General features: G+C 47.8%; 1 protein-coding gene across 1 annotated transcript; it reads right to left on the bottom strand.

The window, feature by feature from the left end:
• Positions 1 to 1002: 1002 nt before the first annotated feature.
• LOC144142236 (uncharacterized) lies at positions 1003 to 49422 on the bottom strand. The gene is made up of 6 exons (XM_077673599.1): positions 48544 to 49422; positions 39221 to 39277; positions 28549 to 28739; positions 21409 to 21574; positions 7824 to 7943; positions 1003 to 1415 (listed from the first exon to the last, which is right to left on the bottom strand). Exons 2-6 carry the CDS (start codon positions 39237 to 39239, stop codon positions 1384 to 1386), a joined length of 528 nt encoding a protein of 175 aa, XP_077529725.1. The 5' UTR covers positions 39240 to 39277; positions 48544 to 49422; the 3' UTR covers positions 1003 to 1383.
• Positions 49423 to 50658: the final 1236 nt, after the last annotated feature.

Genomic DNA, 50658 nt, shown 5'->3' on the forward strand with positions numbered 1-50658 from the left:
GAATCTGGCTTTACGTTGTGAAGGTGGGAAGTTCGATTCTCCCCGGGCGCGACATTTTTTTTTAAGCTTTCGTTGATGTATTTCGAAACTGAAATCAAGTATTTTGGCAGAACAAATGCCCCCCGACTCAGGCAGAATTGTCAAAGCTCCTTTGCTGGTTCTGTTTACTGAACGCTGCCATTGATTCCAGGCATGAAGGCTCAGTTAGCCACACTGAGAGCAACCCAGCGATGGCGGGCGGCGTGTCTTAAAAATTTTCAAAGTAATGTTTAGAAATACATATACAATTTAACCTTGTACAATTACTTGTGTTAAAAGGTTTTCAATACGTAAATAAACATTTCAGCAGTTACAGTAGGTGCTAGGTTTGCAGGTCACGTGACAAGGACACATATTGTAGTGTCAAGTTTCGACACTATGATCCGCCACCCTTCCGATTTCAGGAAGGTTGCTGCCAAATTAATATCATTTCCATCAATTTGTTTAGAAATTGCTTGTGGTTACGGGGCTATATTAAACGCTAGCTTTCTGATAAGCTAGAGAACATATACGCGAAAAAAATCGGTTTTCCGTCCCTTTAAACAGTACTGGGCGCCACCTTTCAGACTCCACAAGTTTCAGTGCAAAATTAAAATTATTTTCAATTGTTAAATTGGGAATTCTTTGTGGTAACCCCAGGTTATAAACCGCTTGGTTTCATATGAGCTAGAGGATGCACTCCACAAAAATCGGTTGTCTGGTCCCTTTAAGTGGCATCAATGAGGTTCCTTAAGAGGTAGGCAGGTTGACTAAGTGAGGAGTATGTGGGCAGGAATGGAACAACCAAAAGCAACACCATGGTGTTTTGCCATTGTAGATGAAAGGCTTGCACACGTCACAAGCTTTTGCAGATTAAGGCTTGCCTTCTTCAGGCGCTAAATGCAGAACCCTCTCCTAGCAACTGTGCACCAAGTACTCAGAATAGTTACCAGTCATGATCAAAGACGCATTAAAGAATACCAATTGTGAATATTTGTTCCTTTATTACAGCAAGATTGTTTTATCAACTGGTTTCTTCTGATAAGGGGCTGTTGCCAAACCCTGGTGTTGCCCATTGTGGCCTGGCCTTTTATGCAGCTCAGCCTTTGAGCAAACAGTAGCTAATACATGCGGCAAGCATAAAGTTTCTGCCGTGTGGTTAATGAGGTGGCTTGCTAGATCAAATTTCTCCCTCAAAGCACATTCCCACTACAGAGCTTCTCATCATCCCAGTGTGGCTTTCTGGGCCTTGCCAGGCCAGAAATGGTGCACTTGGAACGCCTTTCTCTTGTATAGACCATCTTGTGATGACATCGTGTTTGATCTTGAAGCTTGTGTTGCGTGATGGGCAGAATTGGGCTTGCACTAGAGTGCATCTGTATCTTGCGATGAGGGTCCTGCAAAGGCACGGAATAGGCGCGATGTAGATGCAATATACACAAATGCGATACAATGCAATATACAAAAAGGAAATTGAATATATGCAAATAAAAGGGAAGACATCCAGCCACCCCAGTTGCCAACTGAGTTTTTTTCCAAAGCATGATTTAGGAGAAATTGGATCCGATTTCTTTTACACCCTTTGACTAGCTAGTTCATGAGGGATTGCGGGTGCTGGGTTGCCCACGTAACTTCATGTAGAGTCAAACACGGATATATCGAGCACGCATATCATCCCTTAGGATATCCCATGCAAACGTATAGTGCCGTTTGTATCGGCCGTTTGTACGTGTGTATCGAGCTCCCAATCACGAGCCTATTAGATATATCGAGCGTGGTGCCACAAGTTACCGCTTGTCGCGACTTTAAATAGCTCTGTGATAGCGGAGCTTTCAGAGAGGCTTTAGATGGGCGTATTTTACATTTCGAATGACTGATATCTCCAACCTTTTCGCGATCCCCTCCGAGTTCGATACATGCTTGTTTGAATGTAGTGTCAATGAAAAACTTCTGGCAAATTGAACCTTCAAAACAGCAAAATTCTGCCACCTTTGCTATTGACATGTGAAGACTGAGGAAATGGCAGAGCTGGTGGTCTTCACCAGCTTTACTTTGGCTTAGGTCAACCCATTTTATCAGTAGATCGGACACCGGTGCTACTGAGCACACGCCGTCTCTTTCAGCTAAAAGAACGCCTGCATGTCAGCCCTTACGTCATCACTAGGCACAGCCAATCCCTGGCGTGCACCTCTCCACCAGAACACCTGCGCTGCTACGCGCACTCCCCACTCCTTGCCACATTCCCCTCACACTTCTTGGCATAGCATTTTCATCCTCTCCACTATGCCAGCCACGCTTTGAACGATGCCAGGCACGGATAGAACTCAAGCTTAAACCGCTCTGCTGTTAAGAGTAAAAATATGCTCCAAGCTCAATTTCAATCCCGTGCCTACAGATTACTTGCAATCCTTTATGGGCAGCCTAACCATTTCGTGTAAAATGGAGCCTTACACCTTAGCTCAACGAGTGCATATGCAAATCAGGACCATAAAAATTTTAACTCTAAAGCATGTGCCGAAAAGGTAACAGTAAAGTACTTGGATGGTTGACCTTCCGGATTTTTTGTTTCTTTAAGCTTTATTCAAAACATTGGATTCTTAAGCTTGGTTCATGCGCTAGCTAATTTATCTCGACAAAATGCTTCTTTTTGTCCGCTTGCACACTGGTGTCAGGCCAGCTATTGGCTGAACTGTTCCCATGCCAGTCTCCCTGCCTTTTTAATAGCTTGATTGATTGATTGTAGGGTTTAACGCGCCGACGCAACACAGGCGATGAGGCGCGCCGTAGTGGAGGGCTCCGGATTAATTTTGACCACCTGGGGATCTTTAACGTGTGCCGAAATCTCGTACACACGGGCGTTTTTGCTTTTCGCCTCCATCAGAAAAGCGGCCGCCGCGGCCGGGAATCGAACCCGCGACCTCGTGCTCAGCAGCGCAACGCCTTAGCCACTGAGCCACCGCGGCGGGTCCTGCCTTTTTAATACCCTCATTTTTCAGTCTAACATCACCTTTTTTGTGAACAATTTTTTTCATGGAAATACCAGACTTAATCAGGAGGCCTAAATCACACTTTATGTTGGCGTGTACCTTTTTTGTGAACACTTTTTCTCATGGAAATACCAGACTTAATCAGGAGGCCTAAATCGCACTTTATGTTGGCATTGTGTAATTTGCCATATCCATTTTTTATTTGAACCACTATTATAGCAAATAGCTGAAATAGGTAATTCTGGCAGAACACGATGGCGTTTCTTCAAACTACAAACCTGTTTGTGCAGTAATGGTGGAAAGAGTTATAACGCCAGTGGTGGTGGAAGAAGAAACCATACAAGAGCGCAGAAACTTATTACTAGCACCAACACTACAAATTTGCTTTGGAAACTTCAGCTTTCATAAGGCATTGCTGCTCAGGCAACACATGCATGTACAGCCGATCTTTGCCCACAGAATTTTAGCCACTCCTTTTTACCCAACATCTCTTTAAACCTTGCTTTGGATTCACACAAAGGCCTGCACATTGCCTTAAAGCAGGGGTCTCAAACACGCACCCTGCGGGACGCATGCGGCGTGCGGACATTTTTATTGCAGCACGGCCCGCTTATGGGTGTGTTCGTTCATTAATTTTAAGCGCACAGCACTTTAGGGGCTCGTCTTGTCATTGTAGCTTGCTTGCTGGACCCAAGTAGAGCCAGACAGCGTTCCGCCGTTGCGGCTGTCGTCGTGGTGTAACCCAAAGGCTTTGAAAACCAAGAGACTTACATAGTCATAAGCATTCGAAACTCGTCAACCGCTGGCGCTTGTCATACATCTCCCCGTTGTTTAGCGCAAAGGAAACCGTAGGTACATTTTAAGGCAAAATATATGTAATTAACCAATAGTGCCACCATTCATTTAATTAAGAACGCTCGTTGGGTTGGTTTTTACGACAGTAAGCAAAAAAAAAGGGGCAGTGCAGTGCATACCTCGGCAAAGTTGGCGCGGCTCACTCAAACTCACTCACAATTTTTTTTTCGAATCACCACTCACTCAAACTCAGACTCAGTGCTGAGCAGCACATCTGCGCTCACTCAAACTCAAACTCACATTGAGAGCAAAACTCAGAACTCCCTCGGACACAAAACTCAAACTCAAAATGTAATCAAAACTCAAAATGTACTCAAACTCAAAATGTACTCAAACTCAATATGGACTCAAAACTCAAAATGTACTCAAAACTCATAATGAACTCAGAACTCAAAATGGGTTGAGAACTCAAAATGAATTCAGAACTCTAATGGCCTCAGAGATTGACAGTGAGAGAGTGAGTGTGAGTTAGAGTGTGAGTGAGTGTGTGAGAGTGTGAGTATGAGTGGGAGTGAGAATGACTGTGAGAGTGAGAGTGTGAGTGTGACTCAGAGTGAGAGTGTGAGTATGTGAGTGTGAGTGAGAGTGTGAGTGAGAGTAAGTCAGAGTGTGAGAGTGAGAGCGTGAGTGAGAGTGTGAGGGAGTGTAACTGAGAGTGAGAGTGTGTGAGAGTTGAGTGTGAGTGAGAGTGGAGTGAGAATGAGTGTGAGTGAGTGTGAGTATGAGTGAGAGTGTGAGTGAGTGAGAGTGTGAGTGTGACTGAGAGTGAGAGTGTGAGTGAGTGTGACTTGAGTGGGAGTGAGAGTGTGAGTGTGTACCTTTTGCTATATACATTTTTCTATATCCTCATAATTATAACCAGAAAGCATTTTTATATTTGTCCCACGCGATCCCCCTCGACGAGACCTTTAATTTGATACCCCACACACCCTAGCAGGGTCGTATGGAATTCATGCCAGTCAAAATAACCATGACTCTCATGACTGTAACCAGGACGCATTATTTAAATGTCCGACGTGATTCCCCTAACTGAAACCTTCAATTTGACACGCTACATGCTTTAGCAGCCTCACCTTGAATTTAACTCATTCTATGACTCATAATGACTATCTCATGATTCGAACTACGAAGCCTTTTTTTATTTGTACCACGTGATTTCCCTCGTCAAGACCGTAAATTTGATACCCTACACGCCCTAGCGGGGTCACTTCGAATTTTACCCCAATATAAGACTCGCCATGACAATCTAATGGTTATAACCAGGAAGCATTTTTGTATTTCTCCCACGTGATTCTGCTCATCAAGACCATTAATTTGATACCCATCACATCCTAGCAGAATCATTTGAAATTAAACCAATCAATGACTAACCATGACTATCTCATAATATAGCCCTACCACACTTTTGTCCCATGTGATTTCCCTTATCGGAACCTTCAATTTGATGCCCTGGACACCCAGTGGCATCATTGTGAATTTTAACCTAATTTATGACCCATTTTGATTATGTCATGATAATAATCAGGAAGCACGTGATTACCCTCATCGAGACCTTTAATTTGATACGCCACACGCCCTAGCGTCATGAACTTGAATTTTAACCGAATCTATGACTTACTATGACTACGTCATGATATATCCATAACTCATTTTCGTACCGAATGATTCCCCACATGCCCTCGCAGCGTCATTTTGAATTTTAACCCAATCTATGACTCATTATGACTGCCTGATGACTACAATCAGGAAGCATTTTTTTTATTTACCCCGTGTGATTCCGTTAATCCGTACCTTTCATTTGATACCTTACACGCCTTAGCCTCATCAGTTTCACTTTTCACCCAATCTAATGTGGTCATTATTCTGTCTTAAGGGGCGCTGCCCAGTCAATTCAGCTAATTCATTTGAAACAGTAGAAAGGACGGCCCCCGCCCCCATTTCCCCCCGGCTCTCACCTTTTCCTTTGTGACCCCTAGTATATCAAGCCGTTAACAGTAGCAGGCGAACAACCAGCACGCCAGCGCCGCCGTGTGCTTTCCCACCACCCTTTCCCACGCTCTTAGTGGATCCGTCAGGAGGAAAAGTTAAGACAACCCATTTTTATGGCGTCGCCAGACAATTATCACTCACGCGCCCAGCCGCGAAAATTAGGTATACAGCAAGTGCTTATGGCCATGAAAATTCAACAAGAAACTAAAAAAATCAGACACCCCCTCCCTCCCAACCGATCATGCAGATCGCGATTGGTGCTGTTCCCGCAGGTAACCTGAATTCCGAGCGCACAGTGATGCATGAAACTTAACAGCCAACCATAGCTGCCTGCTAGGCTACTCATATATACTCAAACTCAAAATGGACTCAAAACTCCTATGTACTCAAAACTCAATATGTAATCAAACTCAAAATGTACTCAAACTCAAAATGTACTCAGAACTCAAAATGGACTCAAACTCAAAATGTACCCAGAACTCAAAATGTACTCAAACTCAAAATGGACTCAAACTCAAAATGTACTCAGAACTCAAAATGGACTCAAACTCAAAATGTACTCAGAACTCAAAATGTACTCAGAACTCAAAATGGACTCAAACTCAAAATGTACTCAGAACTCAAAATGGACTCAAACTCAAAATGGACTCAGAACTCAAATTGTACTCAAACTCAAAATGAACTCAAACTCAAAATGTACTCAGAACTCAAAATGAACTCAAACTCAAAATGTACTCAGAACTCAAAATGTACTCAGAACTCAAAGTGTACTCAGAACTCAAAGTGTACTCAAACTCAAAATGGACTCAAACTCAAAATGTACTCAGAACTCAAGATGTACTCAGAACTCAAAATGGACTCAGAATTCACTAAGTCTCAGGCGTGCTCAAACTCAATTGGACTCAAACTCAGTCGGGATCACTCGGCTCAAACTCACCATGCTACACTAGTCTCGCGCTCACTCAAACTCAAACTCACGCGCGAGTTTGAGTCCAAATGAGTCTGAGTGAGTGGACTCATGAGTGAGTTCGCTGACCTCTGGTGCAGTGCCTGTACATGCGTGAGGATAAGCAAGCACAAAAAGAACAGAACTCTCGCTGACGTGGTTTCAGGCAGGGGACGTGCGAGCACTGACTCAAAATGTACTCAAACTCAAAATGGACTCAAACTCAAAATGTACTCAGAACTCAAAATGGACTCAGAACTCAAATTGTACTCAAACTCAAAATGAACTCAAACTCGAAATGTACTCAGAACTCAAAGTGTACTCAAACTCAAAATGGACTCAAACTCAAAATGGACTCAAACTCAAAATGTACTCAGAACTCAAAATGGACTCAGAATTCACTAAGTCTCAGGCGTACTCAAACTCAATCGGACTCAAACTCAGTCGGGATCACTCGGCTCAAACTCACTCAAGCTCAAACTCACCATGCTACACTAGTCTCGCGCTCACTCAAACTCAAACTCACGCGTGAGTTTGAGTCCAAATGAGTCTGAGTGAGTGGACTCATGAGTGAGTTCGCTGACCTCTGGTGCAGTGCCTGTACATGCGTGAGGATAAGCAAGCACAAAAAGAACAGAACTCTCGCTGACGTGGTTTCAGGCAGGGGATGTGCGAGCACTGTGAAGGCGGGAAATCTGAATTGCATTGGGCGGTTGCAGTGAGGGGATAACGGCGCTACTGCCCATTATAGCGAATCACTGCTCTGCACTTCCGATTGTGACTGCGGCCCACTCACTGACGTAAGTTTAAGACTCTGCATTAGAGTGTGTGCCAGCCATTGGCCATAAAGATTTGGCCGCGCTCTGGCCATTCTCTGCACACCGCAGGTGGACTATTTTACAGTGGGTGCTCTGTGTCCACACATGGCCACACACTAAAGTAGACCATTCTTGCTTTCTTGGTTAATTGTTTACTGGTATTAGATGAGTGACTTAACAACCAACATCAATTCCATGCGTTTTACGCACCTTCTTTCTGGCGCCTTTCAGTACGTCCACCATCACGGTCCCCAGAACAGTACACCCATTTTTTGACAACAGATGCCACTCTGGTCTTGTCGGCTGCAGCAAATTTCGGCTTCAGTGCAGCTGGAAATAATAAAAATAAGACAATTACAATTGCACAGTCTTTTCATAAAATAACCAAACCATTGTTATACAGCCTTTGCAATGCAGTGTATACACGTACACCTTTGTTTTAAATTTGAACTTTACTTGACACCTGTCAAACCTGGTGTAACCACCAGTGATGGTTTTCAAGGGCCGTCCACTTTCGACTCGCTGTTGCTTGAGTCAGCATTACCGTGAATTTCGCTTCATTTTTTATTGTAGGGTTTAACGCGCCGACGCAATGCAGGCGATGAGGCGCGCCATATTAAAGGGCTCCGGATTAATTTTGACCACCGGGGGATCTGTAACGTGCGCCACCAAATCTTGTACACATGGGTGTTTTTGCTTTATAAAGTACAGCTAATTTTCTCTGAAAGAAGCACAAATTCCATGCGTTACCCCCTGAGTTTTTCCAGACTTTTCAAAATTCTTGAGAATTCCGTTTTCCAGGTTGGTAGACACCCTGCTACAAGCATGAGATATACACCAACATCATTAACAAAATGTTTGACAGAGCAAGTTTTGTCTACACCAAACCTGATTAGATTGATATATCCGAAATGGGTTTCAATCACGCATATTAAAAAAAAACACTCTCCGGTAGAAATGACCATAAGAGCATGGAAATGTGTGTAGATAGACAACACCAATGCACTGCGGATGTTTGTTTTTCTAAACACAATCAGCGCGTTATGCATCCAAGCAATGCCTCGTTTGTAAGGCACGCTGGACCGGGTTAATGGCTATCGATTAATTTACAACATGTGCGGATCTCTATTGTTTGTCGAAATCTCCACAAATGGATGATTCTGTTGATTGCCTTCATTATAAAAATGCCACCATAGCACGTCTTTGCACTGCTTTTAAGAGGAATCCACATTAAAGCCTTGCTCATGCATTAAAAATGAAGATAATTTTGATATACAGTGTAGACCATTTATAACGAAACCGCTTATAGTGCGGGACCGGATATAACGCGGGTTTTCGTGACCACCGGTTTGCCTCCCATAGAACTCAATGCATAAGCATACCGCTTAAGACGCGGTTGGCCGAAGCACAATACCGTTTATAGTGCGGTTTTTCGGCGGGTCTGCTCATCGACCGGCGCAGCTGGGGCATCGTTTTAGGGTAGCAAAAGAAAAAAAGAAATGATGAAATCGGCCATCTGACGCAGCGCGCACCCCTTGCTCTCCTCTAACTTCGACACAGAAGCAGAAAATAGGCACCCTTTAGTTCACGCGTACGTGATAACCACAGCTGCCCTTGCTTGATGCACCTCGGAAGATCGCGACCGGCTCCCCGTCCGCGCGTGGCAAGTTGTTTCTATTAATCGTGAACCACATGGCCCGTTTTCGCAAACGAATTGTGCACGTCGGCGTTGCGCGTGCGTTTTTTTCATGCTCGCGTCTACGATTGCGCGCTCGCGGTGGCTTCTTCGCGTGGCAGTGGGAGGAGCCTGACGACTTGCACCAATGGAAAGACGCGCACCTAATGGCGGGAGATTCGAAGCGCTCCGAGCCGGCTGGCCGCGCCAGAGGTGTTTAGGCTAAAGTCCCTCGATCAGATGAAGGGACTTTAGTTTAGGCTTACCGCCGCGGTATTTTTTGGTGGGCGCTTTCACAAGCAGCATGGATGGCAGTTTACATTCCACTTTGCGGTCACATTGTCAGCTCTTTTCTTGCATGAGCATCTTCGCTTGCGCCTCGTGCGGCATTTCAGCGAGCGGTTGGATGTGGTCGCTGGAGCTGCCTGCACCGCTTCACGGCCAGTGCCGACGCCATGTTGCCGCCTCTTACCGCGCCGCACACATTACGTCAGTTGTATCCGCGCCGGCGTCGCCGCGCCTGCGGCGTGCGCTGCACGTTTTCGCGAGAAATCGCTCCATTCGGTTCACGCTTTGGAACGTCGTGCAGATAAGCCTCCGCTCTCCCCAAACAAGCGAGCCGCGCGAAGATTTCCACCACCAGTATGTTGCGCTGATAAGCAGTCGCCTTCGGCATCGTGAACGCAAGGTGGGGTAAAAAAAAATCCCGCTGGCCTTTCTTATCATGTCCTGCGGCATCTTCATAGACGCAAAAAACGCAGCCATGGTCTTTCAAAACACAAACACAACGGAAGTTAAAGCCGCACTCGCCGTTTGTAAGACCGCGCTTTTGCAATGTGTGAGACCCGGCAGCAGCGGCTGATGTTAAAAATAATACGAAATAAAGACCCTTCTTTCGTTTTTAGGCGCTGTGCGTGTGGGTGATAAAAAATTTAGGATGACTTGAGATGTACGTGGCGATTTGGTTGAATTCGCGCACGTTTTGGTTATGGTGCGGTACCGCTTATAGTGCGGATTTTCGCGGCTCCCGCGACATACGTTATAAGCGGTCTACACTGTACATTTCTCTGGGTGATGCCTGGCTGCATCTTGTTGCTGAAGTTAAAGAGTGGGTTAGTTATCAAAAGTCTGGCCTAACAGTGGATAGGGTCCTACTGGTTTGTGATGCCTAGCAGTGGGCACACAGGAGGACAAGTGCTCTACCATGGTGAAACGATTTATTTACGAAACGCCTAAATAGGGGCTGACAAGTTTCATAAATACCTCTCCTCTTTAGACAAAGTCCAATTTCAGCGTGATATGAAACTAAGTTGGAGTTTGAGGTCCTTGAATTTGTTTCACACCTCAGCCGGTATGAAACCACATGGTCAAGTTTTGGCTGCTATCACACTGATATAGAGTTGTCAGTTGAAATTTTTTTGTAAGCAGCATGTCTACCTGCAAAATATATAAATATGCACCCAACTGAGAGATTAGGGGCAATTGATGCGATGAAGGCCGACTACAGCTAAGAACACTACATGAAAACTCGACTGGTTACCTCTCATACTCTTGCCCATACCTTGGATTAACGAACGTCTATCAATATAAAATATGAGACATGCCATTCCAGCCGAGTAGTATTACAAACGCAAGGAATGAAACATACGCCAAAGCACAGGAAATGGTTACAAAGGTGGTTAGAAAGTACCATAAATCTGGGTAACGCGTATAATGTAATCACCGTTCATCAGAGCTGCAGTGTAGACCATTTACAACGTAGCCACTTATAGTGCGGGACCGAATATAATGTGGGGTTTTGTGACCACTGGTTTGCCTCCCATAGAACTCAATGCATACGCATACCGCTTAAAATGCAGTTGCCTGAAACACAATACTGTTTATAGTGCAGTTATTTGGCAGGCCCACTGATTGACCCGAGCAGCTAGCTGGGGCACCGTTTTAGGGTCGCGAGAAAGAAAAAAAAAGGGGGGGGGGGGGGGACCGAATCAGCCATCCGAATCAGCATGTGTGCTCCCTGCTCTCCTGTAACTTTGACATAAAAAAAAAGGCGCCCTTTCATTCCCGTGTTCCATTTGCACTCACGTGATAAACAGAACTGACCTTGCGTGCGCACCTCAAAAGATAGCGAGCTGCCCTTCTTCCACCCCCCCCCCCTGCACAGTAAGTTGTTTATACTAAAACGTTGTGCAGCTAAACAGCAACCCATTCACTTTTCCAACATTTGGAGATAGGGATCCATGCCGCCGAAGGTTGCCAATGATATCAGCAATCAGGAACCGCCTTTAGCATCGCAAACGCAAGGTGGGGTGAAAAAAAATCCTGCTTTTATTGTTAACCCGCTGTCCTGCAGCATCCCTTTATTGATGCTAAAAAAACCCAGGCCTGCTCCTTCAAAACACAAACACAAAGGAAGTTAAAGCCATACTGGCGGTTTGTAAGACCATGCAGCAGTGGCTGACAGGGGGAAAAAAAAGATGAAATGAGGACCGCGCCTCTGCTTTTAAGAGGCTTTTATGTGGGTGGTGATAAACAGAGAATGACTGAAAGGTAGATTGCGATGTAGTTGGATTCGCACGTTTTACTTATAGTGTGGATTTTCATGGCTCCCGTGACATATGTATAAGCGGTCTGCTTTGTATCAAGAGGGCTAACTGACCCACAAAAAAACCGACAATGCAACGACAGGATGCAGGCACACAAACCGAGCAAAATACTGAATACCGCTTGAATACATATTACCAGTGAAAAACGAGACACTGACAAAGAAAAACACACACACGACAATCGCTAGATTCGGTGCACCTTTCTTCGTTCATGTCTTGTTTTTGCTGGTACAGTAGCCGACCGATTTTTCGGACCTGGAGGGGAACAAATAGTCCGAATAAAAGAGCAGTCCAAAAAATCCGGGAGTCGCAAAAACAAACATTATTTCATTTAAAAAGGACTGAAGAAGACGCGAATGGTTCAGAACAAACCCAATGATGATGTCGCTTATAAGTCAGTGTCACACTGCCTAAAAAAAGTGGAATCGAAAAAAAACTCCCACCTCCCCTCGCGGGAACCCCTGTGTAGATGCGACGCATAGGGGGTTTACATTGCAGCGTTGGACAGCGGAGGAACGGCGCTGGAACGATGGAGCGGAGCGGCGCAGGCACCGCGTTTTATAGCGCCGGCGCATAACGGTGAGGGGACACGCCGGCGCCAGTGCGTCTGCCACGGCTATGACGCAACACAATCCCTTTAATCCAATCCAATCCAAATCCAATCCAAGCCAAGCCAATCGAATCCAATCCAATGCCCCTCGCGAGAGAGTGTTCGCTATCGGAGAGGAGAGGGGGTGAGTGGCGAAGAGCGCAGCTGGCGCGGCGAGAAGAATGGGGGAGGGGCGGACGCCGACAACGACAACGCCGGATGCAGGGACAAGGCGGGTGAATGAGATGCGTTGCATCTAAAAACAACTGGCCACATATGACTCGTTTCTGGTTTTCGTAATTGCTTCCGCTGCAGACTGCAAGCAAAATTATTGCTTCCATAATCAAAGTTTGTTACCCCGTTGGGAGGGGGGCACAGCGGTCGCCAAGGAGTGCGAACGTGCTTACATCGGCTCCGTAATTAATGCCCAATTAAGTAGTGCCAATAGTCTCAACCACGAAGATATAGCTACCAGTGTTTTCGCAAAGTTGAGAACCATCGACCGACACCGGATTTCAACAAAAAAATGCATTTGTCACTGAATTATCGAAAGTGAAATTTTCGACGTCTGCATGGCGAAGCTAAGCCTAACGCACTAGCGCTTCACTAAGCTTAGCAGTCAGCGTTCTCGCCGAGCATGATGGAGGAAGACATGGCGGCGACGTGATCCGAAGACGGGCCATCGAACCGGATGTGCATGCAAGTCGAAGGGGAGGATATATCGCCAGAAGACTTCAAGAGCTCGGCCGGATGGCTATACATCGGCGGCCACGACAGGAAGAAGAAACAGCAGCAGGACCCGGAGGAGCAAGATGCCCAAGGTGAGCCGACCGACAACACCGATAAAACCGAGCGTACTAACAAGGCTTCGAGAGGCACGAGTGCAAGAAAGGAGGCCATTCGGGCTGCTTGCATGCCGAATATGACAGCGGAAGACATTAAGATTGTACTTAGGCCCCGCGGTGGGCTAGACATCGCGAGAAGAGGAGCTGCATGCGTCGCGGCAGCCGTCATGGCGGCCGCAGGCATAGAGAGGGAAGAGCGAGCCGAAGACATGGCGTGCCCCAACTACCAGCAAAAGCTCATGGTGTTCAGCACTCCGAGCAGAGAACACGCAGAAAAATGCATCCGAATCCGCGAGATCGAACTGCAGAAAACAAGTACATACCTGCCAACTTGGGGACTTCGAAAATTGGGTAGGTTCACAGCGGGGGGAGGGGGGGGGGGTCATTTTTTTTAATGCAGCACATGCGATTTCTAGTCTACAAACAAGATTCATATTTCGTTTTTAACTAGTAACAAAGCGAACGCAACGCGTTGAGCTCGAGGTTGCCAATTTTTCGGCCAGTAGCCTCCCCTCGAAGTTCTTGCATGCACAACAGCTTACTTTCAACCCGCCCGCATTTCTCTACGTAGTAGGTTGCCACGACAGGGTAAAGCTGTAATGAGGTGCCGTTGCTACCGTCAACTGCAAGCGCGAAAACACGACGCTTCAGGCTTTCCACCATCGCACCTTTCCTTGCGCCTCTGTAGCCATTTCACCGACAATGGCAGTTGTGGTTCAGCCGCACCCGTAGCGCTTCGCACTTGGGAAACATCTTGCGCAGAAGTGGCCCAACGTGATCACTCATTCTGAGCGGAAAATTGTGCTCGATAAGAAATCCAGTGAAAAAGCACTCTGCGCGCACAACACTGTCTTCATTGCTGTTGCCAAATAAGTTGCTCACAGTCCTCTGCTTCTCAGCAGCACGACTAAAGCTTTGGTGCTTAGTAGTCGCCAAAGGCAATTTTAAGTTTCCTTTACCGCCATGCGCCACGCTCACGTCGCATGTCCAAGTTGTGCAAAATCCGAACTGTTTGCCTTTCCTGGACGGCACGATACACGGGAATTCTGAAGTATAACACTTCAAGAAACATTGTAAATACTTCTTGGGTTTTGACGAGACCATGATGTCAAGAGAGCTGTGAAAAGCAGAATGTTGCTGCGTGCACCCAGCCGGAAGGTCACCCCACCGGAAATAAGGCCTGCACGCCAAAATTTAAAATTCCTTTCGTGGTGAGAAGACGAAGACGGGAACGACGAAACGCTGAGAGACAGCGCGCGCCATCGCCGGACTCGTTCCCTCAGCTGCAGCTGGGCGACGTGACGTCACGTGGGGTGAGCGGATCGTGCCACGCGTCGCGCAGTGCCTCGCAATGTGCATCGCGGTGTCGCCCCACGTGCCGGAGTGGGTCATGAAGAACAACTTCACAAACCAGACACCTGCACGGCAGCGAGCAGCAGCAACCGACAAGGGAAGACGTGAGCTGGACTGATGCCGCCAGCGGGAACGGGCACAAGAGAAGCACCCAATGCTGCAAACAGCTGAGAGCGGCCATCCAGATGATAGCAAGGAAGCTCGAAGAAATGGAGAAGAAACTCCGGAGCATGCAAGCGCTAATACAACAACAGCAGCAACAACAGACACCACCAAGGACAAGAGGTGCAAGAAACAAAGCGGACCAGACGAGCGCGCCACAAACGCAACAGCTGCAGCAGCAAAAGCAACCAGCCCAGCAGAAGCAGGTACAACCTGGACAACAGCAGCAACAGCAGCAAGAGGAGCTGCCAAAGAACGACACGGCGATGGAAATCGCGAAAGATGAAGACAAAGACTAAGAGACGCCAAAGAAACAAGCGAGACCGTCGACCAAGAAAAATTACGACGCCCAAATCAAAAAACCGGCGACCATGGTGGGCAACTTAACGGCCACGGTGGGCAACCTAACGACCACGGTCAAAAACCTAGCGACGGCAACGGAACAGCACTTCACAAGGCTGGAAGAGGTGCTCTCCACCCTGACGGCATCCCACAGGAACCTGTGCGAGCACTTCGAGATCGTCGAACAGATGCAGAAGATAATGATACGCAACCCGATATTTGCGGCACAGTTCGCCAATCATCCCTACGTCCAAGAACAGGTGCAGCAACCCTCGATACAATAACAACAATGCCAAGACAACGCACAGTAAAGCCGGAAACCGGACCATTTACGATGTGGCAATGGCACTGTCAAAGCTTCGGAAACAAGGCGGCGGCACCGCAGCAACACATTCGGAGCTCGCCTAAGAAGCCAGACATCATTATGCTGCAGGAGACAGTGGTGCAGGACCCGAAACTAACGGGGTACAGAGCCCACACTGACACGACCGGTCGACGAGGGGTCTGCACCTTCGTACGAAAAGGCCTGACCGCAATAGAAAGAAAACCGAGTAAAAAAAAACAAGTGCGAACTCGTCTGCATCGAAATCGCCCCAGGAAAAGGTTTTAAGCGGGGACTCTACACAACGAATATCTACAGCAACCCAAAGGACTACTGCCAAAAGTTCAAGATCATTCTGAGAGCGACGAACAATCTGGTCACAGGAGCCACACCGATGGTGGCGGCAGGCGACTTCAATGCACCACACCGGGCGTGGGGCTACAGCAGAGACACAGCCAAGGGCAGAGACCTAATGCACGAGGCAACGGAGCAAGGGTACACCCTAATCACGGACCACAAACAGCCTAAGAGCCCCGACATCGACTCAGCGGGACTCCACACCTGACCTGACTTTCGTCAAAAATGGAGGGAAAGTCACGTGGCGCAACACCGGACAAGACCTGGGGAGCGACCACTACATACTGGAGATCGAGCTGAAAAGCAAATGGAAACGCACAATCGAACACAAATGGACCGACTGAGACGCCTCCCGTCTGCAGAGAAGAAACGGCTCGGGACAGACGGACATCGAAGACAGGGTGTCTAGCAAATTGCCCAATTCAATTTCCCTGACTTTTCCAGGTTTTCCATGACCATTTTAGTTGAAATTCCCTGACCAATACAACACGCGCCATTTTGTGAAAACGGTCCGTGAAGCATATAAAAAGCGTAGAGAAAACACATTCTATCATACGGAAAAACACATTTGTTGCAAGTGCCCTAATTCTCAAAATCCACTGATTAATTTCAGTTTGTTGTTTGAGGTTTGCTTGCCTTCAGTTACGGCTTCAGATAGTTTATTTCATCTTGCGGGATAGAAGCTTCAAGTTGTGCTTCAGCAAGCACCTTTTGCTTTTTTTCTTGATTGCCCTGGCTTGACATGCGACGTGAACCGCATGGTGCGTTGTGCGTGCGATTTTTTGACGCCCGCGTCGACAATTCGCGCGCGCGGCAGCTTCTGCCTCGCTCAGAAAATGACGCGCGTCGCGCACGGCAGTGGGAGGAGCCTGACGACTTGCGCCAATGGGGAGCCGCGCGCCTCATGGCGGCAGTTTCGAAGCTCTCGAGGCAGCCGGCTGGCTCCGCCAGAGATGTTAAGGCTTACCACGCCGGCAGGTATTGCATGGGCCCTTTCAGTAGCGGCGCGGATGATGTTTTATTGTACCGTTTTCTCCCACATTATAAGCTTTTTTACCTCACAAGCAACTTCGTGCGTGCCTTGTGCGGCATTATAGAGAGCGCTTAGAAGCGGTCGCTCGAACTCCCGTCACCACTTCGCGGTCGAAGCCGCCGCCATGTTGCCGCCGCCGGCAGCACCCCGCGCAGCGTGCGGGCAGTTCCGCGCATATAAGCTATATATATAGCTATATATATAAGCTATATATATAGCTATATATATAAGCTATATATATAGCTATATATAAAGGAACTCTAGTTCCGCGGCAGCGTCAGCGCGCCTGTGACGTGCGCGGCGCGTTTTCGCGAGCAGAAAACACCCCATGCAGTTCACTGGGTTCGCGCTAAACCATGTTCCTTTTTGATTATGTAATTCTGGTTTCTGATGTCATAAGGAAGTTCTTTCAAGATTAGCTCCCAAAAAGCACTGCCTTCTAAAATTCGCTAAAAAAAAGCCCGTTTTGCGCGCGATTTGGGCACCACCTAGACGTCCCTCTGCCGCAAATGCACCCAGCAATCTAAGCCAGCTGCGTGAACCGCACGGCGAGTTTCTGCACGCGATTCGTGCGCGGTATTTTCACGGCCGCGTCGACGATTTCGTGCCTGCGGTGGCTCCTTTCCTGCACAAGCAAGTGCGTTTGTGCCTTGAGTAGCATTTTAAAGAGCGGTTAGAAGCGGCCGTTGGAGCTACCGCACGACTCCGCGGCCGGTGCTGCCGCCATGTTGCCAACGCCTACCGCGCGGCACGCACCGTGCGGGTGGTTTGCGCGGCGGCATCAGCGCGCCTCGGGCGTACGCGCCGCGTTTTCCCTTGCAGAAAAACCAAAAAGCGTTTCATGCGGTTCACGCTTTCATCGCGAGCGAACGTGTTGTGTTCGGTAACTTCTTGGGGGCCTCCAACACTGGTTTCCCCTATTGTAAAACTGTGTGGGCTGGCCCCAAAGTGGTTTTCCCTGACTGGTACTACTTGATTCAGAAATTCCCTGACAATTTCCTGACTTTTCTCGGTGACTCAAAATTCCCTGACTTTTCCCGGTTTTCCCAGTCGCTAGACACCCTGGAAGACATCGATGCTTGGACGACCGAGCTAAGGAAAGGGATACGAGAGGCGACCAAAAAGATAGAGGCGAACAAGAGCGTCGCGTGCGTGGACAGTCGCTTGGCGCACCTAATCGAGGCGAGGAAGTCAATCAAGGAGCGCTGGAAAAAGCAGCAGTGGAACCGCAAACAACGCAAGAAGGTAACCGAGCTGAACCGGTCCATCGAGAAGCACAGCGCACTGCTATGCAGGCAGCAATGCGACGAGGTATGCAACCGCATCGACAGCAGCCTGCACCAGAGCAAGGCCTGGTCCCTAATCAGGCACCTACTAGACGAAACAAAAACGAAGTCGTATCAGGAGAACCGCATGGCCCAAGTCATGCACGAAGCTGAAAAGTCCCTAGGCAAGGAAGAGCTGATCAAGAAGCTCAAAACCAAGTACATGTCGCAAACGGAGACCGAGAAACGCCCGGGGTACGCAGGAGCCCCAAATGAAAAACTGGACCGAGAGATCACGACGCCGGAAGTAACGCAAGCTATACGAGAGCTGAACAGCAGATCGGCAGCGGGTCTAGAGAGGATCTCTAACAAGGCCCTGAGGAATCTTGACGACTCATCGACAGAAGCACTGACGAAATACTACAACAAGTGCTGGCAGAGCGGCAAACTACCGATGCAGTGGAAAACGGAAAGAACGGTGCTCATCCTGAAACTGGGCAAAGCACCGAGCATCGAAAACCTGTGACCCACCTCACTAACATCGTGCGTGGGTAAAGTCTTCGAGCACGTGCTGGCGAACATGTGGCAGGAATATCTAGAAGAAGAGGGGCTGTACCCGGACTCGATGATCAGATTCCGAAGAGGCTTAAACGCCCAAGATGCCATGCTGCAGCTAAAACAAGAAATCATCAAAAACGAAACCAGAGATACTGGGACTGGACATACAAAGCTCCTTTGACCGAGTAAAACACTCGGCCATACTGGCGCAAGTTTCGAGACTCAATATGGGAGAGCGAAGCTACAAGTACATAGAAGACTTCCTGACGGGCCGCAAGATCGAGCTCCGCGCGGGAGAAATTGAAATACCAGAACAGGACGCGAGCGGCGTGGGAACCCCCCAGGGGTCGGTAATCTCGCTGCTACTCTTCAACATCGTAATGATCCGCGTGGCCAAAGCAGTGGCGGAAGTCAAGGGCGTCCGACATATTGTCTATGCAGACGACCTTACCCTATGGACGGCCGGCAGTACAGACGTGGGCATCGAAAGAAGAATTCAGAAGGCGATCATGGCCATCGAGAACAGCCTGGAAGGGACGGGCTTAGAGTGCTCACCGACCAAGTCAGAGCTCCTGACGTACTCCCCTCGCAAGCCGGGCAAGCAACCACCGCCCTCGAGAAAATGCGACCGCCTAGAAATCATCACAAAGACGGGCCAGTGAATCCCCGAAGTGCAGGAGATCAGGGTGCTGGGCATGCTCATCAATGGCAAAGGCAACAAGGAGAACCTCATGAGAAAGCTGGCAACGAAGACAGCAAGCACGATGCGACTGCTACAGCGAGTGTCCACCAAGAAGACGGGCATGCGTGAGGAGGCGTTGTCAAGACTGGTGCAGTCCTTCGCAATCAGCCACGTCGCCTACACGGTCGCGTGCCACAAGTGGACACAGACTGAAAAGGCCAAAATCGACATCTTGATACGGAGGATGCACAAGCGAGCGCTGGGCTTGAGCGAGTCAACGAGAACAAGAAGACTCCTGCAACTAGGCACCCACAACACGGTAGATGAGCTCATCGAGGCGCAACTGAAGGTGCAGCGAGAGCAGCTATCAACCAAGACAGGCAGAACCATTCTCGAGACACTGGGTCAAGGACACCGAACGACAGGATTGATTGTTGATTGATTGTAGGGTTTAACGCGCCGACGCAACGCAGGCGATGAGGCGCGCCGTAGTGGAGGGCTCCGGATTAATTTCGACCACCTGGGGATCTTTAACGTGCGCTGAAATCTTGTACACACGGGCGTTTTTGCTTTTCGCCTCCATCAGAAAAGCGGCCGCCGCAGCCACCGAACGACAGGAAGACAGACACCTGCAAGAACTCGACGCAGAAACGCGCACAAACATACGCGTGAGCCCCATACCGAAGAATGTACACCCAAAATACAACCGAGAAAGGAGAAGGGCGAGAGCCAAGTACATCGTCGAGCAACGCGGTGACGACCTGAGAATGAAATACGTCAACGCGGCTGACCACGGCAAAGGCAGATACGTCGCGGTTACGATCAACGCAAGAACAGGAAGAATAGCCACGGCACCGTGCACAAGGTGCAAGAACGCCACGGAGGCCGAGCAAATCGCCATAGCCCTGGCAATGACCCAAGCCGACTGTGACACAATATTGAGCGACTCCCAAGAAGCCGTCCGAAACCTGGCGAACGGACGCGTGAGCAGCAAAGCAATCAAGATGAAGAAGTTGGGTGCGCGATAAGACCGGAGAGTGGTAGTCAGGTGGATTCCGGCGCACGCGGGCAAATGCTCGTCACACACACCGAACCACAACGAGACGGCTCACAGGGAGGCACGCGCACTAACACACCGCGTCCCCAGAGTGGAAAGCCGCCCCGAGTGAGAATGGTGGACAGAGACCAAAGATAGCGCCCGAGGTTACGGTGAAGCACTAAAAAACGCACGACTGTCCAGAAGAGAATACCCCCCCCCGCCCCATCGGGCGCTAAGCTGCGAAGAGGTGACGATTCTCAGACAACTACAGGCGGCGTCGGTCACGTCACCAGCGGCACTGCACCGCATGTACCCAGAGGAGTAGACAAGCAGCCTATGCGAGGTATGCAAAAAGGGGCCGGCCAACCAGTAGCACATCATGTGGGACTGCCCCACTGACCCAGAAGGCGCCAGCTTCGATGAGTAACTGGCAAAACTACAGGAAGCCATCGAATCGAGAGACAAGACGAAGCAAGAGTGGGCCATCCAGCAGGTCTTCACTGCACTCGAAAAGCACGGACTCCGTAAAGGGGCCTGCGCCTATTAGGCTAGCGAAGAAGATGTGACGACCGGCCGCGTCCGGACAGGGGTCATAACAAACCCCCGCCCACTGCAGGATCGATGTAAATAAAGTCCTTTCCAGTCCAGTCCAGTACCCCGTCGGGAGTCAAGCCCACCCCCATTCAATCCGAGCTAGCCAGGTGGCTTTGGATTCCAAATGAAGTCGTCCTGGAGTCGCACCGTGGCTCTGTCATGGAAAATTTGTCTGAACAATTAAACTTTTAGCTTTATTTCATTCAAAACTTGTGTTGCTAAAATAGATTACTCCTATAGGACAAGGTCCCTCAGGAAAGTCCGAAATATCCAGCAAGTCTGAATTTTTGGAGTCCGAAAAACGTTCAGCTACTGTAGCCCTACTCTGAGCCTCAACCCGAATACCACAATGAAAAACGAACAAGGTACCCACCCAGAATAAGGGCCAGGATATTCGCCTGTTTTCTGAAGGCCTCCTTTGTTCCTTTTGAGCCCTGCCAGCTGCACTGCTTAGCCACTTCGTTGGTGATGAGGGTGGCCAGGATGGTCCTCACGGCAGCCTTTTCATCCGCACCACCCAACTGGCGCAGATACTCGGCCTGGGAAAGTAACACAAAAGGTTTAAAAATGTCATACATTTGAAAGTACATACTTACGACTAGGGGTGTGCAAATAGTCAAAATTTCTAATACGAATCGAATACTGTTCTTTGTCAGATCGTATTCGGTTCAAAAAATAAATATTCGAAAGTTCCCAAGTATGCAGTAACAACCAAATATGCTGAAAAAAAAGGGCAAATATATATATATATATATATATATATATTTTGCTTAGAATTGTTTCCACAGATGTTATCTGTGAGCGGGGCAGAGACCTAAGCGGAATGAATGCCTGACAAAGCCTCTGCCCCCTACAGTTTAGTGTAGCAGGTTATACAGAAAAAACATTCTCAAGCACGCAACAAAAGACATGCGATACATAGTGCTTAGAATACAACATTGAAGAATTTAACATAATGTTTAATAGTAGTAAAATACCTATAAGCAAGGGTGTCAGACAAGGAGACAATCTCTCCAATTTTATTCACAGCATGTTTACAGGAAGTACCGTATTTACTCGCGTAATCCTCGCACTCGCGTAATCCTCGCACCCCTAATGTGAGCCACCAAAACTTGGATTTTTTGGTTCCTCGCATAATCCTCGCACCCCCAACTTTGCAGCGGCGAAAATTGCCTGCTCGCTAAACCCGCATGGTGCACGCGCTCTCCAACACGCGCCCTCCCCCGCCGCCTCTCCGTTCGGCGGAGAGCGCTGTGTATCCAAGGCCATCCAGGCGCCCTAACAACCTGCATGGCTACTCCCTAACAGGCGCCCTAACACGCTACTCACACTGTCCTTGAGAAGGTTTCGCGCATGTTTCGCGTGCGCGCAACTAGACGGTGTTCGCGCAGCCCGCTGTCATGTCGTCGTGTCGCCGTCGTGGTCCCGTCGTTGAGCGGCAGCAGTCAGACTGTGAGTCACTCGCGTCAGTGGTGGATCGCTCGCTGCCATTTTGAGAACTTTTTGATCTTTGTTTTGTGCTTGGTGCCGCTTTGCCATGGGGAAAAACGCCAGCTACGCTGCCGCTTCCAAATTGAAAGCGATAGAGTACGCGATCGAACACGGCAACCCTGCCGCAGGCAGGCACTTCGGCGTCACCGACTTCAACGTGCGTTACTGGAGTAGGGCACGCACATGACGACGACGAGATAGGGCGCGCGCCAGAAAGCAAAGGCGGCAATTTCACGATCGCTGATCGGCGGGAGACTGTTTACTTTGTAAATAAAAAAAATAAATAGAAATAGCTGCTGTTGGCAACACTGAGTTTACAACAAAAAACGGCCGCTACATTTAGCGGGATTGGCACAAGGCAAATTGGCAACACTGTGCACGGGATATTTTTTTTCCCCCCGCATAATTCTCGCACCCGTGCGAGGATTATGCGAGTATTATGTGCGAGGATTATGCGAGTAAATACGGTATTCATAACATTGGATAGGGAACAGGTGGGAGGGTTAATGGAGAATACCTCAGTAACCACAGATTTGCTGATGACGTTGCCTTGCTAAGTAACTCGGGGGACGAATTGCAAAGCATGCTTTCTGCACTGGACGAATAGAGTAGAACCGTGGGCCTGAAAATTAATATGCAGAAAACTAAAGTAATGATCAATAACCTCGGGACAGCACAGCAGTTTGGGATAGGGGGCAAGGTAGTGGAAGTTGTAAGCGAATATAACTACTTAAGCCAAGTTGTGACCCCGGATCCCAACCATGAGGCAGAGATCATTATAAGGATCAGAATGGGGTGGAGTGCATACAGAAGACATTCTCAGATAATGAATAGCAGCCTACCATTGTCCCTGAAGAAGAAAGTGTATAACAGCCGCATCTTACCGGTACTAACAGCCGCATCTTACCGGTACTCACCTATGGGGCAGAAACTTGGATGTTCACTCAGAGGGTTCAACTTAAACTGAGAACGGCTCAGCGGGCAATGGAGCGGAAAATGATAGGTGTAAAATTAAGGGACAAGAGAGTGGAGTGGGTCAGGGAACAAATGCGTATTAAGGACATATTAGTAGAAATTAAGAAGAAGAAATGGATGTGGGCAGGGCATGTAATGCGAAGGCAAGATAACCGTTGGTCATTAAGGGTAACAGAGTGGATCCCTAGGGAAGGCAAGCATTGCAGGGGGCAGCAGAAAGTTAGATGGGCAGATGAGATCAAGAAGTTTGTGGGGATAAATTGGTCACAGTTGGCCCAGGACCAGTGTAATTGAAGAATAATGGGAGGCCTTTGCCCTGCAGTGGGCGTCAATAGGCTGGTGATGATGATGATGATGAATAGAAGTCAAAAGATACTTTTTAAAAAACCCAAACGATGCCATGTTATGCACAAATACAAAGAGTACATTTCAAGTACATCACAAAAGGCAAGCGTTACATAGCATTTAAAATAAATTTAAATTTGCATAAGCAACAAAGTGGATGCATGCCAAGCATTCTCCGAAAGGCCCAATTATGTGGTCCCATATTTAATGATGTACTCGCAAATAAACAAAAGCGAGTGTAGAAGTACGCACTGTCAGCAAGGGCCAGCGACCGCGCAGTAGGAACCATGACCATGGGCCGCTGTACGGCCTAGACTTACTGCCATTCAACCCACTTCAACCAAAGCAAACCTTGCATATCTGACCAATAAATGCACCCAAACAAAAAGCGATATAACCAGGTCCTTCTTTTCTTTTTTACACGACAACCCACTTTCAACGCAGGTAGAAACGCACAATGAATACATTGTGCTCAATTCTCCCTGCCTCCATTGCAGTCCAGGGGCAGTGCAATCTAGTTCGTACAGATTTCAGCGCAAAAGGCGCGTACCACTGCACTCACTGCACACTGGAATATGCAGTTCTAGGCCCGCGTACACCAAGCTATGTCGATGCATGAATATGTCGATGATTATGAGTAATTACTCAATTCTAATATGCACATTTTTGTAGGGGAAGTACCGTACTTACCCGATTCTAACGCGCACTTCTTTTCCTGAAAAATAGGCCGAAAAATTGCATGCGCGTTAGAATCGAATACGAAACCGAAACTGCCGAAACAGCGGAAAGTTTGCCCCACCCATCGCCATCTCAAGATGGCCCCAAAGCTTTTAGCGACGGTTTTTCAGACGCAGGAAGCATAGGCGCCTATACTCGGTTACAACTCAAGAACGGCACCACCTCATGTAGTGTATCACTCCGCCAAAGCGCCGGACCCGTGACATCAGTGCGCGCGCGTTTAAAAGGGGTTTGTTATGAATGCGTGATATCGTCTGCCTAGTCTCACGCAGTTTGTTTGTCGTCACTGGAGTCGTTTATAAGCATATTAAGTCCAAAAAATCACGGGAACGGCTCACGCCATGTTCAAAATATTCCCAGTAACGCCCTACTTGCGCGGCTTCGAGAAACATCTGGCTACGGTGATAAGGCACAGCGGCAACTTCCGATGCCATTCTTAAGTTGTCACCGAGTATAGGCTTTTCTATCGGCGTTCACACAAATCGTTCCACTTGTGCGCTTGATAACAGCAATGGCAGCAGCGGCTCTTCACGCGTTCAAAACGAGCGGTCGGCTGAAGCGTGCGCCTCTGGAGAAGCTCGCAGGATGGGCGTGCGAGGCGTGGGCCACGATCCCATCGACCAGGATTGAACGTTCGTTCAGAAGTGTGGCGTCGTGAACGCACATGACAGCACCGAGGACAAGATGTTGTGGTCAGTTGAGAGCGACGAGGAGTGAGATGAGTGAGATTACTTCGGGAAATACAGTAGAATCTCGATGATACGATTCTGGGTGATACGAATTTCGGGATGATACGAATTTCTGAAAAGTCCCGGCAAAATTGCATTGTTTGCAATGGGAAACATTTCGGCTGTTACGAACGGACCTGCGCGGTCCGGCGGATGATACGAAGGAGCCGGCGACTGCCGAACAGGCAAGTGACGGCTCTCTCTCCCCATTTGTCACTCTTCTTTCTCCAGAAACGGCCGGGCTGTTGTTTTCTGCTCGCGAAAACGCGCCCCGCACGCCCCATGCGCGCCGCGAAACCTCTCGCACGCTGCGCGTGCCGCGGCCGGCGGCGGCAACATGGCGGCGGCTTCGGCCGCGAAGTGGCACGGCCGCTTGAGCGACTGCTTCTAGCCGCTCTTTAAAATGCCGCCCAAGGCAGACACGAGGTGTCTTGTGCAGTAAAGGAGCTGATAACGTTCGCGAAAACGGTACTATGAAACACCATCCGCGCCGCTAGTGAAAGCGTCCATAAAAAATCTGCCGGAGTGCTAAGCCTAAACATCTCGGGCGGAGCCAGTGGGCTGTCTCGAGCGTTTCGCAAGTCGTCAGCGTCTTTTTCTGACCGAGGTAGGAGATACCGCGGGCGCGAAATCGTCAATGCAGCCTTGAAAATACAGCGCGCGCAAAGCCGAGGCGTGCGAATCGCGTGCAAAAACGCACCATGCGGTTCACGCTTGACTGTTGCGGCGTGTAGCGAGCTTGGACACCGGGAGTGAGGAGACAAGCGCGAAGCTAGGCGAAGCGTTACGCGCTCCAGAAAGGACTGCTTTGTGACGTGGGGGTTTAAAAAAAGCAGAAAAAATCATGGATTTGTTCACGCGAAAGAAGAAAAGAAATAAACGAAAACTTTTTTCAGCGCTCAATTTTTTGGTCTGTGTTGGTTCATACGAATTTCGGATGATACGAATATTTTTCGCGGTCCCGTGAGATTCGTATCATCGAGATTCTACTGTATACCACCCGTTTCTCTCGCATTCATTTGACTGGGTCACAAAGTTTCGTCCGCGTTAGAATCGGATGTGCATGTTTTTCCGGTTTTTCACCAGGAAAATCGGGTGCGCGTTAGAATCGGGGTAAGTACGGTACACCCCAAAATTGCATGTGTTAAAATGGAGTACTAGCTAAAACAGCGCTGTTCGTTGCAAGAAAAATATTGCGCACTCCACCAACACCAAGGCGCACGCATGCAGGGACCAACGAAAAAAGATGTGCATTCGGTGAGTGCAAGCACATCATCTGAAAGGTGCAAAAGTCACACCCAGCCAATGTGGGGGTTTTATTAATGCCTTGTCAATGCTTGTATGAACAAAAAACGAAGTCGTGCACATAGCAGGAGCCCCTCATTTGCCCAAGCCTTTCCCCGGGGAGATGGAGCAGCCAATGTAGTACATGAATGTGCCCACTTTACAGGTAAGAGGACTGCCTCCCTAACCTCTTGTTGCTCATTCTTCGTGTATTTTTTCAAGTTCTGGCAATTTGAACTTAGAGGCGCAGCTCCAATGCAGGGCATGCCATACAACATATCCCAACTTGAAGTTTGTACAACAGAGTCCTCCCAGTCCAATAATAAATGAAGTTCTTGAAGCCGTAAATGGCTTGTCTTGCGAAGAAAACTTTTCTGTATTTCATTTAACTGGTTTCTTCACACAAAAGTACCAAGGGCAAAAGAAAGGGGAATAGGAAGTGCACACATTCTGAACACGGCGAGCAGTTTGCATGACAATTTGTTCTCAGTGCATTACCACCCAACGTCCATTTAACTCTTTCGTGACTACGCCACGATCTTTGGGATCATCACTCACAGGTGAACGATGATCATCAAACCTCCCGCAAAAAGTAAAAACGGTGCTATTCGGACAACTGATGCCATCTGGAGTGTTCATTGGAAGCCCGTTTTTCAGTTTCGTTGCCGTTTCTTTCCATTTTGCGTGGGTAGACGGCGTCGTGAGTGAAATTCGAACCCAAGGTAGCAGCAAGTAGGGCGAAAATGGCATCCTGTTTCACTGCGCACTCTGCAAAAGTGGACAGCAGTTTCAGGGACATCGGCTGCTGCTGCTGATGTTTTTTTTTTTTACCCCAGCAGCAGTGATGACTCCAGCAACGATGTGGATTCTTCAGATTTTCGTTCTGATGAAGACTTTCCCATTCAACAGCCTGAGACTTCGACAGGTTCTACAGGGAACGTTCGTTTTTGACTTCGCATTGTATTTATAAACAAAACCTGGCTAATATCTGGTGACGGTGGCACTACTTTCATGTGTAGGGTGTGGACAACGTGCAGCGGGGATATTTTGCCGAATGCGCCATGCCGTATTGCATTATCACCTTAAAGAGAGCCCGGCCGTCGTCTACAAGTAGCTCTGCAGAGCAATGTGCACTGCTTCACAAAAAGCGCTAATTTTTTTTCTTGCATTTTATTACTGCAGTTATAAATATTTGGTGTGAGAACACAAGCAAGAATGCTTGGATGCATATTTTAGAGAGACCTACCACCGAGTCTCGAATGGCCTCACGGAGTGGCACAGCCGTCAGGGCCATTAGGTTAGTGGGCCCGCAAAAATCCAAAACTTGGTGCACAGCATTGATTTATATACTGAATCATAGCTTAGGAACATAGAAACATTTCACATCTTATAATTCCTAAAATGATTGTTATGCTTTGTAAAATCCCCTATTTGCGTTTTGCGAGTACCTTTTTTGTGCATTTTTTATTGTTTATTTCACCAATAAACTGCCAATAATTACATCTCGCACAAAACTGTTGTTCTGTGTTTGAAATAGAAATCTATAAGCTACAATTTCAGGCACAGCAATGCTTAATGCGTCCAGTAGCTCAAGAGGAAAAAAGTTTTCTGGAAGCACTCAAAATCGGACATTTTTCCGCGGCCATTCATTATTGGACAACACCTTCCACTAATTATCACTTCCAAAAAAATGAAGGAAGTTCACCTTTATAGCAAAAATGATAAAGTAGAGGTCATTCAGCAGCGGCAAAGAAGCAGATCGGCTGCAATCGTGGACATCGTGATAACCGTGAAGGTTGCATACAGCTTCGCTACCTTCAAGACTTACGTGTTAGTGTGAGCCTCCTTCATTCGTTTTTTTTTGTCTGGTCTTGCCAACCTCTGAGCACTTTGTTAATGCTATCTGGGTAATAAACCCACATTACAAAAGAAAATAAATCAATGCCAAATACCGTCTTCTCGAGCTTCTCGACATTCTCGAGGTACGCGTTCAGCTCCCGCATCTCTTGTGTGCTCTCCACAGGCAACCGGGGGCAGTCCTCTGGGAGCTTAGCGAGGTGGGCACCTGTGCCCCATTGGCCCCTCAGGGCACTCAGCTGGGCCAGGGTCTCGGCCTGGGTCTTCAAGGACCGCTCCTGGAAATCTGAAGAACGGAAATGACTCTTACAGCTGTCGAACGGTACAGCCCAGACTTTTCAGAACTTATGCCAAGGGGAGCTGTAAAAAATGTGGTTGATCCCTCTTTCACAGAAATCGGCAAAACACGAAAGTGAAAGGGGCCTTCACAGGAGCAGTTGAATGTTAAAGGAATTTCCGTGTTGTGCGAAGGGCTCACGAGCCTGACCCCGCCAGACGAAGCGACACAGACACGCAAGAAACAAAAAGTAGGGGTGTGCGAATATTCGAAACTTCGAATATTGGATTCGAATTTTTTGATATTCGATTCGATTCGAACGACACTTTTATTGTTCGAAATATTCGAACCACCCAAAACTAAAAAAAAAAAAAAAAAAAAAAAAAAAATCAGAGCGTGTCTGTATCGGTGTTATTTACAGGACTCTCGTTGATACGATTCTGGGGGTGCGAATTTCGGGATGATACGAATTTCCGAAAAGTCCCGGCGAAATTGCATCGTTTGCAATGGGAAAAATTTCGGCTGTTACGAACGGACCTGCGCGGCCCGGCGGAAGGTACGAACGAGCCGGCGAGGCACCGACTGCTGAACGAGCAAGTGACGGCTCTCGCTCCCCTGTTTGTCACTCTTTCTCCAGAAACGGCCGGGCTGTTGTTTTCTGCTCGTGAAAACGCTCTGTGCACGCCCAATGCGCTGACACCGCCGCGAAACCACCCCCACGCTGCGCGCGGCGCGGCCGGCGACGTCAACATGGCGTCTGCTCCAACCGCGATTTGGCGCGGACGCTCGAGCGACCGCTTCTAACCGCTCTTTAAAATGCGGCTCAAGGGAGACATGAAGTTGCTTGTGCGATAAAGGAGCTGATAATTCATGCGATAACGGTACTATAAAACATCATCCGCGCCGCTAGTGAAAGCGCCCATAAAATATTTGCCGGGGTGCTAAGCCTAACAGTCTCTGGCGGAGCCAAGCCGGCTGTCTCGATCTCATCGCAAATAGTCAGGCTCCTCCATTCTGCCGCGCGCGTACTGCGTCATTTTGTGACCGAGGTAGGCGCTACCGCGGGCGCGAAATCGTCGATGTGGGCGTGAAAATACAGCGCTCGCAGAGCCGAGGCGAGCGAATCGCGTGCAAAACCGCACCATGCGGTTCACGCCTGGCTGTTGCGGCGTGTAGCGAGCTTGGGCACACCGAGTGAGGAGACGAGCGCGAAGCTTTACGTGCTCCAGAAAGGACTGTTTTGCGACACGGGGGTTAAAAAAAGCAGAAAAATCACAAATTTCTTCACGCAAAAATAGGAAAAGAAATAAACGAAAACTTTTTTCAGCGCTAAATTTTTTGGTCTGTGTTGGTTCATACGAATTTCGGATGATACGAATATTTTTCGCAGTCCCGCGAGATTAGTATAATCAAGATTTCACTGTATCAGCGCGCGGCAATGTGCACGGCTCGGGCATGCCAGCTACTAGTGTCTCAAGTGAGCGGCTGTTTTCGATATCTGGTAAAGTGGTGACGAGCAGGAGGTTGTCACTGCTCCCCGAACATGTCGAGCAGTTAAGTGAGTGCAGACCTTAATCTGTTGAGTGCAATGGTATTGTGTAATTCCTAATTTTACTTTGTGCGATTTGTTGTGCAATAAAGTTGCAGTTTTTGTGTCTCTAGATGGTGAAAACATTAATTTTACAAACAACCATAAGTATTCGTATTCGAAAAATATTCGAAAAATATTCGATTCGATTCGAACTTTGTTTTTATTATTCGAATTCGCTTCGAAATTAAAAAATTGATATTCGCACACCCCTAACAAAAAGCAGACAGGGCAGGGTGCCTCAATTTACGTGCGCCGCTGTACACGAAGGCGTCGGCATCGAGGCGCCAACTGTTGGCGCTCATCAGTGCCACGATGCGCTACTTCGCTTCGCCTCTTCTAGACGGCGCGCACCATCTGAATGAGTCACAGGGAAGGACATAAGGCGCGTTCGTAGCATATGCTCACGTGTGGGTTCGTAGCGCTGTGGGAAGAGCACCACGTACCTCGCATTGCGGCCACAGAGTCGTGGGATCGAAACCGGGCGCCACCGCGTCAATGGCAATTTTTCTGGCGACGTCACTTCCGTGACTGATATCACGTCACCAAAATCTTTGTGTAGACGGGTATAAAACGCTTTCGTGTTAATAAATATTGGAAGGCACTGTAACCTAAACTAGCCCAAACCACAGCCACCTTTCAAAGATCATTCAGCACCACACAAGCACAAACTACAGTCGAATCCCGCTACAACGAAATTGACGGGACGTGCGAAAAATTTCGTTGAAGCGAAAATTCGTTGAGGCGAAATCTGCCGCAACACACCACGGAAAGGCCAGAAAAATAGCCCCGTATGCTTCCGCATCATTGGCAGCATAATACAATGTTTAGAAAAAGGAGTGACGCGCAATAACGTCATGTTTATTCGGATAACAAACATACCAACGGTTATCTGTTCTTTCACTGCACGCGAAGAACGCGTTGCGGAGTGGGGTGAAGAAATGCAGGCGCAAAACGTATTGCTGTACAACAAGGCGTGTCCACCGAGCTGATTACTTGCAGATAGCTGCAAGGCCGTCGGAAGCCCCCCTCTCACTTGTAGCAGGAGCAGTGCCGTTATCTTATCATCTGACACGGCGCGGCAGCTACTGACCTTGGCAGGTTAGACGCGCGCGCTTGCATTTAACACAACTGCGCGCTCATGACTAAGATAGGATGACTTAGCTTCAAGACCAAACACGCAAACATGATTTTTGCTCTTGGCTATTAAGAATGGTAGAAGGAAAACGGCAAGGACAGCTGCTCACGACGCATACATGACGGCGCCGCGCCAGCAGCGGAGCACATTTGTGCGATTTCAACTGGATACGGATTGGCGGTAGCTCCGGCTTGGCGAACCGGGCCTGCGCCTCATGTAAAGACGGCCAGCCACATCGTTATCACCATCAAACAATGGCATCCGCCTATGAGTTTTTTTTTTTTTGTGGCGGTGTGGCCGCACCGCGCATGTTTTCGGTGAAACTAAGCGTCCTGAATGTATAAAAAGTTACAGATAGCTGGCGCTATGCTTATTTTATTGTCAAATAATTGTTCAAACCCAGCCCAAATCATCGAAAATTTCGTTGAAGCGAAAGCAAGCCTGACAAATGGTTCGTTGCGGCGAGGACTTTGTTGCATGGACTTCTATGGCTGGCTGACGGGGAATCGGAAATATTTCGTTGAAGCGGAAATTTCGTTGAAGCGGCGTTCGTTGTAGCGGGGTTCGACTGTATTTGTAAAGGAGTACTGACACCAATTTTCGGCGCTAATATTATTGCACAGTTTGTTTCCTTTACTCAACAGAATACCCTGGGTGAAATATGAGCGGCCTGCGACGCAAAGAACATACTTCAATTGGACCTCATTTATCGCGCCGACAGAACTGCACACGGAACGGCAGTCAGCTAATGGACATCAGCATGACGTCATCCCGTGATAGCCAACGGAAGTGACACGGACAGCGCTCGTCAAAAACTTGTGGCGTCACTTCACGCGCGCAGCACTGCGAGCGGCGACTGGGCACCAGCACATTCACAAACGGGTGCATGTAGCCAGAGCTACAGGCATAACCACTGCTCAGAAGGGCACTGTTGGCAAAAATAAAGTTCAACACACGGGAAAGGAAGCTATAATAAAGCCTGGAATCGTAATAGAAGCCGCCATCACGATTTTTATTGAAAGCGGTCATAGAATTTACGCCGTAATGCTAAGCCTAGCCCCTTCAGGCAGCTCAGCCATTCAGCTCCTGCGGCGGCGCGGCTGAAACAACACCCCCAACAGCCTCCGCAGTGTTTTGACGTCCGCACAAAGTGGTGAGGTCGTGCCGGGATTCTGTCATATGCGCCTTTTGGGCTGAAAGTGCGGGAAATTGAAACAAACGATTTTCAGGCCGTTCAATGTAATTAAAGGCCAACTGCACTCAAAATTTCGACCTCCTGAAAAATTTCCATATACAGTCGAATCCCGCTACAACGAAATTGACGGGACGTGCAAAAAATTTCGTTGAAGCGAAAATTCGTTGAGGCGAAATCTGCCCCAACACACCACGGAAAGGCCAGAAAAATAGCCCCGTGCGTTTCCGCAACATTGGCAGCATAATACAATGTTTAGAAAAAGGAGTGACGCGCAATAACTCATGTTTATTCGGATAACAAACATACCAATGGTTATCTGTTTTTTCACCACCCAAAGAACGCGTTACGGAGGGGGGTGAAGATATGCAGGCGCAAAACGTATCGCTGTACAACAAGGCGTGCCCACCGAGCTGATTACTTGCAGATAGCTGCTAGGCCGTGGGAAGCCCCCCTCTCGCTTGTGGCAGGAGCAGTGCCGTTATCTTATCCTCTGACAGGGCACGGCAGCTACTGACCTTGGCAGGCAAGACGCGCGCGCTTGCATTTAACAGGACCGCGCGCTCGCGACTAAGATAGGATGACTAGGCTTCAAGACCAAACGCGCAAACATGATTTTCGCTCTTGGCTATGAAGAATGGTAGAAGGAAAACGGCAAGGACAGCTGCTCACAACGCATACATGACGGCACCGCGCCAGCAGCGGAGCACATTCATGCAATTTCAACTGGATATGGATTGGCTGTAGCTCTGGGGCTCCGCCTTGGCGAAGCGGGCCTGCGCCTCGTGTAAAGACGGCCAGCCACATCGTTATCACCATCAAGCAATGGCGTGCGCCTATGAGTTATTTTTTGTTTTGTTTTGGGTGGCGGTGTGGTCGCAACGCGCATTTTCGGTGAAACTAAGCGTCCTGAATGCATAAAAAGTTACAGATAGCTGGCGCTATGCTTATTTTATTGTCAAATAATTGTTCAAACCCAGCCCAAATCATCGAAAATTTCGTTGAAGCGAAAGCAAGCCTCACAAATGGTTCGTTGTGGCGAGGACTTTGTTGCATTGACTTCTATTGCTAGCTGACGGGGAATTGGAAATATTTCGTTGAAGCGGAAATTTCGTTGAAGCGGCGTTCGTTGTAGCGGGGTTCGACTGTAGTCTGCTTAAAAAGAAAGCAACATGCAAAATACAAGAGGTGAAATATGCCTGTGAATGCCGTACGCGGCCAGCAAAAATCAGCGACTTTGAAAACCGAGGAGAGCACGGCCATTGCAGTGACGTTGCAGCCGTCCAGCGAGTGGCTGGGTCACCAGCTCGGGAGAAAGCCTGCACGCAAGCTCTACACGCGCACGGGGCAGCAAACGGATGAAGCGTGCGCAGCAGAGCTCGACCGGTTTTCCAGCGGTGTGGCTGGCCAGAGGAAGAAGCAGCTGTAACATTGCAGGTGCGTCAAGGCTGTTTACGCTATGCACCAGTAGGTGCAGTGTGGCCTGCAGCGGAGCTCTTTCAAATGCTTCTGACTAATTAACGAGGCGTTTCAAGGGGCTACTTGTGTCCCAGCTGATTTGGGGGTACCTACTACGCATTAAAACTAAATTTGTTAAGGTGAAATTTGAGTGCAGTTGGCCTTTAATAATCGTGTGCTGAAGTATTGAAAGTGCTGTTTCGGGTTCCCCAGACCATTAAGGGAGCCACGAAGACAAAACACAAGTTTGGTTCATTCAAAAGACAGCCTCGTTAGAATCATACTGACACCAACCAGTTTTAACGTAAACTTCACTCAAATAAGCTATATAATTAGGAAAAAAGGGAACGGCCATGCGACCCACTCGCTCATTTCCCGCAACAGAACCTATGATGTCATACCAGACTGCTCTGTGATTGGCGGAGGCCGGCAAAAGCAAACGCAAATTAGGCTGAGCTTATAAGCTTGCAGAACGAGCTATTTGTGCTTAAATTTAGGGCACATATATTTAAAGCCGTAACTATGGTGGGCCAAACAGTGGAAGTTACGAAAGCGCAGTAAACATAGAAGTACTGATGTGTACAGCTGTTGGTGCTGCGCACACTATGCTTGGTTTAGCTGCACAGCACTGCGGGGCTTTGGGGTTGTCTCGGGCCATATTGGTCGAGCAGGCACTGTTTCAAAAAACGTTTATTTTCTCCCAGAAAATAAACAAGCCAGGTTTACATACGGTCAAAAATAAACCAAAGGCAGTAAACGGCTTGTTACAGTCTGGTGCGCCATCTAGGTTCAGTAACGCAAACAAACGTGGGCCGTGTGGAATCGGCTGCAGTAGAGTACCTCGATGCCAGCGCCGCCGTACCGGGTGGAGACACCCTTTGAACAGTCCCGTGCCGCCGCAATTGGGTCAACATGCTCAACACATTGTTCTTTTCGTTTCTCACGAGACCCAGCAACGCGAAACAGATGAGATGATTCAAACATCGCCAGTGAACCACGTTGCGGCGATAATTTTACCGCGGTTTTGATCCAATGACTTGCTTCGACGGCGAGCAAGTTACCCAAAATGGCGGCGCCAGTGGAAACGTGTCTCCGCCCTGTACAGCGGACGTGTGAATCAAGGTACCCTAGGCTGCAGAGCGGTCGGTTCCTGTGATGTCATTGCAGACCACGAAAACACACGATTTAGCGGGAAAATCAAAATTCTAACTTGAATTTATTAATTTCACAGCGAATAAAGCATCGTTTGTATCCGGACAAGCGCTGGGGGCACTATAAAACACGAAATCTTTCGAATAAACAAACTTGTATGGCTCCTTCAAAGGTATCCAGAAAAGCTTTGTGAAGGTGGCAATCAAATGCATTCAGGTGGTAGAACACGTAACGGGGGATTTTTGAGCCAAGTGTGAGCCCCATACGTTGTACAAATAATTTGTAAACAATTTTTGAAGATAGCCTGTCTCGGCCGATGAGCGCGACGCCGCAGCCAGCCGATCGCTGCTGACGCAACAGCAATTGCCGCTGTCGCAACTGCGAGCCACCCCCTGATTCACCCAATCGCCGGCGAGGTCGGCCGCCGGCAACGTCACTGCCATTGGCTTCTGGTTGCTCTTGCTGCTTCCTGCGCGATCCCGAGGCAAAGGCGGGTCTGCAGAGATTGACACGTTCCTAGGCGCAGGAATGTAGCTAACGCACAACGGAAGTCGAGCGCCGCGATGTCATATGGCTATTCCCAGTGTTTCCAGCTGCTTTGAAGGAAGCAGAGAGGGAGGAGGAAACGATCGGCAAGGGGGGAGAGGTGCATTTAGTTGCTTCTGGCACAGCTAATACTGAATGTAGATCAATAATTCCAACGGCATTTGTGGGAACGCGACCTTAGCGCGTTCCCTTTGGTTCGGCTTCGCCACACCGCTTGCTCCTCGCGGGAACTTGCTCGGCAAGACGTCGGCGAGGGGGATCTACCTCCTCGCCGTAGGAGTGTCTTTAAGCCGGCGAGCGCGCGCGGGATGCGAGCTGCGGGGGGGAGTCGGAGCTCGGGAAGCGAGGCGTCAGGACGCGCCTGTCGACCTTCTTCCTTCGAGGATCGGGCAAAAAGGAGGGCGACAATGGCTGCCATCGGTGTCCCAGAGAGGCAAACGCGAGCGCGCTGAGGCGGCGCCCCGCATTGACTGTTGTTGCGGTGAGTCGAACATTCCCTTAAATTGCCCGGGCGAGGAACTAGATCCTCGCCGTCAACCAGCTAGCCTGCATGCTCTTTGAATGTTTATTATCCTGGAATAAATCTCAACGAGCGAAAACACTTGTCGCTTCCTTTGTTCCGTCGAGCCACGGCCCGCCGCGGCTGGCGCGGTACAGCGCGCAGCCGCGGGGTGGGGGCAGATAGCTTACTAGCGGGGCGAAACGAGAAGACAAAGACTGATTAGTCTCTCTCGTCGCCGGTTTGCTATTGCAGGGAAAAGTAAACCAATCTACTTTAACCCCTCTATAATCCCACACATTGCATAGCTATATTGGTGCTACGAAACAATACAGGCCTTTTGTGACCTTTACAAAAGGCTTTTCTGGGTCCCTTTAAGCATAAATAAAAGCAATAAAAATGGAACATAAAATTTTCGTGTCAGTACTCCTTTAATCTCAGCCTCAATGTCTAAGAATCATTTCATATTTTTAAAAAATAATGCTTGTTTGTTATGTTTGGAAGAACAAACGCCACAGATGCAATGTAATGAGAGTGTAGACCTTGTTTGCTGCCGATACCAAAGGCAGTTCAGCATCGGCACGATAGCCTAGAAGAGACGGCTCATGACACAAAGGCTCCCAACCTCCACAAGTGCACCAAAACAGAGGTTGCTTGAGAAAACGCTATCACATAACTTCTAACACACAACATGAGTGCGTGAATGAAACTAACCATCGCTTTTTGTTTTCCAGAACAAAATTCAAGGGGTTCGTATGCCTTGCAGGCCCACCACTCATCGCATTTTGGCTACGGCCGCTACGATAAATAAGCAGGCCTCCCAAGAAAAACGCACCATAACCGGCATGCTGCCATGGCCGAATGCATCTTAGGCAGTAAACCTTTACATTAACCCTTTCCAGGGTCATGGATGTACATATACGTCCTCTGCAAACACCTTCAAAACGGTCAATAACGTATATGTACGTCACCGCTAGTATGTTTAAAAAGCGCGCCTTTTTCGCCAACTTCTCCAGCTTGGCATGTGCTGCCACACTGTGGAAATACGTCAAATTTTTTTCTTGCACAGATGGCTCCTCTTTTTATTTTTTTATGATTTACTTCAGCGGCGAGCCGGCTATTGCTTGCGCATCCGGTAACGAGGGGGCACGCTGGGTATCGCCCACCGGGCGCCTCTCGCTTCTTGCGCCTGCCACAGACCAAGGGCCCCTGCAAAACTGAGGAGGCTCTTTTCTCGTTTTTTTTTTATTTTATAGGAGCGGTGCGCCGTCTATCACTCGCGCATCCGGGCAGCGGCTGGTTTCGGTATCGTCCTCCGGGCACTTCCCACTTTTTGCGTCCGCGAAACTGATGTCTATCTGATTTTGATTCACTCAAAAGGTGCCAGCTTGTTACTCGCTCGTTTTTATTTAGAATTTTTCCTGTGTTACTCATGAATAAACCACACGTACGTAACAACACAAACAATTTTTTTGTCACTTTATGGTCACCCTAAAAAAATTACGATAACTTTTTCTCGAAATAGATTCATCCGAAGAATTTAAATCAGCAATAACAAAAATCGACCCTGGGGGGTCGCATTTGGCGAAAAAATTCGACCCTCGAAGGGTTAACACACCCGCGCCCACCATTTTTTCTTTTAGGCATGCAAGCACACATAAGCTTGACAGCAGTAGGTGCGTTCATTCTGCACAAAAAGATAAACCTCAAATGAATTTTTTTGTTCGCTATCACTAAGGCCCCTCACTTTTTGCGGTGGAACATGTCAAATTCTGCGATTATAGATAGGGGAATCTGCAAAATTCCACGAAAACATTGAAATGGCATAAAGTACATGTAACAGTTCATTTATAAGATACTTCAGACTCCTAACATGCTAGATTTTATTTACAACTGAAGGAAGCTGTTGTGGCTGATGATGCTTGGTCCTTTCTTCACCAAGACAACGGTACTTGTGAGGCACGATGTCACCATAGCGACTGAATGACTTTTCTGCGTCAACAGAGTTGATTGGCACTGACAGGTATTTTAAGGGCAATGGAAGAAAGTGTTGGAGTCAGGAGTTCCATCCCAGCCCAGAAAGCCAGGACATCAAAATCTTCACCTGGCTTTTCTTGTTTAGAAAGAAATTGTGCCAAGTTCCTGTCACTAGACTTGAGGTCTTGGGCAAGCTTCAGGACACTTGCCATTCAGCAGCTAGGGCTATAAATCCAGGAACGGCCCCAAACTCTGATCTCTTCCCTGAGAGACACCCGACTTGCTGGGGATCCAAGCACCTCACACTCTTGAAGAACTTCCAAGTGTCAGAGTTCTCCAAGTATACTAGCACCTTGCTAGCCGCTTTACTCATTGCATCCTTCATTTGTTTGCAATCTGACCGGCCTTGTCATGTGCAGTGTTCTCTTTTGCAATGCCATGTTCTCCTTAATTCGGGTGGAGGCTGCACCACCTAGCCTCTTTTATTATTTGATAAGGTAGTAATACGCAGATGCAAATTAAAATTTTCAACAGTAAAAACGTTGCAGACAATTAATAGAAACCATTTTGCTATTGCTAATAAAAAATACCACTTTTCCACCATATTTCACCGAATATATCGTTTTGGGGACATAGCGCCACACTTTTAACGGTTTTTTTTTTTAATTCCGCGAAAACACTTCAATTCCGCGATTTTTCGTGGAATTGCGGAATCGCGGAAAGCTAGGGGCTCTAGGTATCACCGCCCACCACGAACGTGAGATAATGTCACCTTGCTATGTTGATAGTGGTAAGCAACCATCAGCACTGTTTTGGCCGGTACTCCATTCTGACAAACACGCGATTTTGAAACGTATTGTACGGGGAAAAAAAGTCGCGCATTACAATCGAGTAAATGCGGTAACAAGAGATAAAAGTATTGGACCCATTGGACTCTTACCAGCTTGCACTTTCACCATCTCCTTCAGAAGGTCGATCAGTTCGTTTCCACAGCCAGCTGCACAAGAATTGTATGCAAGATACTTCAGACTCGCTTAATTTTTCATGCAAAGAAAACGCAAAGCAAGTTTTTTACACAAGGTTACAGGCAGCACTTTTAAATTGCCTGCCTAAAGAGCATCCTGCACTGCAGAAAAAAAAGTATCTTAAAATTACTAGCACGCTTACAGGGAAAGGAACAACAAATTGACACATTCGCCTCACCCCTTCCCTGCGATCATTTTTTCGCTAAATATTTTCAGATAGGGTGGAGAGTGGCTGTCAGAAGTCAAGAGCAACCCCCTTAGAGTGGAGGTGCCAAACCCCTTTAGAGGAAGACGAAAAATTGAAAGATTGATTGATTGTAGGGTTTAACGCGCCGACGCAGCGCAGGCGATGAGGCGCGCCGTAGTGGAGGGCTCCGGATTAATTTTGACCACCTGGGGATCTTTAACGTGCGCCGAAATCTCGTACACACGGGCGTTTTTGCTTTTTGCCTCCATCAGAAAAGCGGCCGCCGCGGCCGGGAATCGAACCTGCGACCTCGTGCTCAGCAGCGCAACGCCTTAGCCACTGAGCCACCGCGGCGAATGAAAAATTGAAAGTTGGATCCAGTGCCCGAACAACGGCCTAATCATATTGCGCCTCGCCGTAAAAGTGGCCGTAACCACCACCTCCAATGAAAGAAGGATGCAACTAGCGTCACTAAATAAAGGCTTTTAGAGTATCAGCACTCTTGTCTCATTGTTACCGTAATTACCCGATTCTAACGCGCACCTTTTTTCCGGAAAAATAGGCCGAAAAATCGCATGCGCATTAGAATCGGATACGAAACCAAAACTGGCGAAACAGCTGAAATTTTGTTCCACCCATCGCCATCGCCATCTCAAGATGGCGCCAAAGCTTTTAGCAACAATTTTCCGGATCTAGGCGCTTAGGCTTTTCTATCGGCGTTCACACAAATCGCCAAATTATTCCACTTGCGCGCTTGATAACAGCAATGGCAGCAGCGGCAACGAAGGTGCGCCGCTTCCACGGCTTATACCAGCGGCTCCCACGCATTCACGAGTGGTTGGCTGAAGCGTGCGCCTCTGGTGAAGCTCGCGGGATGGGCGTGCGAGGCGTGGGCCACGATCCCATCGAACATGGTTGAACGTTCGTTCAGAAGTGTGGCATCGCGAACGCGCTTGACGGCACCGATGACGAGATGTTGAGGTCAGCGGAAGGCGACAAGGAGCTCTCGGAGAGCGACAAAGTGTGAGATGAGTGAGATTACTTCGGGAAATAAATCGCCTGTTTCTCTCGCATTCGTTTTTCTTGCTCACAAAGTTCCTTTTACAATCGGAGGTGCAAGTTTTTTCGGTTTTTTTGCCTGGAAAAGCGGGTGCGCGTTAGAATCGGGTAATTACGGTATGTGCCGCCAGGATTTTCACTGATCGGTCGGCACCACGTGATATTTGTTTAGGTATGGGCGCAGCCATTCCATCACATGTCCCGCGTGTCCATTTTTTCTTGCGCACCTAGATGGTACGTGACAATATTTGGCAAGCCTGCTAACACTGACACAACCCACGCCAGGATTTTTTATCCGGCCTTGTCACTCATTTTGTCACCCAGATAACATGAACTTGCTGGAAATCTTGAGGAAGGCGAGAGAGGAGTGTGGAGTAGAGAGGCGCTTCTCTTTTATGAACGAGAAGTAAAATGGTCGTAAGATGAGGCATGGGCGGAAAAAGAGCAGGAAATTCGTTTGTGGAAACTGGAAAAGGAGAGGTTAGAATCGCAGATAAAGCTCGCGGAGGTGCAGCGAACAGTTTCGCTGTCCAGAGGTCATTCTGCTCCTCATGTGGTAAAAAACTTGTGCATGCTCGCACCTGAAAACAAAAAATAGCTGTGAAAACTGAGAGCCCGTGGAGCGCATTCGGAGAAAGAGGAAGAGGCAAAGAAACGGAAGAGCTTGCGGCAGCTCTAGGAGTCGATGAGTGTACATAACATGCAATCAAACAACGTGCTCTTCTCATACCAGACGATAACCAAGGGATGACAGAAATAACTGATAGCGGGGTTTAACGCGGCGATGCAACACAGGCGGTGAGGCGCGCTGTAGTGGAGGGCTCCGGATTAATTTCGACCACCTGGGGATCTTTAACGAGCGCCGACATCTCGTACACACGGGCATTTTTGCTTTTTGCCTCCATCAGAAAAGCAGCCGCCATGGCCGGGAATCGAACCCGCAGCCTTGTGCTCAGCAGCGCAACGCCTTAGCCACTGAGCCACCACGGCAGGTGGGATGACAGAAATAAGCTAAACAACTTAAGGCAGCAGTGTGATCTCGGCACAGGACAGTACTGTGGTTGTGGGCAGAAATGCGCCAGCTTTTCAGCTTGGAGATAGGAGACTGAGACCCCTGTTCAGGCACGACGGTCTGCTCTGCCATGTGTCAGCATTTTGACACATCAAGACGAAGTAGCCAGTCTCGAAGAGAAAAGGGGTGCAGTAGAAGGATTTATTGTTTAGAAAAAGGGACATGGCATTTCAAAAAGGCAATCAACAGAATAGATAATGAGTCTAAGTTGTGCTAGCAGCACAAGCAAAAGAGGACAGTGGCCTAATGAGTGACGTAATTGGGACCAATGTTTACGCACAACTAAGAGAGAGTAATCTGAAAGAAATGTGCGACGTTAGCGACAATAAAAAAAAAAGGCTGTGGCTAGCGTTCCGTGCAGACGGAATGATATACAAGTGCTAAAGTTCCGTCCAGACGGAATACAACTGAGAGCTTAGCGTTCCATCTAGTTGGAGCCAGCGTGAAATTTGTACAGTTCCGTTCAGACGAAAGCAAACCCGGCTTATTAGACACCATGCTCAGTCTTCAGATTTGGTGTAGAGGTTGCGTCTCGGATAATTGCACTATTGTACCGGGTTCAATTCCTCCCGGACATGCTTTATTTTTATTTTTTATTTTTTTTTGCGTGGCTGTGCCAGCGTTTTGTAACAGCTAACTTCGCGCCCACTTTACGATTGACGCGGTGAGAACAGTCGGTCTTGATGTTACACTCAACCGGCCACTTCGCTACCGCTCACTAGAGGCAAGGCCAATGTATCCATCGCGAGAGTTCGGATGATCTGTAGTTCGCAATGGTGATTACTAATTAACGGTTATTCTAGCTAGTTAATGAGCCGAAGCGGTTCGTTCGGCTGGGTAAATATCAAGAAAGACTGTTCTCACTGCTTGTTGTGAAGCGGGCATGGTGGAGCGCCGAAAAATACCGTATTTATTCGAATCTAAGCCGATAGTTTTTTTGAAATACTGATATATCAAACTCCAGGGTCGGTTGGATTCGAGGATTTTGAAACACGCGCCAATTTCCAAGTGAAATTGAGGGAAGTGGCGCGCAGCTAGCGCCCCCCAAAAAAGAAAGTATTGTAGCCATTACTAGACGAACCAGTAGCCATTTAAGGGGCCATAGCTGGGGGCGATGCCGCCATTTTGAACTGTGTGGATAGTGGCCTGCGTGCGGTGTGGGGTTTGGTTTTGACAGTGCAATGGCACCAAACAAGCGGTGCCATTATAGTGCCGCTTTTAAAAGAAAAGTTGTTTTAGCCGCGGAGTTGTCGTCAAACGTTCAAGCGGGGCGGGACTTCGGCGTGGATGAAAAAATGTCCGTCGTTGGAGGACGCAACGGGAGAGGATATTTGCATGCGCTACAACAAGGATGGCATTCAGAGGCTAGCAGCGATGACGACTCAGAATGAGCACCGCATCTTCATGTTCAATAAACGTGTTTTGTTTTTGTGAACGCTGACCTCGCCTTTTGTTCGGCCTACATTGGAGGTAAGTTTTTTTTTCGTGGCTTCGGACTTTCAGGGGTCGGCTTAGAATCGGGGCCGGCCTAGATTTGAATAAATATGGTAGCTCTGGTGAAGCCTTTCATGTATCAAATGTGCGGGCGATACGGTAGGATTTCTTTTTTCTTTTCCGGCGGGTTGAAAGTGAGGGTGTGGGTTACATGCAGGGATGGGTTATACGTGCGAAAATATGATACGTGCCTCTAAGCTTGGCCAAGTTGTCAATGGGAACACTTACAAATCGCGGTGACCATGCTGCTCAAGCTACCCAAGCACTTCCCAGCTCTTGACTTACAGCTTCAAAAAACCCCGGGCCATCTCTACTAATGTGAAACCTGGGGAGGAGTGAAGCATGCAGTGTATAAGCGTACTCTTTACACCTTGGCGTTTTTTGAGGTACACAGCCTTGCTGCAAAAGTCTCATGTCTTTGAAGCACGAAGCGTTCTAGCATGAGGCATTGGAAAACGGGTGTCCCAGTGTGTTCTTTTAGCATGCATTACATTCTAGCGCGAGGCGTAAATGATTGTCCCAGCGTTTTAGTAGCGTCACTACATCGACAATGACATGAGACACCGACAGCCCGAGCTTGTGTCTCAAAGCTAATAAAAAAGCTACCGTATTTACTCACGTAATGAACCCTCCCCTCTCTTTTCTTCTTGAGAATTTGCTTTTTGTCACACAGAATAACAAATGCAGCGGGAATATGTTTTTATCTCAGCATGATTGCTGATGCCGTAGACGATCGCAGTAACTTGATTCATGCTACAGTATGGGCAGAAATGCTAAAAACACATTCCATCAAAAAGGAATCTCAACTGTAGCCGGAGACATGAGAGTGAATGCCGTGGTTCACATATTAAAAATTGCGCACTTGCGGAGTGCCACCTGCTTAATGCAAAACAAACCTTCTTGCACCACAGAAACGTTGCGGCGTGCAAACAAAGCACGAAACGTACTCCGCACTCTTTCCCTGCTCTTTGCTGTTCCGGCTGTTTTTGGCAGCGTGCGAACAAAGCACTAAACGTACTCCGCACTCCTCTGCTCTTGCTGTTCTGCGACGTTGCCATTATGCTCCGTGGTTTTGTTTCTCAGCCGTGTTGCGACCTTTTTTTGTGCTCCGGGTGCGCTCCGTACGATGGGCCAGTACATGAGCTACACAGCCACTTTTAAACTGAAGGTGGTGGAACATGCGTCGATGCACGTGGAAACCGCGCAGCTGGGCGGCAGTTCAGTGTTGACCCAGTGTGTGTACGCTACGGGTGAGAACGGGAGGATTTTCGGTGAACAGGGATCGCCGTGTTTTTCGTGGGCCCAAAGAAGGAAAGTTTCTTTGTGTCGGAAAACATATTTTGGAGTGCCTTGACGGCACGGAAGACGGTGCACTGTGGGCCGACAACAAATGTGAAGCCGCAAGCGCCTTTAGTGAGGAGGACAGCTCCATGACTAGCATGTTGGGAATAAAAAAGAAATTTGATTACATAATTACCTACGTGTTTTTACGAAAATGGTAAGGCTCTGCGAGCGCTTCTCTTAGCAACTTTATCGTATGAAATTTCACCTTTTAAAAATCTCTTGCTATTTTTTCCCGCATATTGAACCCTCCCTCCTAATTCATGCCGAATTTTCTAGAAAAAAAGTGGGTTCATTACGCGAGTAAATACGGTAGTTTGTGCCAGACTGACGTGGTGGCTACAGCATCGGAAGAAGCTCCTGGCCTGTAAACCTGGCTTCCACCATCGTCTCAGCGCCCAAGATAGTGTACTAGACTTGGTGAGCCACTTGGAACATAATAGAGCACATAGTTTCTCAACTGTTGCTGTGTGCCTTAATGTGTCTAAAGCATACAACTGTGTCCTGTGAAGTGCCAGTTGCAAAACATGGGAGTGGCAGGACACCTCCTTTGCTTGATTCAGGTTTTCTTGATTGATCACTTCTTGGAGATGCGGATAGGTAATATTTTAAGCTCAGAAAGAAGTGTGCTGCAAGGCACACCCCAGGGCAGTCTTTTGTCGCCTATCCTCTTCAATGTCGCCATGGCTGCCCTCCCTTCTGTACAGAAGAATAATCGGTCAACAGCTTGTATGTCAATGCATGAGGATGACATTAGCATCTGGCTACCCGAATACCAGACAAAGCAGTTGTGTGTAAAAGCACAACATGCCGTTTAGTCTGCACAAGCCTGAAACCTTAGTCTGAACCTTTCATGTAGGGCTGACGCTATCAGTGAACTTGTGTTTTGTTCTATTTCCTCATGCGCAGCGCAGGTCTGCTTATGTCAGGCTAGACCTATATGGCATTGCCATCTGGCAGGCTACTCATGTACGATTTCTTGGAATTGTTCTCAACAACAGGGTGCATCGGTGAAATGCTGCAGACTCTGATTTCATCTATGACACCCAGACTAAATGCACTGTAGAGAATTGCCGCTGTAACGTGGGGAGATCACCAAAGTTGCACGAAGCATACATTTCAAACCCCATACTTTATCAGCTGCCTCTAATGTTGCTTTCAGTGACAATATGAACGTTTGAAAGCTTTACACAGGAAAGGGCCCAGGCTGCCTCTTGGCTCTCCTCAAGCGGCTGTAGTCACGAGTCATAGTCAATACTTTTCAATCTCCAAGGCTTCTCAACAAATGCAAGTGTTGCGCCTCGGAGAAATCAACGCTAGATTAGTGTTACTACGGCACCCATGATCAAGGGTAAGATCTCGCACACATGCAAACCCCGAATACTCTCGGGGTGCTCTGCCCCTGATAAAAAGGGGCTCTTTTGGACGTGCCGTGGTAACACAAGAGTGTGTATTGTTCACTAGCTATTCGTCAATTTCACTCAAACCCTTGTATATGTGTTTCTGAAGCACGATCATTGGTACCGGAGCATTTGGAACGTGAATACACCGACTCTGTTGATACAAAAAGACAGGTGTGCACAGCGACCTTTTTTTACAAATAGTCTGAATATTTTATAACCTGCCTGGGCGAAACGCATGGTTTCATATACCATGAGAGAGAGTATTGCCACAGAAGCTGTGTTATGCAACTGTCATCTTTTGAAATGCCAAAAGTCACAACATTTAGCAATTCAAAGTCGGCTCTTCACCTGTTGCAGTGGTGTATACGTGCGGAAAAGCCCTGCCAGGGATTTCTGCTTCTGCTGAAGCACCTCAAGCATGAAGAATTCACCATGAAATTCCAGTGGATGCCATCGCAAGTTAGTGTAACAGGAAACAAACATGCTGACACCCTAGCGAGGGACGTCTTATTCTCTACAAGAATTGACAGAGTGCGGAGCGACTTCCAACAACTACAGAAACAGACCGCTCGCAGGCACTTTAGGCAGTTGTCACTACCACTACATCAACCTGCTGCGACGAAAAGCATGAAGAGTCGAGGCCTGTTTGCTCGACTGAGTAAGAACAGCCTCAGCACGTACACCAGCTTGGCTACACAAAATCAGCATTGTCTAATCCCCTTTGTGCACCTCGTGCAGTGTTCCTGGTGACAGAGATCATTTCATTATGAACTGCTCCAAAAAGAACTCTGAGCGGAAGAACTTCTTTCACAATCTCCAGGAACTAGGGGTGTCCCACGCTGCTTTCGAGGACATTACTTTTCCTAAATGCCACTGGACTATGTGAAGAGCTGTCTCGTCTCCTGCTGAGATTTTTGCAGTGCACAGGACTCAGTGATGTGTGGTGACTCTCCGTGTCTCAGGTATGATAATGGGTCTTATTAGGCGGAGCGACTGCCGGTAGTTTTAGGCAAGGCCCTAAAACTACCGGCAAGGCCCTGTTACACGGGCAGTTGCAACGGCCGTTAACACTAATGGCAGTTGAATGCAGTAACAGCCGTGGGAACTGAACAGTGGTGGCTGTGCTCACCGGTGCTCACATGGCACTTTCCAAGTTCAGTTCTGTACGAATGATTCATCACATGACTCTCGCAAACTCCAAAAAAATGTTTCGCTAACAATTTTCTGCGCTACATGTTTCGCAGTGTATTTCTTTTACCCTCCGTAAGAATTTTTTTCGTAGCAGGGCCAGGGAACACCATTCAGCCGATCCAACTCGATCTATGGCATTGCAAATGGCTGCATTTCCTGTTGTTTCGGCGTGGAGAGAAGCGTCCCATTTCTCAATCCACCCCTTGTACTAGACGCGGCACCACTGTCTTGCTGCAAGTTAATTAGCAAATGCGTCAGTGATGGTGTCCATATGAAGCGTTTTAGCGTCAGCACGCTCGCCTGCAGCGGGGACACGTTGTTGCTGCTGGCAGCCATTTTGTCTATCTACCGATGGAACGGAGGGAAACAGGCAAATGGAGACCAACGAACGACCTTTGTTGGCGCCAATCGCCGTACGGTTTTCAACGGCGCTCGCGGTGCCATGTAATACCTGTCCTGCACGAGCGTTTCAAAGGACATTTCAGTAAAATTACCCTAGAAATTTCAAATGCCATTCCAACTGGAAGGAGTAACGCCAATCTACACGACAATTGTCAAAGGCAGTTGAAAGTTTCCGCATTTACCCACCATGTTTTCGTGTCGCCACTGCTGCCCTGTTTAGTTCTTGACAAAAATTTAATTTTGGAAATTAAATGAGCAAAAAAAAAAGAGTTATTAGCGACCAAATTGATAATAGTCTACAAGCGCGCACAAAACGTGCTGACAGCCAGATTTTTTTTTCGCAGTGCCGGAGTTGAAAGTACCAAGTAACCTTGTAATTGTGCAGCAAGTGATAAAAAACAAAAACAAGTGAGAAATTACGAAGATTGTGGACTTTAAATCCCAATTTTTACTAGTAAATAATTGTTTTGTAATTGCGGCACGCAGAAACTGCTCCAGAGAGTGCGACCGCTCGCGTTTCAAAGGCCTTCGAGAACCTCAAAGGTCGTTGCTGGTGCTGCTTTGACTCAAATGGCATTTTAACCGAAGGCCTCGAAAACGTGGTGTAGCAGCAGAAAGGTGTCACTTGAGTCAAATAACATTCGACTCAAACACCTTCGGAACACTCGCGTACCGCGGGTATAACTTTGACTAACGGCTGTTAAGCCCAACTGCTCTTTTTGTTAATGGCAGTTAAGGTGCTTGTGTAACAGGGGTATAAGTCTGCCTCATAAAACATGCATTGCTGAAGGAGGGCCTGCACTCAGGCTAGCTGGTATTCCATAACATTCATCTTAAGCGCTCAAAAAACTCAAAGAAAAGTGCTATCCGCACATACAAACATACGCACACACACACACATACAGATTGCTAAAATCTGTTATCACATTTGTCGTAAAAATAAAATTTGCATTGCTTCCTGTCAGGTTGCAAGGGCCTGGTCATTTCTTCATCAGCCAGAATATTACTTTGTGCCCGTTAGAGATAGCAAACCGACTGCACGAGGAACAAGTGCACACGATTGTATTTTTAAAGCGCTACTTGCCATACCTGCTGAACTTGGCGGCTGAGTCTCCTGCACCTCCTCCTTGACCTTTGTAGGGCTCACGGGCTTTTGCTGACCGTCCGCTCGTTCTGCGAGTTAGAATTGCAAGGTACCACAGGATTGTAGATAGAAAAGAATCAACCAAAAACAAAAATCAAGCACATAACTGACCTTGCTTCCTCACCATACCTGCCAGCCTGCAACACTTTAAAATTAGTAATGAGGGGTGTGGGAGAGGGGTGGTTAGCATTTACTTATTTTGTGAAACATTGCTTAAAGATCATTTATATTTATAGCCACCCCAAAAAAAATGAAATATTTTTGCTACGATTTTAGTAGGTTTATCGGTGAAACAGCAACAGTTCACAGCAAATTTTTGCAGCATTACCCTACTTTGCCTGCGGCAGACATTTGTCCATTAAGCTCTCCTAAACAATGTTCCACTCTGGTGTCCATTTGGACACAAATTGGCAAACCTCGAAGTCAATTACAAGCTGATAAATATTCTTTGCAATTCCGCATCACTCCAAAACACTAACAAACCTGCCTATTACATGTGTGAGACGATATGAAGCCAGTAGAAAAACAGGACGTAACAACAATACTTTTTGCAGGACTTAAACCTCTGCATTGAAGGCCAACTTTGAAAAATAAACATGCAACAAGAAGCAACGTTGCATTAAGGCAATCAAACTCCTAAGCACACAATTAGCTTAGCTTATCCCTTTATCCCAGCACCCTTCACTGGCAAGAAAACCCTGCTTGTAATCTGGAGAGATTTTGCAACCTAGCATATCGAAAAAGATTACAAGCAAACACATAATACTCTCCTGATGCACAAGCCTTTACAACGCCAAAAGTGCACTCCAGTAGTAGGCTGATCACTCTATTTGTTTACAGGGCACAAAACACTACAAAAAGAAAGTTTCAATTTCACAGATTGTGGTACGGTCACTACGAACTTGCCACAGCATTCCACCTGAAAAAAAAATTAAGTAAAATAAAACTACTGAAATCCAAACTGAAGTTGAATTTTGCGTGATCAATTATTGAGCGCATACAATCTGAAAATGGAACCTGCAATGAAAGCAGGCATAATCTGAACGAGATTTCCTAACGCGGCACCTGGACAAAGGTAAGCACACACTGCTTGTGCACAAGCCCTTACATCACCAACAAAGACCTTATGTGGACTGGGCAGTCAACCTGCTAACAGTTCACAAAAGCATCGCAAATAAAGAAAATTTCTGGACGGGCTGTATTCTTGAAGGGACTGCGGCAGCATTCCACCTGAAAATAAAAAAGAGAAGCTGCTGAAATGTAAACTCAAGTCAACTTTTCCTTGACAAGTAGGTACATCTCCTAGTGCAAGAAACAATAACACGGGATAAGAATGCGGATGGGACACACACTACAAAATGTGCGTTCTTCTCTACATATTATGTAGAAGAATGCAATTCCATGCACTGTTCTCCTGCGTTTCCGTTCACTTTTTTTGTTTGCACTAGAAAATATGCACAAGTTATCCTAATACCAACTTGTTCTACTTTCCACTCGAAAATTACTGTATTTACAAGATTGTAATGCGCCCCCGACAGTAATGCACAGGAAAGTATCATTACAAATTCTGAAAGCAAAAAAAAATTCTTTCGATTGGATTGAATTGTATTTTTGGAGTTGTTTCGGTACATGGAAATGCTGCTGGCCCCTTTGAAGCCGATTTTGGCCTTGAGCTCGATTGTAACGCGCGCGCCAACTTGGAGGTTCCTTTTAGCAAAAAAAGGTGCGCGTTAGAAGCATACAAATGCCGTAGTAGTGCACATGAACTGTGAAAATCAATCCTGCAATAAAGCTAGCCACGAATCAAGAGCACAAAAGCCGATGGGTTAGTATGTCAACAGCTATAAACAAGATTTACCGACTCCTCACCGATTGCCATTTTGATTTGTGGCATGTTCTGACTTGTAATACACCTCAGGCAGTTGAGTTACCTAGGAATTCATGGCGATTCACGCCCATCAGTACGTGGCACTCAAGGTTTTCATTTCACTAACTTCAAATGACCCTTCCAATTTGAACGGCCGCTGAGCTGCTTTTTCAAAGAAATTTTGCTGGGGTTT

Source organism: Haemaphysalis longicornis, unplaced genomic scaffold (genome assembly GCF_048455015.1).
Source record: "Haemaphysalis longicornis isolate Haplotype H1 unplaced genomic scaffold, Haemaphysalis longicornis Haplotype H1 scaffold_6, whole genome shotgun sequence".
Classification (NCBI taxonomy): Eukaryota; Metazoa; Arthropoda; class Arachnida; order Ixodida; family Ixodidae; genus Haemaphysalis; species Haemaphysalis longicornis.

Coding starts and splice junctions, on each gene's coding strand:
- LOC144142236 (XM_077673599.1), bottom strand. Junction 21,575..28,548: donor TCGAGAAGCTCGAGAAGACG/GTATTTGGCATT, acceptor TTACTTTCCCAG/GCCGAGTATCTGCGCCAGTT. Junction 1,416..7,823: donor TGAAAGGCGCCAGAAAGAAG/GTGCGTAAAACG, acceptor GTGCCTTTGCAG/GACCCTCATCGCAAGATACA.